The following is a 55,000-nucleotide window of genomic DNA, read 5'->3' as shown; positions in this document are numbered from 1 at the left end:
GACTTTTAATTTGAAAGCACAGCTTTAAACCTGCGATCACAGCTGCGTCACAGCTGCCGGGGGCGAAGATGGATCTGAGTCTGAAAGCCAAAAACAAACAACCAGCAAACACCGAAAACCTTTAAGAACATAAACCGAGTTTATTACAACAAACATGCAGCTGTTCACCGAGTACAAGCAGAACAACTTCTGACCATCTGACGCTCGTACGTTCTACTTTTAAAAGTAACCTTACATGTGAGCGGATGTGACTGTAATCGGCCTGTAGACGTTTCATAAGTGTGACAGTACCGGAGGCTAACTGACGCAACATGTCGAGTTGTCTGTTCGGAGACTTTAAACCTGTTTTGAATCCACGACGTGCAACATGTAACTTCAGTTTCAGGACAGGAGTGCAGAAAGACTTTTTGGAATCAGCTCGTTCGTTCCTGCAGGAAACAGTTCGGCTCGTTTTGGTCTCCAGCAGCAGGAAACAGGGAATGATCAGATTTATGAACCAACAGTGAAAAAAGTTTAAGAAAAAAAACAAAAACAGAAAACAAACAAACAAACAAACGGAAACAAACTCCCGCAGAGACAGAAAAACAGCTGACATTCTCCTTCTCCTGCTGAAGCGCCGACAGTCTGATAAACAAGAGAAATGAACCAATCACAGCCTGGCGATGTAATCCAGAAGACAGGAAGTGACATCACATCGCTGAGCAGGATGGTGGATGCAGGAGCTGCAGAGTGTTCGACGAGGACGGTGAAGATGAAGATGAGGAGCTGGAAACCGTCTTCATCCTTCTCAGTCTGATTTCTTGTCGCTGGTCGCCTGCAGACACAGAACAGGGCATTAAAAAGTGAGCGCCCTCTGCAGGCTGCGGTGTTCATTACATCCAGCCAGATGTGGGCGTGGCCAACATCTCAGCTAGAAGTTTAAGTTGCCATTTTTTTATTTATTCGCAGAATTTTAAAAATCTTGACATTTCCAAACTTTTTGTCCATGTTGGAAAAATAAAACAGGGAAAAAGAATCTCGTCCAATCAGGACCTTACATTAGCTGGTTACTAGGTCAAAAACAGGAAAAGTTATTGTTAGCACAGAGGAGGGTGGCATGTTAAGAAATGTAAAATATATATATTAAAATGATAAAATGACCACCCATCACTACCCGCTCCTCGTCGAGAGGATAGTTAATAACCTGTCGTTTATGCACGTCAGAGGCTCAGGGACGGGTTCATGAGGATAGTGTTGTTGTTTCTTATTTGATGGACAGCTGAGGAGAGACCGGAGAGAGGGGGGGAACGTGCACCAAGTGATCGGCAGACTGGGAATCGAACGTGCAATCAGTGCGTGGAGGACAGCAGCGTCTGTATGTGGGGCGCCTGCTCCACACACGGAGCTAAACCAGCGCCAGCATAGTGACAGTAAAGTCACAGCGCCCTCTGCAGGACGGATTATCTGACGCTCCATTTCTTATTGACTCAAAAGTTGTGTTTCTGCACTTTGATGTTTAAAAAACTACAAGTCATCATAATAGTTGTAAGCTAATGCTAACTGTGGCAGGCTAACGTCGGCTCCATACGTTCCGTGTTCTCGCATAACGTTTCTGGGCAGCTTCAGAAAACGTATAAATACTGGTGCACCACAGAAGTGTTGCTCTGTGAGTGCAACTGTGCTCTCATGTCAAGAGCTGTACAGCCATGTGTGTGTGCTTCTACGTGTGTTACATAACTGTGTGTGTGTGTGTGTGTGTGTGTGTTCTGTCAGGCAGATTTAAGGTGGAGCAGCTGCTGTTACATTGATCACACACACTCTGCAGGAGCTAAATATAATACAGCACACACAGGATCAGACCTGATCGATCTGTCCGGACCTGTGTCAGGTCAAAGTTCATGACGCTGTTGTCAGTGTTTCAGTGATCACTGCACAGAGAGTGGATCATGATTCATGGACTCAGTCCGTCCGTCCCTCTGACACAACGAGGGCTGTGATTGGTCCGTTTGAGCTGAACACACTTACAGTTTGGAAAATAAATAAAGCAGGATACATTCTGCATCAATACTGTCTGACAAGAAGAGTTTCGTGTGTGTGTGTGTGTGTGTGTGTGTGTGTGTGTGTGTGTGTGTGCGTGTGTGTGCGTGTGTGTGCGTGTGTGTGCGTGTGTGTGTGTGTGCGTGTGTGCGTGTGTGTGCGTGTGTGTGTGTGTGTGTGTGCGTGTGTGTGCGTGTGTGCGTGTGTGTGCGTGTGTGTGCGTGTGTGTGCGTGTGTGTGCGTGTGTGTGTGTGTGTGTGCGCGTGTGTGTGTTACCAGCAGTTTGCTGTGCTCGTCCAGCAGTCTGTCGTACTCCACCGTCAGGTTCTCGGCCTGTTTCTTCATCGCACGAACGTCGCTGTCAGACTTCTGCAGAGCTGCAGGAAAAATAACAACCAATCAGAACACAGCTCCTGTTCTCACCTGGGGAGACATCAGAGCTCACAGACAGGTGTGTTATTAATAATATTAATAACGGTCACCTCACTCCCCATCCCCTCCTCACCTTTCTTGGAGGTGTCTAGCTCCTCCTTCAGTGTCTTCACCTCCTCTTTCAGGTTCTTGTTCTCCTCCTGCGGTCCCGCTCCTCTCTTCCCTCCCTCTGGCACCTCCACCCCGGCGTCTCGCAGTTTCTGTTCAAAGACGATAAAAGAAGATAATGTGTTCATCTTTATGAAATCACCACAATGTTAAACTGTGATATTAAAGTGTCTACAGGATCATTGGAGTACTATTACTGCAGTCAAGGAGCTGAACACTTTCTCTGCTACGGCTTAAATGTTTCTTCTGACACTGAAATCAAACAGCTGACGACGAACAGACGAACAACAGGAGGATAAAGAGTTGGAAGAAGACGACAAAGAAAAGTGCAGTGAAGACGTAGAAGAAGAACAAGGCACAGAAGACAAAGAAGAAAATGAAGAGTAGGACGAAGAAGACATAAAATACGGTGAAGAAGAAGAGTCAGTCATGTGAGTGAGTGTGTTGACCTCGAGGTCTCCGAGCTGCTGCTGATGTTGTGACTCATTCAGGGAGCGACAGGTGTTCATACCAAACGCCTCCTCACCTCTCACAGTGACCTCACTGTGACAGCTGCTCACTATTTTACACTACAGCAACAGATCCTGCTCTCTGATTGGCCGACAGCAGCTCACTGTTTTACACTGTATAGAAAAGTCAAAATGATGCAGTTTGTTTGTTGAGTAACAGTTTACATGTTTACATGTTTACATGTTTACCTCCACTGTCACTCCAGCAGGAATCTTTCTGCCTTTCCTTCACGTTAACTACAAATGATGCGTCCCTGAGAATACTGAAGTCAAAGGAACATTTAAAAAAAATACGGACAAAAGATACGACACGGACAAAAGTTACGACACGGACAAAAGATACGACACGGACAGAAGATACGGACAAAAGATACGACACGGACAAAAGATACGGACAAAAGTTATGACACAGACAAAAGATACGACACGGACAAAAGTTACGACACGGACAAAAGATACGGACAAAAGTTATGACACAGACAAAAGTTACGACACGGACAAAAGTTACGACACTGACAAAAGATACGACACGGACAAAAGATACGGACAAAAGTTACGACACGGACAAAAGATACAGACAAAAGATACGACACGGACAAAAGATACGGACAAAAGTTATGACACAGACAAAAGTTACGACACGGACAAAAGTTACGACACTGACAAAAGATACAGACAAAAGATACGACACGGACAAAAGTTACGACACGGACAAAAGATACAGACAAAAGATACGACACGGACAAAAGTTACGACACGGACAAAAGATACAGACAAAAGATACGACACGGACAAAAGTTACGACACGGACAAAAGATACGGACAAAAGTTACGACACGGACAAAAGTTACGACACAGACAAAAGTTACGACACGGACAAAAGATACAGACAAAAGTTACGACACGGACAAAAGTTACGACACGGACAAAAGATACAGACAAAAGTTACGACACGGACAAAAGTTACGACACAGACAAAAGTTACGACACGGACAAAAGATACAGACAAAAGTTACGACACAGACAAAAGATACGACACGGACAAAAAATACGACACGGACAAAAGTTACGACACGGACAAAAGATACAGACAAAAGTTACGACACAGACAAAAGATACGACACGGACAAAAAATACGACACGGACAAGAGTTACGACACGGACAAAAGATACAGACAAAAGATACGACACAGACAAAAGATACGACACGGACAAAAAATACGACACGGACAAAAGATACGGACAAAAGTTACGACACAGACAAAAGTTACGACACAGACAAAAGTTACGACACGGACAAAAGATACGGACAAAAGTTACGACACGGACAAAAGTTACGACACGGACAAAAGTTACGACACAGACAAAAGTTACGACACGGACAAAAGATACGGACAAAAGTTACGACACAGACAAAAGTTACGACACGGACAAAAGTTACGACACAGACAAAAGTTACGACACGGACAAAAGTTACGGACAAAAGATACGACGCGGACAAAAGATACGACACGGACAAAAGCAACATTCAAACAGATTAAAGAGACACGTACATGACACGTGAAATGATTTAAGATCGTCTTGCAGAGAACCTATTAAAATCAATAAAATCTGGTGACGCGTGTGATTGGCCGACTACTTTATACATAAACTTTTTGGGTATCAAACGAAGTTTCATATTATTTTAGTATCTGCTGATATTTGTGTCCAAGTTCTTGCACACTGTGAGATCATAGTGTGCTTTGATTGATTTATGGAGATCAATATTTACCTTTGAATCTTTTTCTAAACATGTTTTTGAATCATCTCTGAGGCGTCCAACACAAAGCCCTCGTACTCCACAATGAAGGTGGTCATCTTTTGCACACAAACTATGAAACACACAGCAGTAACAAGTCTTAAAGTTCACCTGGATTACAGGTAGAACTCGTCTACATGGGTCATTACAACAGAAGAAAGAAGAGAAGCAGCTGCTGCAGAGACAGATGATGGAGCGTCTTCACCACAGCTGTCTGCAGTCTGCCTCCGTTTAATACGACTCATCTCTGAAACATGTGCAGCTCATGGACCTGATGGCTCTCTGGTCACAGCTGAAGCTTCTTACACACAGTGCTGTTTGTTACAGAGCCAGAGGACGAGAGGAACACTGTGCGTCTCTGTGCGTCTAATAAGATAGATTTACATCTATTTATTACGGCAGCCCGAAGCGGACATGCATCCATACACTCGAGTCATTTCTGGTTGTTTTCTTGCGATCTCGACGTATTCATCCCGTTATCGAGACAGAGATATGGACACAATCAAAAACATCACCAGTGTAATATATTTCATGTGTAAGATGATAAAGTGTTTTAAACGTGTGCGCATTCTGAATTTGATGTCTGCAATGTATGTTTCACACGGCGTGCAGCCTGTTCGATATCAGGTGTGCACTGTCCGAGTCCCTTCACTGAACAATGTGATAAATCATGAGGGAGGATCATGTTATTAGCCTTCACAGCAGCATGCAACACTGTCAGACAACATGTGAACAACATGTAAACACACACACACACACACACACGCAGGGTTGTCACCTTGAGTGAGTGCCTGCAGTGAAATTACAGCATCAGGTCAGAAATAGAGACGACTATCAGAGAGTCACGTGTGTGTCCTGCAGGTCTGCAGCTACACACGCACATACCTGACCTCCAGACGCATTCATAACACACGCACACACACACACACACAGTTATGTGAAGTGACATAAGACTCCTGTTTTTCTGCACTCTCGACAGCTGCAGGAATTTACAATCAGAAGAAGAATGAACACATAGAAGCACGACATTCTCTCAATCATGAGCTTTTTCTTTAACCCGAACACATCTTAATCTTTATACATTTATGTGTGTAGATTACACACTCGAGGAATAACGTCGGCACATTTTCTCTGCTGAGCTACAAATGTTTAAATTAATTATTTTTCCTTTTTGATTTCATGAAACGCTGCGCAGATTTATGTGAACGTTTTAAAAGCTTCAAAGCAGAAGAGACGTTCACTGCAGCCGCCTTGAACTGTTCTGTGTGTGTGTGTGTGTGTGTGTGTGTGTGTGTGTGTGTGTGTGTGTGTGTGTGTGTGTGTGTGTGTGTGTGTGTGTGTATAAACATGTGAGATATCAGATCAGAGTTCAAGATGGCTGCTAAAACCTGCAAACTGTCATGAAAGTGACGACCGTTTCACACACTGCGTTTTTAAATGTGTATTTCAGGAAGTTGTATTCATTCAATGAACTGTGTGTGTGTGTGTGTGTGTGTGTGTGTGTGTGTGTGTGTGTGTGTGTGTGTGTGTGTGTGTGTGTGTGTGTGTGTGTGTGTGTGTGTGTGTGTGTGCGTGTGTGTGTGCGTGTATGTATGACTGTCACATGCAGATGAAGCAATTTCTCCTTTTAGCAGCAGAGGACTTGGTGATCTCTTCACCCCGGACAAACCCAGGTCAGATTACCACAGAGTGTGTACGTGTGTGTGTGTGTGTGTGTGTGTGTGTGTGTGTGTGTGTGTATATTGTGAATGAGACACACTGTGTTTCTTGATGAATACTTTCAGTGTTCGGCGGAGCAGCTGCAGGTCAGTGCTGCCCCCTACAGGTGAGTTAAACCAACAGCAACTTCTCAGACTTACAGACACCTCAACAGAAAGCAAGCTGTCACTTCAAGCACTGTGTGTGTGTGTGTGTGTGTGTGTGTGTGTGTGTGTGTGTGTGTGTGTCACCTCCTGCAGCAGCTCGTTGTCCTCCATGTATTTCTTGGCGGCGGTGCTGGCGCCCTCCGCCTGCTTCTTGAAGGCTTCGTTGGAGGCCATGAGTGAGGCCTGCTGGGAGAGCAGAGTGGCCAGGCGACGCAGCAACCTGAACACACAAACAACAACAACAACATGAAGTCAGTGAGGTCACCTGAACAGATCGATGTTAATGAGGCAGACAGATATCACACAGTAGGTTCATTCTACGTGCTCAAGTCTCTTTATAAAGAGAAGAACCCTGATGATGTCACAGTGATGTCATCAGAGTCAGACTACAGATTGTAAAACACAAAGCCATCATGTCTCCAGTGAATTATCCACAGTGATGAACATGTCAGACATTGACACAATAGTACAAAGTGACAGGGTCCTTGCAGGGAGCAGTGTGGATGTTTAAGGGGTTAAATGTGGGACGTTCACACAGAGCGACAGAGGCGGAGCACTGTTCAACGGATTCTTTAATGTTTACTTATCATTTCATCCCTAAAGAAGAAAACACAGGTCTCCTGCCGACAGTTGAGACGAGTGGAGGGGGGCCGATGTTAATCTGTGCTGAAAGGGAATAAGATGTTCCCGTCTTCTTACTGGTTGTTCCAACATCAGAATCATTAACGCTGCGGAGCAATGTCCCCGTGCCCGTGGGAAACTTAATACACCTGTTAGTCTTTCTCTGTCATGAAGCACAGAGTTAAAACGTTAACTCAAACTGTTTTCTGAAGATTTCATTACTTTCATTAACTGATGACATGTTGAATCACGGAGAGCCCGAGTTACAACAGCAGCTCACACAGGACATGAACACACCCTGCAACACGCAGGATCACAGATCATGTTGATTATTCTGATATCTGTCAGGCCACATTTATAATACTTTAATGACTGTTTTTAATGACACATCAGTTTGTGGTTTATTGACTTCGGTTGCACAGCGTGAACAAAAATACTGCTACAGACACAGATCGGTTAGTCCACATTCATGGACGCGTGTTCCTAACGATTGGTTCCTAACCAATCAGCACGAGGCTTCGGACTTTAACTGACCACAGCAGCGAGAGCAACGGGAAGCTAAGAGACAAAACAGGAAGTTAAACAACACATTTGTGGGCAGCATGAGGTCAAAGTTCATGAACCTGCTGTACAAAGTGGATTAACTAATAATCCTTATCACTGCATGTACAAACACCTGTTTGTGTGTGTGTCGCTTATTAGATCATCAGTCACACACAACCTAATATAGCCATTCACCCCACACACACACACACACACACACACACACACACACACACACACACACACACACACACACACACACACACACACACACACACGACATTTCCCAGCTGAGGTGTGTGTGCTGTACGTGTTGTGCCTGCTGTCCGTGGCGCTGACAGGCTGTGATGTCATGGTTACTCACAGCAGGGGGTGGGCGGGGCTTTAGGGGGCAACTGGAGGGTCAAAAATATAACTGCCCCCATTCCTGAAAGTCTGCAGTCAGTGAGGCCAGATTAAAGGAGCAGTCTGAAGTTTTTACATGTTTAACTTAAAGAGCTAATAATGATGTTTGTTTCTCTACTTTTCTTTATAGTTAATAAATGTGATGTTCAGCTGAGCGCCGCCCCCTGCTGGTCAGAAGTTTACTCTGTAGGAGACGATGCTCTTTTCCCAAATATGGCCGTCGGTTAATTCACAGGCCTGAAATAATCTGCTCAGCTGCCAGCTCCTCAGAGTTTCCACAAACCCGTGCTCCACATGTTATTCTGAGTCAGTCTCAGATCACAGCAGAGTGTCTGAGGAGGGCTCGGTCTAAACGCTGGAGCACTTCCTCCTGGAGTACGTCTTCGAGCAGCTGCTGCATCACATGCTGCACGGCTGCTGCTGTGAGTCACTGAGCAGCTGCAGGATGAACACCTGACACACTGATCAGACTCTGCTGCCCCTGCAGGCAGCACACAGTAACAGGATGGTGCTAATGATTGTTTATATTATGGATTAACAGGTCTGCTCTCATGCAGCAAAGACCTCTGACAGATGAACAGATGCATTGTACAGACTGTAAATACAAAGTCGACATCCCGACCACCAGGTCACTAACAGGTTTATAGATCCTGTTTACACTGATATAATATAAAAACAAACTGAGCCTTTACATTTGTTTAAAGCCTGTTTTTGTTTGAAATTAGCGTCCAAATTAACTCTTGGAACTCTGCACTGGAAATAACCGATCTGTGTCTGTAGCAGAATTTTGTTCACGCTGTGCAACCAAAGTCAATAAACCACAAACTGATGTGTCATTAAAAACAGTCATTAAAGTATTAAACCTATTAAGGATTCAAAAATTGCATATCTAGAAACATTTAAAGCAGCAGCCATGTTTGATGTTTAACAGCAAGTTAAACTTCTGCAGTGAAAACGTTCCTCTTCAAACTGAGTCAGAAAGTTCTCAGACCTTCAGCCCAACAACAAGCTCTCCTCCAATAACAACACGCCACATCACACATCTCTGAAACCAATCGGATCCATGTCTGATCTCTCTGAGGGGTCAGCCAATCAGGGATCAAGAAAGTCTCACACCTCTGAACGGTGTCCAATCAGGATTAAGCTGCAGGATTTACACTGTACACTGATGCTCACTGTGCTAACACACAGCTGCTCATTCTTTCCACCCGACTGTAAAACCTCTCTGCTTTTAGATCAGCCTGCCTGTCGCTCTCTGTGTTACAGTGTGCATGTGTGTTACAGTGTGCATGTGTGTTACAGTGTGTGTGTGTGTGTGTGTGTTACAGTATGTGTCTCACAGGCAGAGCAGCAGGGCGAAGCCCGCGATGTACTCGTTCCTCTGAGCTCTGAACAGTTTCATGTGGATGTGTTCGATGGCCGTCGGGTTGTTGGTCAGATCGACCTTCTCCGTCACGCTGTACTTCCTCACCTCACGGAAAGCATCTGCACACATTAAAACACATGAAGAAGAAAACTTTATTCAAAACTACACAAACTACATGACAGTGACTTGAGCTGCACTGGTTCTTCACTCTCTGGTTAGTTTGTACAATAATCCACAATATAGAGCCCTAAAAATCCAACATGTTCAATAATAACTGCAAAGTTAACATGAGGCCTTCACACTGCAGGTAGTGGGGGGGCGTCACCTGGATGACACCTGAATAATCAGCCATAATTCACCCCTAGAAGATGCAGAAGTTAATAAGAGATAAAGAAATCGTCTGAGTAACACACAGTAAGACACACAGACGTACCAATGAGCAGGAAGACGAGGATGGCGATGGCCACCATGAAGGATGTGTTTCCATAGAGAGCGATGGTCTGGATGAGCCGAGACTTAAAGATCTTATTCCACCTGGAGGATCAAACACACTCACATCATGATACAGTAAAAAGTTTAATAAACACAGTGGACACACGCTACATGTGAGGCCTGATGGGAACCCTGATGGGAACCCTGATGGGAACCCTGATGGGAACCCTGGGCCTGTGGCTCCCTCTAGAGGCTCAGCAGAAACACACAGCTGAGAAATTCCTGCGACTACATTCAAATCCATATTCTCACTGAACTGCTCCGTCATGCAGTGTCTGAATGTCTGTCCGAGTTTCTGATTGGTTCACTTGGCTCAGGAGGGAAAGTCTGGAGATAAAAACATGATGACATCAGCTCTGTGATCAGTGAAGTCTCTGTTCTGAGATCTAGTGATCTCTGAGAGTTAATCAGAGCTGTTCAGGTTTCAGTCAGGAGGTCTGCTGCTCTCATTCACACAGAGCCGCTCTGTGTTTCATCCATTATCTATTATCTATACCACTTATCCTGTTCAGGGTCGCGGGGGGCTGGAGCCTATCCCAGCCGTGTTTCACTGATGATCAAATAAAGAAACCAGCTTCTTCAGCCGGAGCAATCGGACTCCTCTCATGAGCCCGGCTGCAGATTCACAGGATGCATAGAGATGAAGCGGTCTGAAACTTTATTCTTTTTAATGAGCTGAAAAAAAGATTTAAAGCTCCGAGGCTTCAAACACAGAGACGACTGAGGACAAGCACGATGACTTCATGATCACTACATATTACTACTTCAGTCTCATATAGACCGATGGATGAGTGCTGACCTTTTCGGTGAGATGAAGGGGATGCAGAGCAGCAGGACAAAGAAGACCTCAACGTACAGGAAGGTGGCCACTGCCGTCCACTGGAGACTCATCCTGACTCCTGAACAGGAAACACAAGTGTCAAAATAAAACACACACATCAGGTGGGAGGAACAACAGAGGCTAAAGGAAGAGACAAGGGCAGCAGTCGAGCTGTCGTCAACTTACACGTACAACCTACATAATTGTTTTAGTATTACTATTATAAGATAATACTCATAAGAATATAAGGATTAGAAGTCTTCAAGAAACAACTGGCCTTTACACACAGTCTGTACGAAGTGACAACAAATAACACAAAGCAGCACGGAAGATATTTACACGCACACACACACACACACACACACACACAGGATAGTCGACAGAAATTAAATCCTCATGAAGCTGAGAAGATTAGAGGCGTGCGAGTGTGATGTGTTCACGTGTGAGAGTTTCTGGGAACAGCGAGACAAACTGTTCAGAGAGTAAAACCAATAAAGACAGAGCAGCTGAATTCCTCTCAGACTGGAAAATCAATCTGCTTGAAGCTTGTTGTTACTGTTAATGACATACAATGTCCTGCTGAATACAGAACAACATAACTGTGTCTCTGTGAAGATCCGAATCAGATAAATATGTTAATTATGTCCTCAGTATGCGATAAATTGTTCGGCCTTCAGAATATCCAAAAGTTTAAAAATGCCACTTATGATAACACGTACTTAATTACATGTTCTTTTACACAACACAAATTAAACAGATCTATATATTTCACTGGATTTCAGGTCAAAAATATGTGCATCATTTATATACTGACTTTTAATGTAATGTTATTCTACTATTCTCGTCAAAAAATTGTTGCATTTCCGGTTTTGTAAACTTCTTATATGTGATATAAAATAAAATGTCATTTGGTGACATTATCCCGGAAAGTCCCCGTTTCACAATTCTGCCAAATCAATGTACTCATCCCACTGTCACACTGTGGTTGGTCAGCTGATCCGTTAGCCTCGATGCTAGCTGCTGCTGCTCTGGATGGATGTTTGAGGGGGTGTGGCAGCTCAGAGCAGCTGTGTCATGCACTGCTGCAAGAGCGCTGCAACTCCTGCCATCACACTGCTGACGTTACACTACAAATACACTATTCACCTACACATCTGTGCGTTTGTTTTAACGTTGAAACTCAAATAAAAAGTCAAACAGCCTGCTGAGTTTCTGCGTTTTTAAGATAGCAAAAGGAGCACGTTCTTCTTCTTCTTGCCAGATAAGGTCACAGATTCACTCGTGAAGACCAAAAAATAATTTAAATAATCAGCCATGAGACATATGGCAGGCTAAGTGTTTAAAGCTACTAGCTAACCCTCCATTAAATACAGTCTATTCCGCCTCACGAAATTAGCTTAATAATTTCAGTAAGCGAGAAGGACATTAGACTTTCGTATATATTTGCTTGGACTCAACTTAGTTAACCAACAAAGTTAAAACAGAAAGATTATGTTAACGTTTATTTGCTGGAGCTTGACAAGAACACCAAGTTCTGCCCTGCACTAACATGCTAGCTAAACATTCCCGTATGTTTCCCGAATAGGAATTCTCTACCTTCCAGGGTCCGACTACTTGCTGGGAACGTGTTTTTTTTTAGTTTTTTGAGGCATTCTTGTTTAACATAAAGAGTGACACTGTAAGTTCTACTTTTTAAGTTATTGGTTGGTTTTTATATGTTTTTCACCGCTTCCTGTTAACGACAACATGACGCTAATTTCGCGCCAGACACTTTACACTAGTTTAACAAACAACTTCGACTTAGCAAGCTTAAATAGTTAGAAGATGCTAACTTCAGGATGCTCTGTTAGAGAAGAACATGGCTCAGTAAATGAGACTCACCTCTGATTAATCCGCGATAACAAACTAAGAAAAAACAAAGTCAACGCTGCAGTGGAGCTTATAAGACTTTGCTCTCTCAGGATAGTTAGCCTGTTAGCCTAACTTCCTGTTTTGAACACTTCCTGCTTCCGGCGATAAATGTCAGCTCATCCCGATCCCAGCCGCGATTGGATACAATGAAAGAAAAGGGCGGAATCAAGAACGGCCAGCTCATACTGTAACATACGGCTTTATTAGCATGGACAGAGGAACATCTTTCCTTTACAAAAAAATAGGAAAAGGGCAAAATAAGTTTGAATAATTAGCTAAATCAGCTATTTTCAATTAAATTCAAAATAGCTTTATTAACATGGGAAACACACGTTTACATTGCCAAAGCAAGTGTCAAATATATATATATATAAATTCAATTAAATACTATAAAAGAACATAAAGACAAAATCGGTAAACAGAGCTGTATAAAACTGCAGCGTTATAATCACTCATCTATCCTTTGCGCAGTTCGCTATCCTGACCAACAGAGGGAGACACTGTCCGTATCAAACAATCTGTGCTTCATCTAAACTGAAAGTGGAGGCAAAGAGGAGGAAGAAAAGAAAGAAATCTCACTCTGACTGTTTTTCCACAAACCAAATCCACAGTCTGCCCTCTCTCTTTCTCTCTCTCTCTCTCTCTCTCTCTCTCTCTCTCTGCGGCCGCTGCTCTCTGGTAACTGGTCAGACTGGTTCTGTTTCCACAGTAAATTATTAATGATGTTCGGTCACATTAGAGGATAAAATGACTTTACTGATCCCTGGATAGAATATAGCAGCAGTATTTCACAAATGAGTTTGTCTTTGTTATTTTTTCATTTAAAAGTGAAATGGGTGTGTTTGGTTTGTTTTAAATGTAACTGTGTTGTTGTGTGAGTATCAACATGTACAGGAAAGGAAAGGAAGCAAGATGAGGAAAGGGAAGGTAAGGAAATAAGGCAAATGAGAGGAAACAGGAAAGAAAAAGAAACAAGCAGCGGATACAAGGGAAACAGAGAAAATGAGAGCCGAGCAAAAGAAGAAGAGAAAGGACACATGCAGAGTTATGGAAATAAGGATAGAAAAGGGAAGGAAAGGGAACAAAAAAGAGGACAGGGGGAAGAGGAAAGGAAACAAGAAGACCAAAGAGAAGACAAGGAACGAAAAGGAAAGTGGGAAAAGAAAACAAATAAAATTTAAGGCAAAGAAACAAGGGACAGAAAAGCTGAAGGAAGGACAGGAAACAAGGAAAAGGAAAAAGGAACAGAAACAAATAGAAAGTGAAAAAGGAGAAAAAAGGAAAGGAAACGAGGATAGAAAAGTACATTGGGAAAGAAAAAGAGGCAGGATAAGAGAGAAAAAGAAAGTAATAACTAGGCAAAGAAACAAGGACAGAAAAGGGAAGGAAGGACAGGAAACAAGTAAAGGATAAAAAGAAAGGAAGCGAGGAGATGAGATGAAACAAGTAAAGGATTAAAGGGACGGCAGTGAAAAATGAATACACACTTTTCTCACTCTCCAGACACATCGAGACCCCATAAAGATAGAAAAAGAAGACCACACGCATGCACACACACACACACGCATGCACACACACACACACACACATACACAGACACACACACACACACACACACACACATACACAGACACACACACACACAGTTCTGTCTGCTTCATAAAAACGTCAACGCTCATAAAGACTTTTTATCTCCCGCTCCGTCTCTGTTTTTATGTTTTCTTCTTCTTCCCTCACTGTACTTTCACTCCCCCCTCCCTCTCCTCCTGCCCATCTCCTCCCCCTCCTTTCTTCTCCTTCACCTCCCTCCCCTCCTCCCAGTTGTCCTAAATCACACATTAAACCTCGTTAAAAGGTTTCCTCTGGTCGCCAGGCGGAGCAGAGTCAGACAGAAGCAGCGAGACACCTGATTGGCTGATGGCATTTTCAGGCCGGCCAATTGAAATGTGAATAAAAGTGCAATTTTTTAAAAAGCAGCAGCCGAGGCGAGCGTCCGAGCGATGGAGGGATGAATTAGTCATCGTGGTGAACACACACACACACACACACACACACTGCGCAGTGGTAAGTGTGAGGTCGTGTTCATGTATGAAGGTTGCACTGTAACTGTAAGTAGTATTACTCAAGTGTGCTACCACACGATGTTCCCTTTTCATCTCTACAAACAGCAGAGGAGTGTTAGCGAGCTGCTCCTGTTTGTGTTATAGCTGAACAAGGCCCTATAGCTTCATTAGTAACCCTTTAAATACCCCAGGAGAGGGGCAGCGCGGGGGCAAGTGGACAGCTTTTATATCCTTGCATTCAGGCCACCAAAATGGCGAGGTAAGCTTTATTCATAATGGCGGACATTTTCCTCTGATGTCATGCTAAGAAGGCTAAAATGCTGTTTTAATGTTTCACCGCTCTGTTCCAGGTAACTTTGGGCCTTAAGCTAAAACAATACATGTGATGACATTAGCTCCTGTTAGACAACAGCTAACGTTAGCATTCACCATTGTCTTACCAAACGTTACAGTTTGATAGTGTCACATGGGCATAGGCTGTATAATGGACACAGTCACTGTGACATCATCACTTGGTTTGTTGACAACCTTTTTGAAGGATGAGTTTGGTATTTCAGCCGTCGCCATCTTGGTTTTCTGATGCCAGAAGTGACCATAACTGGAAGAGACCTTTTTAAAAAGGTAAAATTTAATTTACAGTCTGTGCCCATGGCTAACTCGTTAGCTAACTTATGAGCTAGTTGAACATCGTGTTTCCCAGTGAATGAGATTCTATTGTGGTAGCTGACTGAAGTTTATTTATCAGACTGAAGAAGCTCAGAGAGCTCAGTAACAGACTCGCTGCTCACTCTCCTCGTCACTTCTTCTCGTCACATCTGCTCGGCATTATCTCTGCGAGAAAAGCCAACAGCAGTCCTGACTCCCCGCACGGGCCGCCTCAAACACATCACTGTGTGACAAACAGTAAACGAGCTAACAAGCAGGTACGGTGAGCACAGACACAGATAGCTGCTAATCAGTGCTAACATATAAATAAAACAAAACAGTGTGTGAGACGTGTTGGACGCTCTGTTCGTCCAACAAAGCGCACACACAGATTATCTGTCTGATATTTACATGAACAAATCTCCAAAAGGCTCCAACAGCACAAACACGGCCCAGAGGTTACGTTCAGTGACTGAGTTAGCTGAGGGGACACCTAGCAGACAGCTAGCAGCTCCCACCTGTCACTCAAAGAGGCCACGCCCCTAATGAACCTTAATATAATGTAAACAGGTGAGCTGTATAAAGATTCTCCCCGTACAGTTGTCATGGAGACAGAAATGAGCTATAGAGACCCAAACTGTTTTTTGTACCAGGCTGTAAACATGTTTATTTCTGCTGTAAAGTTTAACATGGGGCTCTATGGGGACTGACTCACTGCTGGAGGCAGCCTCAAGTGGACACCAGAGGAACTGCAGGGTTTTGGCTCTTCAGTCCCAGAGGTTGCTGCTCTGGTGTCATTAATATATTTGAGTAAATTACAGAAACATTAATGCTGTGAGCAGTTAAACATCAGTATTTCTGTCTTTGCTGTTGTATATTCTGCAGCCTGTAGGGGGCGCTGGCAGCACTTCACACTCTCTGTGTTGTTGACTTGTGTTTGATTCACTGACACCATCATGCATAACGGAGAAGCAGGAGACTCTGATCCTCTCTCAGCTTCTGTCTCTTCTCTTCTTTGGGACAGCTGGATGTTAGAGTCACAGTCGGCCATGTTTCACCGTCTGCACGTCTCATTGTTGGATTCTGTCTGTTAACTGTTGTCTCCTCTAACAGAATTATATTTCAGACCCATCGATCAGCTGAAACATTAAACCAGAGACCACTAAACCCTGAGTGTGTGTGTGTGTGTGTGTGTGTGTGTGTGTGTGTGTGTGTGCGTGCGTTGTTATCAGTGCTGTGCAGCCCCCCTGATCCTGGCAGAGCTGAGTCGGTTCATGCAGGGGGTAATGTGTCCTTCTGCTGGAGTGTGTGTGTGAGTGTGTGTGTGTGTGTGTGTGTGTGTGTGTGTTTCAGTCATGGTGCATGGATAAAACGATTAGGGAAATACAGCCATGAGGAGGAAGAAAGAATGGACTTTGGAAAGGAGAGAAAGATGAAGGAGCAGGGAGGAGAAAAAAGGAGAGGATGTGAAAGGAAATAAGAGGAGCACTGTGGATGATAGGGATCGAAGGAAAGGAAACAAGGATAGAATAAGAAGGAATGGAAAGGAGAGGAATGGAAAGAAAGGAAATGAAAGGAAACAAGGAGAAGAAATTGAAGGAGAGGGAAGGACAGGAAAAGGAAAATAGAGCAAAATGAGGTTGAGGAACGGAAACATGAGGGGAAGAAAGAAAGGAAAGGAAACAAGGAGAGCAAAGAGAAGGAAGGATAAGGAAACAGGCAAAGGAAAGACAGGAAATGTAAGAAAACAAGGAAAGAGAGAAAAAGAAAGACAAGAGAATTTAAGGGAGGGCTGGATAGGAAACAATGAAAAGCAAGAAGAAGGATGTGAGGAGAGGGAACATGAGGACAGTAATTAAGGAAGGAAACAAGGGGAGGAAATGATGAAGAGAAAGAAAAGGAGCTAAGGAAGAAGAATGAGAGAAAATAAATTGAGGTGGAGGTGGAGGATAAGTGGACATGAGAAAAGAGAGGAAAGGGCAGGAAAAAGGATGAAAGAATAAAGGAGACAAGGAGACAGGCTTCCTGATCATCCTCATCATTGTTATTCCCAGATGCTTTCTGATTGGTCCGTTAACCAACAGCTGTTTAGGAGAATGAAAAGAACTTCGATGGACAGAGTCAGCTCAGAGTCTGTGACACTCCTCAACTCAGCCTTTAATCTGTCGTCAAACCCGCTGAACTCTGAGAATCTGCAGAAGAAGAAACAGGAAGTGAGCAGACCCACCAAAGTTAACCTCGTTATTCAGATTATAAAGCTGACGATGTGACGCGTCTGGATGTGGAGCTCCTTAAAAGTGGTTTATAATCCCGAAGAAAAGGAAGTGAAAGACGGATCATGTGAGTGAAACGAGCGACAGATTAAGGATCCCACAGAAACAGGAAATACATGAAGAAGAAGACAGAGGGATTAACAGCGGGGAGGATTACGAGAAGGAGAGAAGCCTTTGATGGTTATGAATGAAACGCTGTGTGTGTGTGTGTGTGTGTGTGTGTGTGTCACAGATTAACTCTTCATGTTCAACAGAAGAAGAAGAAGGATTATAGTCATGTGACAGGTGAGGAAACTGTTGTGTTGATTATGACCTCTGACCTCTCTGTTATATCTACCGGTACTTTTATTTTTATTGTATTTTTAATGTTTGTGTGAAGCACGTCGGTCAATAACAGACGGCATCAATTTGTTTTTTATGTTTTGTTTTTTTTGTCAGATGCAGATTAACAGATTAAAACTGGAGATACAGGGTTTTCATTCTGCAGCATCTTCAGTGACAGAAAATCAGGGAAGGAAACAAAAGAACAGAAAAGTGAAAGAATGTGGAAAATAAATAGAAAGGAAATGAGATCAGATAGTTCTTTATTGATCCCCAGAGGGGAAATTCAGTAGGCAAGGAAAGGAAAGAAACAAGGTGAGGGAGAAAAGGAGAGAAAACAAGTAAAAGGGAGGAAACAAGGAAAAAAGGAAAGGAAACAATGGAAGGGAAAGGCCACAAGGAAAGGAACAAGGAGATGAAAGGAATGTAAGGAAAGGAAACAAGGAAAATAAATGGAACCGAAAGGAACAAAAACAAGGAAAGAAAGGAGGAGAAATTTGACCTTTGCTGATATTATCTTAACTCGAGGTCAAATCATTAGATTTCCAAATGAGGTTTTGAATGTGCTTTTGATAAACAGGAAATCTACTCTGTGGTGAACAAGGTGACCTTTGAAACTCAGCAGGATTATTAGGACTAGAAAATAAACAGTTTAATATTATTCTTTATTTATTTTCACAGATTTATCAGATAACCAAAAAGAAATCGTATCGCAAAGACAACTTTGGATTTAAGTGTTATTCTAAAACCTGAGACCCAAGACAGACAGACAGGGAGACAGGGAGAGAGAGACAGACAGGGAGACAGACAGACAGACAGACGGACAGACAGACAGACAGACAGACGGACAGACAGACAGACAGACAGACAGACAGACAGGGAGACAGACAGACAGACAGACAGACGGACAGACGGACAGACGGACAGACAAAATTAAAAAATAAAGACGATTGTGGCGTCTGTCTGCAGTAACCATATGATTTAATATGATGACCAGACTTCATTCATTAAACATGACACACACACACGGCGTCATGTGACCGACTGACACCCAATCATAAATGATGCAAAAGCTGCTTGGCTGTTGCTAGGCGGTTTAACACCTTATGACGGTTTTCAGACGAAACTTTAATTTTATCGTAAAATTTTATCAGTTAAAATGTTCATAAACGCTTCCTGTCAGTGTGTGACCTCAGTGTGTGACCTCGACAGTGTGTGACCTCAGTGTGTGACCTCAGCAGCTCCTCAGAAGCTCCTCAGACTGTCAGCAGATGTAAACAACCTCAGTTTTATGATTATTTTCTTTGATATAATAAACAGGAAGCAGAGTCTTTGTTTATTTGACTGATGATCAGCTGTTTACTGTAAACAGGATTACACTGAGGTCTGGTTTAGATCCACAGCCGTCTGATTATTTTGCAGCAGCAACAACAACATGTTCCTGCTCTCCAGAGGGTCAACTGTTTCATGACCCTATGACCTTTCCTCTAGCGCCCCCATCAGGACAAACTTTCTGTGTTTAGATTCACTTCAACTGAAAGGTCACCATGATGAGGTGTGTAACACGTCTTACTGGTTGACTTCCATAGTAAAGTGATAGCAACAGTTAATATTAAACCTCCAGGTAGACTTTCACAATAAAGCGTCTAATAATAGATATGAATCATCCACTGAGACTTTCAAAACAAAGTCAACTTTCACAATAAAGCGTCCAAGTTAGCTGTTATACATATAAAAGGCCCAGTTAGACAACAATAAATATGTCATATCTGTTTTGACTTTCAATTTAGCAATAATAAATTATGCAGCTTGTGGTGAGACTTTCAAAATAAAGCTCTCAAATTAGTTAAAATAAATATGCAATGTGCAGTTAGAGTTTCAAAGTAAAGCTTTTTTAATTAAACAATAATTAATATGAAATGTCAACTGAGACTTTCAAAATAAAGCTGTCACATTTGGCAAAATATAAATGCAACGTCCAGTCAGACTTTCACAATAAACAGCTAAATTAGCCATTATGACTTCAGTTCAGAAACAATTAATATGCAACGTAGGGTAAGACTTTCAAAATAAAGCTCTCACATTAGGAAAAGTAAAACATCGAGCAAGACTTTCAGAACAAAACAAATGAGTTAGCAACACTACACACTGATGTGTAACATTTGGATAGACCTTCAAAATAAATGTCACACATGCAACATAGAAATAATATTCAGGGGGCCTTTGTGGTCGGGTTCTGTATCTTTATGTCTGTTCAGTCTTGGGTTACTTCTATCAAATATTTACTTCTATTTCATCATCATGTTTTTTTAATCTCAGAAATAATCTTAAAAAACAGATCTGAGGTTTTTATTGTCACATGAAAAGCTGTTAATGTGTCTGCAGGAGGTCAGAAACACTCTGAGTGGAAACGATGACATGTATTAATGATGAGAGGGCTGAGTGGACACACACACACACACACACACACACACGGTGTAATAGAATATTCTATGTTGTTCGGTGTGTCTGCCTCCATCAGTAATATCTGCTGCATGACCTCACCATCAGACTGTATCTCTGAGCCATGATGTCATCGTCCTCTGCAGAAACTCATACAACACAACAGGGACGCTTCAAAAACACACAGAGGTGGAAACACTCAGAGACTGCGTCTGAAGGTCCAGAGTGTGAGATGTAAGACGGATCTATTGGAAGAACAAGAATATATTAATCATAGGTATGATGTTATCAGTGTGTAATAATAAAGGTTGTTTTTATTACCTTAAAATGAGCTCTTTAAAACTACAGAAGCCCACACAGGACAAACCAGGCGGTGTCGATGAGGCTGCCAGCTGAAGGGAAGAAACTGTTCCTGTGTCGGGAGGTTTTGGTCCTGATGGGGGGGTGTGGAGACATGTCGGCCATCTTTATAATCAGTCAGTGGATTCGACCTCACTGAGATCACAAATTCACTCTCATGGTGATGTCTGCTCTGCACTACGAGACTCAAATGTTTGTGTCATAAACATTTGAAGAAAATGTTAAATAAATGAAAGTAAAATAAATAAACAAATAAATGTTTGCGAGTTTAACAGGAAACAGTTTTGTCACTTTTTCTTCCATCGAATCCTGTCACATGTTGTTTCCAGCAGCAATGAGCTGTGGTTTTATCAGCACACGCAGAAACAATACAACAATAACACACACACACACACACACACGCACACACACACACAAGAGCAGCAGCGTGGACCAAGTGTGTGTGTGTGTGTGCTTTAACTCTGGGACTGCTGCCCATAAAGTCTCATTAATTTGGTGGCATGAGGCCCACTGGACTACAGACAGAGTTAAACCTTCTGCTGATGAAGCTGCGTTCAAACACCAGCAGACAGGACGGTTCCACACTGTTGTTCACATGTTGGCTGCTCACTCTCTGTTTGTGTTTGTCCACTCTTCTTCTGGTTCTTGTGTGCTTGTGAGGACCGAGGACAGGCCTACATTGTCAGGACGGTGTTACACTTTATTCTGTGACCTGATTAGAAATTTAGCACGGCAAATATCTTCATCAGATTTTTATTTCATGGATTCAAACTTTAAGTGTAATAATTTAGATGTTTCTCACTATTTTTACAATTTAAAAAAATTAAATAACCAGCAGATTAATCCAGAATGTAAATCGTCATACTTTTACTGTGAAGGCTTTAACTTGTAACAGTTTGTACAGTGTGTTATTAGTACTTTTACTGTAAGGTGTACATAGATAAGGGTGCTCAGCAGCTCTGAGTAAAGGAGTCTGTCAGACTTAAAATTCAGCCGTTTAAGGATTCTTCCTCGATTTTTAGAAGCACTCTGCATGTTTTAGTTGACATCACTCGCTTCAAAGCCACCAGACTCCATTGACAAAACCAGTAATTTAACCTCACAGGACACAGGAGCTGCTGCTCTACTGCTGCCTTGAATTGGTTCATTTGTTTTAATGTGTGACTGCGGTGTTATATGGTTACTATTGGTCCAACACAGAACACACAATAACTCACCAAAAAACAAATGGATCAAAGCAGGGGTGCACCAGCTCCTCCTGTGTCCTGTGAGGTAAAATCCCTGTTTTTATGAATGGAGTCTGGTGTGTGTGCAGAGAGCGATGTAACGTCTGTGTGTGGTTAAAACAATCATCTTCCTCTGTAACAAAAAGGTCTATCTCTGTAGGGATCCTTTCTGTCATGTTGTCACACACTTAGAATAACAATCTGAGCCTGTCAGTGGAAACAACAAGAACCTTTAGTGGACGACCTTTGACCCATCAAGGATTACGTTGCAGCCATTACAGCCTGTTTCACTGCTGCAGGATGAACACATCTACTGGAGACACTCAGACACTTTGTTACCTGTGAGTCATTGAGAGCCAAACATGTAAAATATTATAAACATATAGGACCCAGATTTATAAAGACCTCTTTACTCTTTAGCACACACTCACACACACACACACACACACACACACACACTCACACACACTCACACACGCACGCACACGCACGCACGCACGCACGCACGCACGCACTCACACACACTCACACACACACACACACACACTCACACACGCTCACACACGCATGCACACGCACACACACGCACACACACGCATACACACGCACACACACACACACACACACACACTCACACACACTCACACACACACACACACACACACACACACACACTCACACACGCTCACACACGCATGCACACGCGCACACACACACACACACACACACTCATACACACTCTCACACACACACACACACACACACACACACACACGCACACACACACGCACACTTTCTGCTGACTCAGCCTCGTCATCATTTCTGTCCTGGTTGGTTGCCGTGGTGACCGCATCATGTGATCAATAGGAAGGCTGAAGCGGATCAATTGAATCCTCGTCTGTTCTGCTTAATTGATTGATTAGAAGCTCTAATGGACGCTGTCCTTAACGAGCCATTAGCTAATTGGCTCCAGTGATAGGACAGGCGTGTGTGTGTGTGTGTGTGTGTGTGTGTGTGTGTGTGTTGGACTGAGATGACAGGAGACAGTGTGTTTCCTCTGCTCTCATTTGTTCAGATGACATTAATATTCAGTCAATCGATGAGCAGGAGGAGAAATCAGAAATTGTGAAGAGACGACGCAGAAGATCAGAAAGAACTTCACTTCCCATAATGCACCTGTCCAGCGATGGAATGAACCTGAGGTACGAGTCTTTTATGGTATTTTCCTCTTTTACTCCACGTATACCTGACAGCTTTAGTTTCTTTACAAATGAAGATTTTTGCACAAAAACACTCAAAGATGTGAAAATGTTTTAACATCTCACAACAGGAAGTACCGACGGACATCTTTCAGACGGGCTCATGATGGATGAGAGGAGCCTCAAAGAGGATCTAACTCACCCTGCATGATGATGGATTAGACCTGAGTTCCTACTGTGTTCATGTGATGGCTGATTGATGATTTAGAGATTGATGTAAATATCAGCTTTACATTAAATATCTTCTGTTCTAAAATCCTAACCCTACGTTAGTCCTGTGAGAGTGTTTAATCCTGAAATGAAACTAAGAATCAGCCTGTGAGAGCATCCAGGCCTGTTGTTGCTTTAAACCTGGTCTTAGCTCTAAATTAGAGGATTGTAATCTCAGATTTGGTTTAGATTAAACGCTCTCCACTTGGTCATTTCAGTTTCACATGAACTCAACATTATAGTATAACGATAAATAAACTCAGATGAACTCGGGAGTTATTTGTGTTTCATGTCTTACTCACAGAGACATAACTGTGCTCAGGCTGGACCATCCAGGGATTAGTCTGTACCTAATATTTATCCTCTGGTGGCTCAGCGTTTCCACAGGCACAGTGTCAGTCTTGGTCTGGCTTAATCTCTGGACAGCAGACTTTCTTTTGATCCATCGCTCCGTGACTTTTTTTGCCAGCTCCAATTTCAGACACCTCCTGGGAATGTTCCCATCCAATGGGACGTGACTATCACTTGGTAACAGAAACTCAGAGCTCCAATTAAAATCTCAAAGGAGAAGCTTTTATTGGGTTCTGGGTCGGGTCTAATCTCTGGATGGCTGCTGTCCCTTATTTTTCCTCCTTCCAGATGACTTCAATAACTTCATTAATGACCAACAAGTTTGGGTCAGGTCTAATCTCTGGAGAGTGTGTGTGATTACCTGCTGTAGTCTGCTCCGCCGGGATGCGACAGCGTTTCGATCATAAATGAGAATAAATGTAAATAAGAATTTAAAGTCATTAAAAGACGATAACAATAATTAAAATGTGGTTTTTGCAGCTTCCCTTGTTCTGTGTTCGGTCTAATCTCTGGAGAGTGGCGGTTAATTTTCTCCTGAGGGATTGTGGGTATTTTCATCTCCCTAACAAACACTGAGAGCCTCATTAACGGCAGCTCACAGGGGAGAGGGTTCGGCACAGGCTAATCCCTGGGTGACTGGTCTCTATCTTTGCTGGGCGTGTTAAAGCAGAGCCAACTGCTGAAACGTTTCCAGCAGCAGAGAACATGTGAAGATGATTCCACGACAAATTCATTTTCAACACCTCGAAATGTTTTCACTGTGAACGAGGACGAATCACACAAACGGAGAAACAGAGAGTCCGTCCCCGTTTCATCTCTGCACCGACTTTCTTTAAATGTGGAGGACAATCCCTCGAACACACGAACGTTTCTGCCTCGTGTACGCTGCAGGACGAGTCCACGAGAAAGTGATGGGGACATTGATGTCATTTAAGACAACTTTAAGTGAGATTAGCTCGTTAGCTTTAGCTTGTGGCGGACTCTGCAGGGAGCTTGTAGGTAGGAATGAACCAGTGGACGGGCTCGCTGCAGGCGTGCTTTCTTTGGTCAGAGTTTTTATTTAAGGATTTCTGTGGGGGTGTGGAGAGAAGAAAAGAAAATGTTCTGATACACGACCCACCCTCGCTTAAAGAGCCACAGCGTTGTCTTTAACAAGCTGTAACACCTGCTGCACAGGTTCACGTGGAGCAGCAGCTTTATTTACTGCCAGTACTAAACTACTGTACTGTTTAGGTGTCAGGACAGAAAGGATTCTTTTATAGAAGGTGGAACCACGGGAGAAGAAATATATTCAAACATTTCTGAGGCTAAACTTCATTTTGAGTAACAAAAGTAGTTCCTGTTTACGTCGGCACTCGCATGACCTGCAGGTAACAGTCATGTGACGTACGTTTTCAGGTGTGTCATTGTGGACATGATTAGCTCCTAAAGGGGGCTGAAACACCTGTTTTTGTTTTACAAATGTAAATATGTCAGTGTGAAGGACGCCTCAGACTACTTAATCAAGACAGGTAGTTTGAAACACACCTGTCATCTGAAGAGCAGGTAAATGTCTTCATCCTGAGAGTCAAAGAAACTGAAGAGCGAGCGAGCAGGGAGAGAAAAGAGTTGATTAAACATGAAGTATGAAGGAGGAAAAGTTTTTATCAACCTGACACACACACACACACACACACACACACACACACACACACAGATAACAGTACTCCTGTGAGAGAGAGAGAGAGAGAGAGAGAGAGAGAGAGAGAGAGAGCTGCTATCTCTCTGACTCTCTCTCCTATCTGTGAGTTTTATTGTTTTCTTCTTCTCTCCCTCTAAAATGTGCAGTTAACGGGCGTTACCCCTGACAGCCATCATTTATTAACACACACACACACACGCACACGCACATGCACGCACACACACACACACACACACACTCACGCACACACACATGCACACACACACACACGCACTCACGCACACACACACGCACACACACACACACACACACACGCTCTCACGCACACACACACACACACACGCACTCACGCACACACACACACACACACGCGCCCTCACGCACACACACACGCACACACGCACACACACACACACACGCATGCACACACGCACACACGCACACACACACGCACTCATGCACACACTCACGCACACACACACACACACACACACACACACACACACACACACACACACGCACACACACACACACACACACACACACACACACACAGACCACTCCCTGAGCTCTGACTGGATCTCTTCATACATGGAGTCACATTTGAGATAAAGTTCTTATTGAAGCTCTCGGGACGGACGGACGGACGGACGGACGAGTCAAACGAAAGAACACTGTGACATAAATCAGCAGGATAAGAACTAACTATAATGACAGAAACCATGTTGGAGAAAAATGTATTTGACGTGTATTTTGATTTTATAGTTTGACTCATGTCCCGTCTGTTAACATGGAGGAGGCGGGCTTTATGAGCTATACTGCAGCCAGTCAGCAGGGGGCGACAGAGAGGGTTCAGGGAGCTGTCATGTCAGCCATCTTTTTACACAGTCTGTAGATGTAACACAGTCATGCTGCTTCTCTTCATGCTGTTTACACGTTTAATTAAAAGCAGACTGTAGTATTAATCAGCGAACAAATCGTTTCTACGTCTGTCTGACAGTCGGAGGTCAGATGACGATGCGTCTGTATGTTTTGAGTGTTTTTGTACATCTGACCTCTGATGTGTCGGCAAAGTGAACGATCCAGGAGCGTTTCCTTTTTCTTTATCGATGTTTCTGCACTTTTTACTTACTTGACTTTTTCTATAAACTGACATTAATATAATCGTTTTACCTCCTGAATAATAAACAGATATTTAAAACAGAATCACCTTATTTCCACTTAAAGAAAGAAGAAGGGATGAGGAGACAAACAGCCTGCAGATCTTCAGCTCAGCTCATAAAATGTATTATCAGGATGGAAAATAAAAACGGAGCCGTGAGCAGCGTTTACTGCTGATACAGTGAGAATCTATTCCTAAATGTTTTATCTCATTAAAGCTGCTGAGGGAGAAAATATTCCCATTGTGACAGTAATTAACAGTCTGAGCTGCTGACTAACACTAACAGACACACTGATAATTAAACTGTAATACTATGGAGCTGATAAACAGGTCAGAGATCAGAGTTAATGCTGCTAATCAGGAGATCTGTGACCTCACTCATTAAGACTTAACGAGCCAAACTGATCATTAACTCTGATATCAGCAACCAAGAGACTCACTGATCACTAATCATCAGGTCCTGAAACGGACAGCTAGAGAGGATTTTCTTCTCTTACAGTCGAGCTGAAACAGCATCTCCAGAGTATCTAGCTTCCGTATCGTGACGTGTTTCCGAGTGAAACAGGACGTGCAGGCGGGACATATCATTAGAGGGATTTGATGTGATCGTTGAGAAGTGGGCGTAGACAGACGTTCTCCACAGCGCAGCAGCTAGCTAACTGACCGAGCGTTCTTGGTGCTCTGTGGCTAAATGTTGCAGATTGATTGACAGGTGGATGTCATGATATTATTGGTTGAAATTGGTTGGTGCTAGCTTACTGAGCACACGTGATATTTTGTTTTACAGGAAGAAAAAACGATCAGATTTTGATATAAGAATACGAAGAAATGGATTTCCTGTATATTTTTGGCCGCTCGATGTGAGCGACGTGTTCTAAAAGGATTAAAATGACATTTTTCATTTCACCTCGACTTTAAGATTCAGCTGCTTTGACTTTCAGTTTCAGAGGCTAGCTAACATTCGGATTTTGGTTAGTGGTTTATTTTATCAGCTGTCATAGTTCACATTAGCTAATTGTATATTTTAACTGTTAAAATTGTTAGTTTGAGGATGGCTAATGTTAGCCGCTAACTCAGTTTAAGTTAGCTGGTTAAACAGTGCAGATATGGCTGGCTAGCTTGGTGTAGATAAGCTAGGGATTTATTTTAGCAGTTTACATAATAGGACTTTTTTGTTTTGTGATATTGTAGCAGCTAAATTTGTCAGGTTGAGGTTAGCTAATGCTACATTTTAGCAGCTGAAACTGTTTAAGTTAGCCAGTTTATCAGTTTGAACAGTGTAGATGCTAATAGCTAAGTGAAGGGGCTAACTGACCAGTTTTGTTGAAGCTAGAAGTTAGCTAGTTTATCAACTCAAGAAAACATAGCTAGCTAACAGTTCAGGTTAGCAGTCTTCTTTTAAATTACATTCAGTTTACATGCTAACTAACCTGTTTGTAAGCTAGTTAATAGAATAATTTGGTTAGGGCTAGCTAACAGTTTATTTAACAAGCTAAAGTAGTTCAGTTGGACCTGTTTACTTTAATTGTTTGGTTCAGATTAGCTCGCAGTTTGTTTGAAGGGTTAAACAGTTTGGCTGAGATTTACTAATGTCATTTGAACAGCAAAAATAGTGAAAGATTGAGTTAGCTAACAGTGTAGATAATGCTAGCTAACAGTCAGGAGATGCAGTTTTCTGTTTAATGGAGTTCTGTTACGGGGCTAACCCACAGTTTTATTGAGGTTAGCAGATGCTAGTTTGTTGTAAGTTAGCTAACAGTTGGCTCACCAGCTCAAACAGAGCAGACAGAGCTAGCTAACCTTGAGCAGTTAAAGCAGGTAACAGTTCAGATTAATAGCTTGAATGTTTCATGTCCAGACTCCGACAGGATGATGTTGTTGATTAAAGTCTGATAGAAGTGGAGGTAAGCAGCTGATGATCAGACGATGATGAGCTCGTCTCTGTCTCTGTTTGCTGCTGAGCACGGTGTGTTCATCACAACACGGCTGCTGGAAACACTGAACTACAAGAGACAGAAGAAAAGCGCTGCCGAGACGTTGGGAACAATAACTTATTGATTACCTGTTAGCTAATTAGAAATAGCAATAATGCCTGTTTAAAAAGAGTTAAGTTAAAGACAGTCTGCTGAATGTAACATTAAACATCCTGTTCTGTTACACGTGACTGTAAATCGTTAAAAGCAACACGCTGATGTCCGTCCATTTAATCACACGTGTCAGAAGAAAACTGAACCAGAGGAAAATTTTGATCTAAAAGTCTCTTGACTCAGACGAACATCAGCAAAATGAAAACACGCTGACTGAAGGAATGATTCCTGAGACCACCAGTGTGTGTGTGTGTGTGTGTGTGTGTGTGTGTGTGTGTCTCAGCTTCAAGCAGAAACGAGGAAACTCATGACTCATCGCTTTTTAACGTTTATGATTAACGGTTAATTTGGGAGAGTGGCTCTGTGTGTGTGTGTGTGTGTGTGTGTGTGTGTGTGTGTGAGACACCTGTAGATGCTGAGTGGGCAACCAGTTAACTGGCAGTACAGTCTGAGTCAGGGCTTTACACACTCACACACACACACACACACACACTGAGCTGTAATCAAATCAGAGCTTTAATCTTTAACGAAGCTCGTTTGTCTCTCTGCTTCAGCTCGTCATGTTAACGAGCCTCCAGTCCAGACAAAACCAGCGCTTAGCTCCGCCCACCTCCGACCAAAACACAGGACTGATTGGCTGTGATATCACAATGATTGACAGGTACTAATAGACGTCGTTAACTAGCCATTACCTGGGAACCTCTTTAAAGAGGTCAGGTCAGGGGTGCTGTTTAGCTCAGTTGGTATAGCAGGCGCCCCGTGTACAGAGGCTGCAGTCCTCGTCGCACTGATCGCAGGCTCGACTCCCGGTCTGCCGATCATTTGGTGCATGTCATCCCGCACTCTCTACTCCCAACATTTCCTGTCTATCTTCAACTGTCCTATAAATAAAGCCAAAGGCCAAAAAATAATCTTTAAAAAAAAAAAGAGGTCAGGTCAGACTTCCTGTGACGACGCTGCTCTTTAAACCGGAAATGATCTCGTTTTTAAACTTGTGTTTTTGTATTGATTCCTCTGATTTTGTGCTTTTATTTCCTCCTGTTGCTTTTTGTATTGAATGTATTTTAGCTTAGCTTTACATTTTAGAGATACTTGCAGTGTATCGACACAGCTGCATCCAAAGAACTGTGCATATAAGCAGTGGCTTTAGCCCCGAAGGTTTGTGGTCCAGAGTTGATTTTAATGTACTGCAGTGGAACGGAAACATACTTTCAATTGTTACTGGGGGCACAATAGAGCTCTGCACGAGCATGATGGCGTTGTCATGACAATGGTTCCTGTCTCTGGTGACAGCGGTGGACATGCCTGGCGTGTAGCCGGCGGTTAGTGATCAAAGACATCCAGGCCAGACGTCCTTTTCGGCGTGCTGCATCGTTTACAGAAAGATTAACCGTTTGTCTTACCTTTGCTGAAACTTCGACTTCATGATGCAGATTTATAGAAAGTCAAAGCTCTGTCAGGTCTGTCCTCCAGAGGACAAGAAAACGACTTTTAAAATGCTCGTTTGTTGAGCGGAGGTCGGAGCGATCATTTCTGATGCATTCAAGGGAGTCGGGAAATCTGAGCACTGAACGGCTGTTGCAAACTAATGTTGTTTTTGTGTGTTTTGGCTCTTGGACCCCCCTAAGGTCAGGGGTTAGCCCCAGTCCTAAAAACGCCCCTGCATGTAACACTTCATCAAAGTAAGCAGCCTTCTTAGATGCACTCGTCCTGTTTAATGTCATCGCTCATCATTACCGTACACATACAGCACCTTTCTCAGTGGCAGCAGCTCTGAGCCTTGTGTTACTTTGGCACCTGTCAGGTCTCATCCTGTAGTCTCACATCATGTGTAACTTTAAGGTGAAGGCCAGACGCTTTGATCAGCTCAGAGCACGAGCCTAATAAAGGACCCGGAGACGTCTATGCTCCCACTGCTCTCTTTCTTGACTCTAAGTTCACCGTGTTCACACAGCCGACACTTTCCTCTGGTTCCTCGCTCAGACTGGGAAGTCCAAAAGCTGTTACTGTGCTGGACTGCTGTGTTCCAGGCTGTAGGTTGCATGAACATCATGAATCCAACAAATGTGTCTGATAAGTCTAAAGAGTGTGAGAGAGACAGGCAGCCTCTGCATGTGAACATGTCCGTCAGTGTCAGCGTTTAGTTACCTCCGCGCTCTCTCACCTCCTCCTTCATCAACTCCCGGCCACAGACTTCATCAAACCGACCTCTCTGTCTGCCTGTCTGTCTCTCCGCCTGCCTGCCTGCCTCTCTGTCTGCCTGTCTGTCTCTCCCCCTGCCTGCCTGTCTCTCAGGTGTATTTTAATCATCTGTATTTCCTGATAATGGAGCCCTGTGATAACGCCTCTTTTGTTGCTGCTGCTGATAAGCCCTGCAGAGCCTGGATCATTGTTCTCCATTAATTAGTCTGTACCCTTGCCAGCTTGTGACGGCGACGCAGCGGGGACCAAACTTAAAGTCACCTCACAAACACGAGGAGATCCTCTGATGTGAGACGAGCAGGCGACACCTGCTCTGAACACGTCTGAATGAACGTGAAGTTGTTTTCATGCAGTGTTTGAAGGTTTATTCGTCTGAACTGTAATAAATAATCCAGTAAAAACACTTGAGTCCAACTTTTCCATTACACTTTAGTGAAATCACACAAATATACAAACTCAGCAGAAGGCAATGGCAATGGTATAAAAACTGACACAGGCTATTACATGAAGAAGATTCATCATCATCATCATCATCATCGTTACATTTTAACTCAGCAAAAATAAAAAAATAAAACAAGGCAATGGCAAATGGTATCAAAAATGGGCCCTGACTACATCCTGGAAAGCGCTGCATCAAGGCGACGTGTGTTTCTGCGTTTCAGTAACAAACAGTTTTTCCAGGCAGAGTGAGTGAACGGCGGCGCAGTGGTGCAGCGGGAGGCGGACCGGGACGTTTCATTGGTGGACGGGGAGGATCTGAGCGCTGTTATGTCATCGCACACATCAGTAGCCAATAACAGACGATCAGATGTGTGCTAGCAGCTTCTTGGTGGGACGACCAGAGTGTTCAATAACAGTGTAAAGACAACTAAAGCTAACTACAAGTCCCAGAGTGCATTGCAGATGAGGAAGATTAAGTACAACTCAGATCTAATTGGCTCCTTTTGGTCCTTAATTAACTCTTCATCAATCATTGGCCCTCACACTGAACTCCATGACATCATGTTGTGACATCACTTTGTGACATCACAGCGGACACATCGTCACGTTTTAACAACGAAGCGTCTCGATCCGACACCCGGAGCACCTGAGGTGCCGCCTGAATGAACAATCCCATCCTGAACTAAGACACAAGATCCAGTGTGAGCGGTGCTTCTCAACCCGCGGCTCGGGGACCCAAACGAGGACGGACCGGGAACAACTTGGCGAGATCTGAGAGTTTGTGGGCGTTTTAAAATCCGGGAAAAGTGCAAACAGAAAAATGGATCCTGATCGCGCTGCAGCCGAGAAGCACCGGCTCAGAATAATAATCATAGTAATAATAATTATATTATGGTACAATAAAGACATCCGACCCCCGACCAGGCTCAGAGGGGGGTCCAGGGATTGTTGCTGCTGCTATGGTACAATGAAGCCCGCCGGGATTGGCTGCCGGTGTGACTCAATCCAACCAACCAACTGTCAGGAGTCTGCAGGGTGGGAGGGGCTTAATCAGTAGGAGGGGAGGTATGAAATATAATCTTTCAAAGTTCTTTGGAAATCAACGGGAGAGATTTTTATCACGAAGCTGACGGATCAGAAGAAGACTTCTCTGCTCGTTTCACCTGGTGATGGTTTATTCCCAGTTAGCTTAAGAGCATCGATTGATTCAACTACGACCGGCTTCAAAATAAAATCTGATCTTTTGATCGTTAAGATCACAAAAAATCGACTTCCTTTTCCTCCTGAGGGAAACGAACCACTGGCTGAGACCCGTCTCAGGTACGACTCTGTGACTTGGTACTTTTCCAGTTTCTTGTTGGGAGTCAGAGAGAGATTTGTTTCAGGTGGAAGAGACAGTAAGCCTCCCTCTGAAGCATTTATGGAAACATTATCTATAAAATCAACTTCCATTTATTTCCATTTGGGATTAAAAGAACTCTTTAGATCAATAACAGATTATCTTTCATTCCAGTGATTCTCGAGAGAAAGCCCGGCTCTCCGCTCTGCTCATTAACTCCTGGGAACATGATCAAAGAGTCAGAAGAGTCGACAGATTTGAGCGACTCCTCCAACTGTTCAATGAGTGACTGAAATGTTCTAACCAATCAAATCAGCCGATCAGGCAGCCTGCGTTAGTGGACAGATGGATGTGAACATGGACAGGATGGGAAACGGCCGACCAGAACGGCAACTCGTTCAGATTTCCTTTGACTGGACTTTAAATTTGGATTCAGGTGATTTCTGTCTCTGTTACGAGATTAATAAAAAGAGATTACGGGAAGTTCTTTTCCTCCATTGATGATGAACGAGGTCTGAAAGGGTCAAACTAAAGCACGGAACCAGAACGTTTAAAGAAGCCAAAGTCAAAGTCTCACTTTGATCCAACAGTTTATTCAGTCAGTGGTCGTTTCCCAGCCTGCACATGGATGTGTGTGTGTGTGTGTGTGTGTGTGTGTGTGTGTGTGTGTGGTAATAGTCTGATGTTGAGCTCTTCTCTCTTTAACGCTGTACAAACTCATAACATCGTGTACATCCTCCCACAATAAATAAAACTCATCGTAAAAAATAAATTAAAGAAAAAATAATCAATAAATATCTCACTGCTGGACAACGTTAAAAACTCTGAGCCGTGTGTGTGCGTGTGCGTGTGCGTGCGTGCGTGTGTGTGGACAGATGGATGGACACTGCAGTGAGGTATCATCCAATCCCTGTTTGTTTGTTTGCTGCTCCAGGAATTAGACCCAGCCCTCCCACTAGCACTCCTCAGTCTCGGTTACCTCCTCCCAGCTGTGTGTGGACACGATGTTAAAATGTGTGTGTGTGAAGGGAGACACTCAAACAAGGACACACACCCACGCACACACACACACACGCTCACACTGCTCGCTGCCACCGTGGAAAAACATCCAGACATCGATTTGTTCCTGGCAGATGTTACCTGTATTACTGAGGTTTAAGGAACGAAGGCGTCATGAAGTGTGTTACACCTGTGATATATTACTGCCCAGTGTGATGAGCTGTGAGCTCGGATCAGTACCAGGATTTCTCTGATGGACACCAACTACCGGCGTTCTGTTTCAGCTGTGGAGCGCCTGTCCATCTGTCTCCGCTGAGTGGCAGTTTCACTGTATCTAGCAAGTCACAGGTGGGCTGAGATCTGTCTCACTACAGCGCTATGAAGCCACAACAAACAGATGTTACTGAGATTTAATGACAATAAACAGGCTGAGAGGATGCTGAGAGAACTACAGCAGGAAGCAGGTTAGTAAAGAGGCTGAGGTCATGCTCTGTCAGGTCTGTCTGCAGGACGACAAGAACACGACTTTAAAATGACTGTTTTCTGAATGGAGTTTGGTTTGAACATTTCTGATGCAACCTCAGGCTGCAGGACAATCTAAACACTGTTGAACACGGGATGAGTTTGCATCTATTCCCGTCAGTCATTGAACACATCGCTTCCTGCTGTCTCTAAAGTCCAGATACATTTGAAACCTCTGAGGGCGGCCATGTTTGATTTCCTTCTGTCACTCAGGCCTGTGATCATCAGTCTGACAGTCCTGGATCACAAGCATGCCTTCTTCTCCTTCCCTCTCTCGCTCTCCTCCTCCTCCTCCTCCTCTCTACACTCGGAGCGTCTCCTCCTCGGCTGGTTTGATGGATGACGTTGCCTCCGTCTGTTTCTCCCTGATCAGTATTCTCCCTCTCTCCTGCTCTCTGTATTCCAGCGGCGTCTCCTTCCATCCCTCCTCCTCCTCCTCCTCCTCCTCTTCCTCTCACTTTAGCATGCAAAAAGGAAACCTGACCTCCTCTTTTCATCCTAATCCTTCTGTTTTCTATTCTAACATTCATTTCTCCTCGTCTTCACCTTTTGAATGATAGAACCTCCTCCTTTTTTCCTCCTCCTCCTCCTCTACAGGCTCTTCTCTGCATTCGAATAGTATTTCCTCCTCTTCCTCCTCCTGTACCGCTCCTCTTCCTCTCTTTTCAGCATGCAGCGGGCGTTTCCTCCTCCTCTACATGCATCATCCCTTTCCCTCCTTTACATTCTCCTGTTGGGATTCTCCTCCTCACCCTTCGGCGTGTCGACAGAAGCTCCTCTAAACTCGCGGCTCATCGCTCACGCATTCAGGTGAATGCTGATCAAAACGGCGTCGAGGACACAATTAAAGACGAGTCGCTGAGTCGCGATGGATTTATCTCCGCTGATGACTTTGACTTTGATCGCAGATTCGAAGCGTTGAAGATAACGATCGGCCGATTTTACACGGTGAGACTGTAAAGAAAAGCTTTTTAATTGAGCTGCAGATACGATCAGTGATTTAACGCTTGAGTTTCCACTGCAGCAGCAGCAGCAGCAGCAACACACACACACACACACACACACACACACACACAGGTTGGATGAACAGTGGTGTTGGTATGGTAGTGGCTTCCCTCCCTGCTCTATAATTAATCATCTAAAAGGCAGTCTTTTATCAGGACCCTTCCTCCTCGCGCTCCTCCTCGCGCTCCTCCTCGCGCTCCTCCTCGCGCTCCTCCTCGCGCTCCTCCTCCTCCTCCTCCTCCTCGTCCTCACTCGGATCCTTTTGGCCCCAAAGATTCAAACGACAGTGAAACAACAGCAAGAAAGAAAAAAAAGGTGCTTTGTAGCTTTATGGCATCGCAGAGAGCCGAGAGAGAGACGCTTCAGCTGTGGTGGAACATTTTCACAAGACACACCGTCAGTCCTCCAGAGTCCAGAGCCCTGATGGAGCTTCAGACACACACCAACCAGAGCTGGTCTTATGTTCCCGCACAGGCCCCCAGAGCTCACCAACAATACATGAACAAGAGGAAAGGAAGTAGACGTAGGAGCTGATACCATGCAGACAGTAAACCACTCAATGATTCAGATTTTAAACTGAGGAGAGGATCCTGGTCAGACCTGCAGCAGTGAAGGCGTCACTGACAGGACACGAGTGATGGCCTTGAATGTAACGTTTCATGCTCAGAACGTCGAGTCGGGAAAATTAAAACCAGAAACGAGTCTTTGTGTGTTTTCAAAAGTTTAGAAATCCTTGTTGAACTGAACCGACCTCTGAACTTTCAGGTGTGCCAAGTGAAAATGCTCTACCACAGAAACACGGAGGCGCATGGGGGGCTGAAGGGTGCAGCGCGGCCATGTTAGAGTCCATCCAACGTTTAACCATCGTTCACTGAGAGAAGAGAGCGTTTCACACCGGGCTCAGATTCCCAGTTACAGTTGGTGCTCATTGTTGGAGCGCACCATCCCTCCTCTGTCAGCGAGTTTGAATGTGAGGGTCAACACTTGTGAGACTGAGCCAGCAGTGTGAACACACCCTCATCTTCAGGATGTACAAGAGGCCAACTATTGCTCATCTAAACATGGACTTCATCCAAAGCTACACATGCAACAATAAGACCCCTCCAAACACCACCCAGCCTCCACCCAACACACCACCCTGCTGTTGTGTTCAGACAAACGTCCAGTTTGGCAAAAAAGCACCAAAAGTCCAGTTTGCGTTCCAGCTTTCAGATTTATCTCCTTCAGGATCCAAACAGAACAGATTTGTTCCGTTTGGTTAATCCGGGTAAATCCGGTTAATTCCGGTGCGGTCCGATGGAGTGAGGACGGCTGGTTTGGTGTCGGCCTGATCCGTCGCTCTCTTGGCTCTCTCTCCTCCTCCACACTCTGATGAAGCATAATGTTCAGCTTTATACAAGTTCCTCAAAAATCCGTCCTGTCAAAGTTCTTATTACATGTTAACATTTCAATATTTCTTTTTTCCTTTCTTTTTGTGTTCTTTTTTAACTTTTATACTTTATCATCATCATTATTATTATTATCATCTTTCTTTTTTTGTTCTTTACAATTATGGCCACAAGTCTTAAAAGTTCTTCAGTCTGGTCCGGTTAAAACTCCATTCAAGGTTGTTTTTCATCCGGGTTTGGTCCAAGTCCGGTCCAGCTCTGACGCGATCCGGTCCGGTCTTTACATGGCACTGGGCTTGTAGCTATGCACAGTATTTCCCCCTGGGCACGGTACGCATGGCGCTGTAAAGCATGGCTGTATGTGGGCGTGTGTGCAAGGTCTGACGATCGAAGTTCTCTGACTGATGCTGAATCCAGAACTCCGTGTTCCAGGTCGTTCTGGTCCTGAAAAATGCCGATCAGTCCACTTTCAAGAAGTTCTTCACTTCTGAAAAATAAGCAGGTCAACCTGCTTCGTTACAGACCTCGCCTGTGTGCCTGTGTGCCTGTGCTGGAATGTATTCAAAACGTAATCTGGATTAATTTGGCGAATCTGACAAATTCCACAGTCTTGATTGGTCGGGCAGTACATTACTAAAGAGTCTTCCTGGCCATAGGACGGCCAGAGGCCAGCATGACTGACCAATGACGAAGTAGGGTTCGAGGGGGGAAGGAATAAAAAGTGAGGGAAGAGGAAACAAGTAAGGACAGAAAGTAGAGGGAAAGTCAGAGAAGGAGACCAAACGAAGGAATGGGTAAAGCAAAGGAGGAGTTTAGGAATGAAGTCAAGGAAAGGATGGAGGGAGGAGAGGACGGGGTTATGGACACAGGTACTGGTCGGTCAGTAGGCATCGGGCTCAGTGTGCTGTGGTACAGAGTGATTGTCCAGAGAAAACATTGAGTGGTTATTTAATACAGCAACTTTGAATCTCCTGTCGAGGCCAAACAGTCCAAGATCAAGTCGAGCTGTCTCGGCTCAGAGAGTCCTTATTCCACGTGTCCTTACTAAGCAGTGATTTTACAGTTGGGTCGAGTCGTCAGTTTTTTGGACATCACTTTATTTGCTTCCTTCTCCTTCGTTAAAGCTTAAAACAACCTCCTGATTCTTCCTTGTTTGGGTCAGATATTCCAAATGACTTGACTTTGCTTCCTTCCTTGAGCTTGACCTGAACTTCTGACGGTGAATCCGGATCCTTCCACGCAAGGCTGAGGATCCAGGGTGAGGATATATAGTCCTAAATAACGACATCAGTGAAGAGGCCTCTTACTTCTTTGTTCAGCCTTGACAGTTTGATATACAGTATATAGCCCTGATTCATTCAGACTGCTGAGGCTCTTAAGGTACAGTTAAACCTGTTTGACTAAGAGCTTCTGAACATCATCACGGTTTGTCGCTCCTTCAGACCATCGAGCCTCTCAAAGTAAAGTTGTTGCATTGGAGGATATTTTGACTTTACCGTTTGCTTCTCAACCCAGCGTCTAGAAAGTTTCAATCCAGGCAGCAAAGTCAAGTCGATGTGTCCGCATCGACTGTTCGGTAAACCTGATTCCGTCAGTGACTTTAAATCCAAACCGATCGATGCATCTAGAAGGTTTGTTTTTTGCTCCAATGATGCCGCTCCATGTTGAAATCCTGTTAATGTATCCAAACTGGTTTGGAACCCACCAAATGGAGGTAGTCGGGGTCCCAGCCAGCCAGTTAATCAGTCTTCAAATCAATCAATCAACTGACAAATAAATTGCTGATGGATTGATTGCAAAAGGGCCGAAGCTGTGGCTGACAGCTCGGTCCAACACTGAGCAGTTCAGCTGACTGTTAAAACAGTTCAGAAAAACAAAATGTCCTCACTCCCCCTCCCCCACTCTTCTTCCCCACCCCCCATCCATCAGTCCATCAGTCCATCAGTCCATCCGTCCTTCCCCTCCTCTCAGCTGCTCCCAGACATCAGGTTGATGGCTTGCTCCAGTTTGTGCCTCAGTTTGTGTTTGCGACAGTACCCATCCCGGTCCAACGCCGTCAGGATCTACAAGGCGATGGAAAGAAAGGATTAGAAAGTTTAGAACATTTTTATTTTAATCATTTCACCAACATTACTGATGAAACTCGTGGCGTACTCTATCAGAAGAAAATGATCCCTAGTTGATCAATCCTAACGACTTTAGTGATATGCTGACTTTTAATTTAGTAGCTCATTACAGGTGAAGCCATGATGAGGGGCAACACCTATTCGTCTGAGGTCTGGGAGCTGCTTTCTTCATGTTGGGAGTGAGGGAGTGAGGGAGTGAGGAGTGAGGGAGTGAGGGAGTGAGGGAGTGAGGGATTTCCTCGAGTAAAGGAGGTCAAACATTCAAGTCTATACAGATGAGGGCAGATCAACATGAGATCAGCACCAACGACTTTCTGAGTGAGGAAGGAGCTGAGTCTAAAGCTCTAGATTTACTGGTATACTCCAGCCCTAAGCTCTGGTCATGACGTTTAGGTATTGATGGAAAGAATGAGATCAGAGGCTCAAGTGATCAAACAGTTTCCTCTGCTGGGGGCCTTTCGAGACTGGGACAGTTGAGAAGGTTTTGGATGCCTTCCTGTGAAGACTCTCAAGGCACGTCCAACTGGAAGGAGACCACGAGGCAGACCCACGACACACTAGAGGGATTACATATCCCATCTGGCCTTGGAGCAGGAGAACATCACCAGGGAGAAGGACTCGTTGGCTTCCTTAACTTAAGTTTGCTGTCACTTAAATCTTTCAATGCGGATCTTACAACTTGGATTGGATTATCCAGATTCTTTCTAGCACCATGATTGACAGGTGGATGGATGGATGGATGGATTCTTTCTGCAGGCGGGTTCATGTTCACGACAGGCTAAATTGGAAGTTTCAGTTAGCACCATCATCTGGCCTCATTCTTTGACCCTTTGGCCAATAAATATCACCATCAAAGAGCATGGGAATCTGACCAGTGACTGCGGTGAAATCTTGTGCCTGAAAGACCAACTGGATGGACCAAGCTTCCAAAAAACTGACACTGTAATCTTTCAGTAATGGACACATCAAAGGTCAATCATTGGTTAACCTTAGCCTTGGAAACATAAGGTGAGATCTGGTCCAACAGAAGAACTGGACACTGAAGCTGCTCCACAAGGTAAGAACTGTGATGCCTTCAAGACATTAAACCCTCCTCACCTCTTCCTTGTACTTGTTGATGTAGAAGTAGAGCTCACTGAGCGCGCTCAATGTGTTGAACTCGGTGCCATGGAGACGTGACTGCTCCACCAGATAAGCGTCCATGTCCTGATCACTGATGCTGGGCATCTTTGAAATGTCCCTGTAGTACCTGCAGGACACAGAGAGACGGTTTAAGTACATAACTGAAAACATGTATCTAATCAACAAGCTAATCAATATAATCAATATCTAAGCTAAGCTAATCAATGTGCTGTTCGAGGGTTAATTTACAGAGATAATAATGTCCAGTAAATATTCTGTAATTCTTTACAGGACACTAGGTATATTAACTAGTTAACATGTTTGTTAGCTCGTCTTTAGCTTTAGAGTTCTTTTTGAATATAATACTAGTTAGCAGTTGAGTTAACTCTGCAAGCTGCCCTGCAGTTTATTTAAAGTATCAGCTACAGTCACATGTCGAAGCGTCCTTGGGCAAGACACCGAACCCGAAATTGATCCCAGTGGCAGAGCCATCGGGTGTGAATGGGCATAGATCTGATTGGAGATTTGCACTTAGGCCTCTGCCATCAGTGTGTGAATGTGTGAATGTGACATGTAGTGTAAAACAGCTTTGAGTGGTCGGAAGACAAGAAAAGTACAGTCCATTTACCATGTACATCCCCAGCTAGCTCCTGTAGGTTTTTTTTAGCATGTTAGCTTGTATTTGTGTATTGTGTGGGTTTATTCTGTGGTTAGCTTGTTGGCTAGTTGTCCTCTGAGTATGTGACGTGGTTCTGTATTGCAGTTTCTTTTTTCTTTTTTTTTACGTGTGTTGTGTTTTGTAGTTTTTCCAACTAATTAGCATGTAAGCAAATTAGCACACATATCATGTTGCTAGATTACCATTTTAGCTACATCTCCACCCAGCTCTTGTAGTTGTGTATTACAGTATATAACCTAGTTAGCGTGTTAGCTACCTCTCCACCCAGCTCTTGTAGTTGTGTATTACAGTATATAACCTAGTTAGCGTGTTAGCTACCTCTCCACCCAGCTCTTGTAGTTGTGTATTACAGTATATAACCTAGTTAGCGTGTTAGCTACCTCTCCACCCAGCTCTTGTAGTTGTGTATTACAGTATATAACCTAGTTAGCGTGTTAGCTACCTCTCCACCCAGCTCTTGTAGTTGTGTATTACAGTATATAACCTAGTTAGTGTGTTAGCTACCTCTCCACCCAGCTCTTGTAGTCCTGTATTACAGTATATAAACTAGTTAGCGTGTTAGCTACCTCTCCACCCAGCTCTTGTAGTTGTGTATTACAGTATATAACCTAGTTAGCGTGTTAGCTACCTCTCCACCCAGCTCTTGTAGTTGTGTATTACAGTACATAACCTAGTTAGCGTGTTAGCTACCTCTCCACCCAGCTCTTGTAGTTGTGTATTACAGTATATAACCTAGTTAGCGTGTTAGCTACCTCTCCACCCAGCTCTTGTAGTCCTGTATTACAGTATATAACCTAGTTAGCATGTTAGCTACCTCTCCACCCAGCTCTTGTAGTTGTGTATTACAATTTATAACCTAGTTAGCGTGTTAGCTACCTCTCCACCCAGCTCTTGTAGTCCTTTATTACAGTATATAAACTAGTTAGCATGTTAGCTACCTCTCCACCCAGCTCTTGTAGTTGTGTATTACAGTATATAACCTAGTTAGCGTGTTAGCTACCTCTCCACCCAGCTCTTGTAGTCCTGTATTACAGTATATAACCTAGTTAGCGTGTTAGCTACCTCTCCACCCAGCTCTTGTAGTTGTGTATTACAGTATATAACCTAGTTAGCGTGTTAGCTACCTCTCCACCCAGCTCTTGTAGTTGTGTATTACAATATATAACCTAGTTAGCGTGTTAGCTACCTCTCCACCCAGCTCTTGTAGTCCTTTATTACAGTATATAACCTAGTTAGCGTGTTAGCTACCTCTCCACCCAGCTCTTGTAGTTGTGTATTACAGTATATAACCTAGTTAGCGTGTTAGCTACCTCTCCACCCAGCTCTTGTAGTTGTGTATTACAATATATAACCTAGTTAGCGTGTTAGCTACCTCTCCACCCAGCTCTTGTAGTTGTGTATTACAGTATATAACCTAGTTAGCGTGTTAGCTACCTCTCCACCCAGCTCTTGTAGTTGTGTATTACAGTATATAACCTAGTTAGCGTGTTAGCTACCTCTCCACCCAGCTCTTGTAGTTGTGTATTACAGTATATAACCTAGTTAGCGTGTTAGCTACCTCTCCACCCAGCTCTTGTAGTCCTGTATTACAGTATATAACCTAGTTAGCATGTTAGCTACCTCTCCACCCAGCTCTTGTAGTTGTGTATTACAGTATATAACCTAGTTAGCGTGTTAGCTACCTCTCCACCCAGCTCTTGTAGTTGTGTATTACAGTATATAACCTAGTTAGCGTGTTAGCTACCTCTCCACCCAGCTCTTGTAGTTGTGTATTACAGTATATAACCTAGTTAGCGTGTTAGCTACCTCTCCACCCAGCTCTTGTAGTCCTGTATTACAGTATATAACCTAGTTAGCGTGTTAGCTACCTCTCCACCCAGCTCTTGTAGTCCTGTATTACAGTATATAACCTAGTTAGCATGTTAGCTACCACTCCACCCAGCTCTTGTAGTCCTGTATTACAGTATATAACCTAGTTAGCGTGTTAGCTACCTCCCCACCCAGCTCTTGTAGTCCTGTATTAGAGTATATAACCTAGTTAGCATGTTAGCTACCTCTCCACCCAGCTCTTGTAGTTAGGGATGTCTTTAGCGTAGAGCAGCTTGTTGGACGGAGAGTCTTTGCCGAGCCGGTGTTCAGACGTCGAGCAGGAGTCCATGAAGGTCTGAGCGACGACTGACAGACAGGCGTCGGTGATGCTGCTCTTATGGATGTCAAACACAAACTGAGGATTCTTTATGACGTTCACCCAGAACCTGAGAGGAAGGCTGCAGACACACAGACAGGAAGTATTAGTTCCATCTTTACACTGTGTTCTTGTCTTGTGTCTTTACTGTGCTTCATTTCTCTCACCAGTTGCTTTTCCAGGTGTGTCGGACATCCGGATCGCTGATCTGTCGTTTGTCGGCCTGCTCATCCAGGAAGTCGAACATGTATTTGATAGCCAGTGGGAGAGCAGAGCCCCTGTGGGCGGTGCTAAACACTGTCTCAAACAGGTCGTCCACAAACTTTTGCAGCGTCCCCTAGTGGTGGGAGGATCAAAGCAAGGGATAAGCTGTTTAAAGGCCAGTTCAAATGAGTTTATATAACAGATGTCTTCATTTAGAGGAACAGATGCCACTGGTTTAGACATTCATGACTCACACAGTACCAAACATGTCGTTACAACACTGTGTTTTAGTTGGGACTTCAAAGAGTGAGGGGAGGGAGTGAGCTACCTTTGTGGCGAGCAGTCTGGTCAGGTAGATCTCAGACACCATCTTGCTGCCTCGGTCTCCTTCTCTCTGATCGCTGTGCTCGTGATTCTTCACCAGGTGCCACAGTTTAGTTCCTGTAAACACAACACATATTCTGTACAGTGAAGCACACACAGTATACTGTACAGAGTAGTCCTTGATACTGCTGCTGCTGCTGCTGCTCACCTGTCTCCTGGTCCGGTGTGATCATCGGAGCTCTGGATCTCAGACTGTCAGGACTGCTGGACGTCCGAAGTAACGACTCTGAGGACACAAAGAGAGAAAAGTTACTGCCTCTGATTAGCTGAGAGGTAATGTGTGTGTGTGTGTGTGTGTGTGTGTGTGTGTGTGTGTGTGTGTGTGTGTGTGTGTGTGTGTGCGTGCGTGTGTGTGTGTGTGTGTGCTGTACCGTATCTGCTCAGGGATCTGGTGAAGGTGAAGGAGTTGGCGATGTTGTAGGCAGAGACCTGCTTCTGGACCAGCGCCACCAGAGAGCCGTCTGTCACCTGACAACACACAGAGACACATCAGTCAATCAGCCAATCAGCCGATCGCTCCGTCAATCAGCCGACTAATTATCCATTCAGCCCGCTAACTCAGTCGATTCTTATCCCGTCCACAATCTGGGTCCTCTCCGCAGCGTGTCACTGCAGGAGCTGATAAAGAAGCAGGACTCTGAGGCTGCAGACCGACTGTGTCTTTATTAAACATGTTTAAGTTTTAATCTGCAGCTGCATTCAGACACACAGTCTGAAGTCAGAGTTTGACAGGCATGCTAAGTGATAGCAGCCATTTCTTTTGCAAAACACATAAATCCTGAGACATGACGAAGACAGACAGTTTTTAACTTAACAAAGAAGCTAAGCTAACCTGATTACAAACATCTGGGGGTAAGAGCGGCTGACATGTAGAGAGCCTTCATGGACGATGGAATATGTACCAGCTCAAAACCCCGACAGAACGTGGGCAGCAGATATCTGCCCTGACTTATATCCTGCATCTCGTCAATGCAAACATTTGATCAGATAATAAATCTGTGTAGAGTGAAACACCAGACAGCAACACACACACACCTGTGTAACCTGCTCTTTACTGAAGTGAGACTGAGATAACAGGTATAACACACGATTGCTTCATATGTAAAAAGTTTTTGAGGTAAACATCTAAAATGCTCCTTTGAGTCACAGTAATTCTTCAAACCTCCTTCAGATTTCCCAGCATGCAATGCTGCAGGAGCAGATTCAGCAGTGTTAAAGGTGAGTACTGATCATCTGCAGGTTCCAGAACTCAAAACATGGATCACATGATTAAACTCTGTTTATCAAACGTCAAATGTGACGACATTCTTACTTTCTAACCTTTCAGGAAACTTTAACCGCCTCAGAGACTGACTCAAAACAGACCCTCCACGGTGAGGTTAGTTATCACCTGTATGTGTGTGTGTGTGTGTGTGTGTGTGTGTGTGTGTGTACCTGGTAGTGTGCCAGTGTGTTGAGTCTCTTCCAGTCGCTCTCAATCTTTGTTGTCACGTCTTCGTCCTGCAGGATGATCCTGGTCAGACGGCCCTGACGCCACTCTGACGACACAAACACAGACACACAGTGAGCATGTTTATCTGCTGGTTATCTGCCCTTGTTTAATGAGAGGCTACACTTCTCAGACTGCTCCTTTAACGTGTCGTCGGTGGTGCGAAGAGTTACCGAGGTCCATGTCGTCGGCCTGAGGCCTCTGAGAGAACGGGATCCCTTTGTAAACAGCGTCCAGCAGTTTGTCTTTGACCTGAGTCACCGTGTCACAGTTCAGCACCTTCACTGGCACCTCCGTCCCTGCCTCGCCCTCCGGAGGGATGCACATCAGAGTCTGAAGGAGAGAGAGAGAGACGGAGAGAGAGAGAGACAGAGAGAGAGAGAGAGACAGAGAGAGAGAGAGAGACAGAGAGAGAGAGACAGAGAGACAGAGAGACAGAGAGACAGAGACAGAGAGACAGAGAGACAGAGAGACAGAGACAGAGAGCGAGAGAGAGAGAGAGAGAGAGAGAGAGAGAGAGAGAGAGAGACATTTAAAGGGTTATTCTGGTATTTTTAAACCTGGGTCCTGTTTTTACATATTTTGGCTCTCTCATGTCTAACAGTTTCAAACAGTGTGTGAGTGTCTCCAGTAGATGTGTTCATCCTGCAGCAGTGAAACAGGCTGTAATAGCTGCAATGTAATCCTTGATGGGTCAAAGGTCGTCCACTAAAAGTTCTTGTTGTTTCCACTGACAGGCTCAGATTGTTCTTCTAAGTGTGTGACAACATGACAGAAAGGATCCCTACAGAGATAGACCTTTTTGTTACAGAGGAAGATGATTGTTTTAACCACACACAGACGTTACATCGCTCTCTGCACACACACCAGACTCCATTCAGAAAAACACTGATTTAAGCTCTCAGCACACAGGAGGAGCTGGTCGACTGCTTCCTTTATCGGTTAGTTTTAGTGTTTCTTTGTGTTACACAAATATTGTGTTAGATCAGGATTAACAATTTAAAACACCAAAGTCACACAATAACACAAACAAGCATAAAGGTCTAGGCAGCAGAACTTGCAATCTAAAATCACTTAGAAGAACAATCTGAGCCTGTCAGTGGAAACCACAAGAACTTTTAGTGGACGACCTTTGACCCATCAAGGATTATGTTGCAGCCATTACAGCCTGTTTCACTGCTGCAGGATGAACACATCTACTGGAGACACTGTTTGTACTTACTAGCCATTGATCTGGAGTGTGAGTGTGTGTGAGTGTGTGTGTGAGTGTGTGTGTGAGTGTGTGTGTGTGTGTGTGTGTGTGTGTGTGTGTGTGTGTGTGTGTTACCAGCTGTTTGTAGTCGATCTGCTGCCTGATGAGTTTGTCTTCACTCAGAGAGTAACGAGCCTCTCCTGTGATGGCGTCGATCGGACCTTTCTCCATCTGCTGCTTTATGGCACAGTACAGCATGAAGAGAGGCTCGCCTGCACACTCCTGACACACACACGGAGAGAGAGAGAGAGAGACAGAGAGAGAGAGAGAGACAGTTAGGCAGACAGGCAGTCCTCCCTGTCAGCTCCGAATCCCTTCATTACAACAGTTTAATCCTGAAAAGTCATCAGCAGCAGGATTTAACCAATCCCCTTCACTTCCTATGAATAAATCAGCTGCAGCTCTCATCTGATTGGTCACAGCCAGAGTGAGGAGGAAGAGCTTAACGAGGTCAATTAAGGAGAGGAAGAGAGGAAGAAGAGAGGAGGAAGAGAGGAGACGGTGAGGAGATGAAGGAATGAGGAGGTGTTACCTTGAGAAAGCGATGCAGCAGGAACGTGAACCAGTTCGTCAGCATCTTCTCAGCGACAGACTCCGTCCTGAACACACACAGAGCTCAGAGGTCAAAGGTCACAGATATAATTCAGCATAATCCAGGGGGGGAAATCAATAAAGACATAAGTCAGTTTGGATATTGTCTCTTCTGATAATGTTTTGTATTTTATTTCAGTCTGTAGCTGCTTTTCCAAAATGCTGAAGGCTGAAGGTCAAAGGTCAAAGGTCAAAGGTTAAGGTGGTGTTCTGACCTCCTGAGCAGTAGTTTGGGATGGTTTCTGTTCTCCAGGTTCTTCTCGATCAGGTCGGCCAGCAGCTGTTTTAACACGACCGTAGCGTACTCCATACGACCCTGCAGAGACCACGTTAGAAATAAAAGCAGCTGGTGGAACGTGTAGAACGTCTGTGAGTCATACATCGTGTTTGTAAACATTATTCAGAGCTCCACAGGTGAGCGACAGGTACCTGCAGAGCGGCCATGAGCAGCGAGGCGACGTTCCCGCGGTCCCTCATGGAGAAGGACCTCTGAGCCTCCAGAGTGTGGATGAAGGTGAGCAGGAACATCTTGTTGTTCAGTAGCTGACTGAAGAGACGCAGAGCTTTCTCCACGTTGGCCGGAGACTGAAACACAGACAGGCAGAGCGTACAGTCAGGAGCGCAAGCTGCTGCAGCGGGGAGGAGACGAGCACACAGACCTAATGTCCAATCAGACGGCAGACTGTGACACCACATGAGCCTCCTGGATTGACAAGTTCTCTTTGAACTGAACGGCTGCGAACAACACGAACAAACAGTAAATGAACTAAATATGTGTCTCAATAAGCAACGTATGATTTCATTGTGAAATGTGTCCACAACTAAATGTTTGAATTTAAATACTGTCGTTAAGTTTTTAACCCAGAAAGCAGCTTAAAAACAAAACCCGAAGTTTCATCTCTTAAAATTTGCTTGTGAACATTTTCACACTTAAAATACATGAATGTTTCTACAATGCTTTACTTTCACTCCTCATGTTAAGCCTTTAAAACAGCAGGAAACATGTCTCTCCTTGTTGGAGCCATAACAGACATGACACACATCGTCCATAAGACATCATCATCTCTGATACACAATGTGAGGACGTGTCTGTAAATTCATTTAGAACTTGTATAAAAAAGACGTTCCTTAAATCTGCAGAACCTGCCTCAGTGACAGTCGTCTGTACGTCAGTGGGTTCACTGCTAACAGGAGATGCTAACCGCTAATTTGGCTCACTTTTATTGTCTGTATATAAATTTAAATTAGCATAAGCTGAAAAACGTCTCCACAGAAACATCCATCAGGATAATAAAACGTCTGTGTGTTAGTATGAACTCTTGCTGACGCTCACACTGACGTTAGCATTGTGAGAGGATCGAGCTGTGAATCCCGTCATGAAGCCCCGCCCTGTTTCTAAACTAAACTTTAATAAATCCACAGCAGGAGGATTCAAATATGCAGAAACAACTTCCTCTGAAATAACAATAAAAGAAGCTGCAGATTAGAAGCTCACATCAGTCCTCTGAGACAGAGAAACATCTCATCAGCTTCATGGAGAGCCTCCACCCGCACACTGATCTGCTTCCACACCTCGTTATTAGGCAGAGAGAGACTCTGATTCATGTGTGTGTGTGCAGAGAGGCAGGCTCAGAGGCTCTCAGCGTCCTGCTGCGCTCGCTTAATTAAAGTTTCACAGAGAGCGACGAGGGTTTTCTGTCTCACTACACAGAAAAAAGCAGCTCGGACTATTTCTGTAACGTCCCCGGAGTTTTGTTCTGCAGGTGATGAAGCACAGGTGTGTGTGTGTGTGTGTGTGTGAGGGGTTCGTACATCGAGCTCCTTCAGGACGGGGTGTTCTTCTATCCCCGGGAACATGACTCTCATGGTGTACGTCCGGTACTCCAGGAAGGGGATCTTCACTCCGTCCATGTCGTTGGTCAGCTCCTGGATGTCCGTCTGCAGCTCTGCGAACGCTGCACAGAGGAAGGAGAACATGTTGAACACCACGAGAGCTTCTTTTAAACACAAGCATGAGTTTGTTTCATCACCAGATTGTGAGGACGGTTAACCCCTGAAGCTGGGATAAAAACAGCCCTGGGGTGCATGCACACTGAATGCAGGAGGCCTTCTGTCAAATGAACCTCTGCAAACAGTGAATGCATCCAACCAGAGCTCCTGAGCAGGAAGTCTGCTGCTTCTCTGGAAACATCTCAGTGACAGCACTCACTCTGTGCAGCTGCTGCTTGCCCCGAGGGAAAGGCAGAAACACTGAGTGATGGTCGCCGCGCGGGACGACAGAACACTCAACACGCACAGTCCTGAACGTACCCTCCTTGCACTCCAGTGCCACCCGGCTCTCCAGGTTGTCCATCTGCAGCTGGAGGCGTTTCAGCGTGCGGTCGGCGTCTCGAGTCTTCCTCTTGTAGGCGATCAGCACGGCGATGATGGCGATGAGCAGCACGCCTCCGCCCGCTCCGATGCCGATGATGGCGGGCAGCGTGAGGGCGCTGTCAGAGTAGATGTGGAGCGTACCGGGGGAGTACTCCAGACCGCCGACCAGGATCTACAGAAAGAAGGAGGATTCATAAACCTCCTGACTCTCCCGGCTCGATCCCAACACACCTGTAGAGCGTGTTCACCTCTGTGCGCATTAATCCTGCCTGTCGTCTGTATGAATGTTTTATTAAAGCGTTTCCTCTCACAGGTTTAAACATCGATCATAAAACAGATCGTTTGAACAAACTGATGAATAAATGATGAAGAGGATGAAGATGAAAGAGAGAGAGAGAGGCTCGAACGTCACGATCGATTAATAATCAATACTTTTAATAATTTATCAATAGTTTGTCCAGCAGGAAAGACTTCACTGTAAAGGTGTGTGTGTGTGTGTGTGTGTGTGTGTGTGTGTCACCCTCTGAACTGTGATATCAGACCAATTACCCATGATTCCCTGCAGCTTCACTTAATGGCTTTCACCTTTATAAAGACCCCCTCCTTTTTTCCTCTCCTTCTTTTCCTTCTTTTCCTTTCCTCTTCTCCTCTCCTCTCCTCTCCTTTCCTCCTTCTCTTCTGTCCTTGGTCACTTTTCCTCTCCTTCTACCCCTTTTGTCTTTTTTTTTTACCTCCTCCTCCGTGCGACTTTCCTTCTCCTTCTCGTTTCTTATCTCCTCTTCTTCCTCTTCTTCCTCTCCTCTCTGTCCCCTCTCAGTTTTCCCTTTTGCTCCTCTTTCCTTACCTCCTTTTTCTCCTCGTAGTATCCCCTCTTTTCCTTCCTCCTTGCTCCGTCTCTTTTCTTGTCCTTTTTTTTACCTTTACTTTGGATTCATCCTGATAAATGTGGTCTAACGTCCTCAATGTCCTTTCTCTAAGAGTTTAACCAATTAACCAATCAGGAGTCAGTGACATTTGAAAGAGGGCAGGGCTTAGCTCCTGTCACTCACCAGGACTCGCTGTTCTCCGGTCAGATCGGGCGAATCACAGAGCAGCTGGTTCTCTGACACGGTGAGCAGGCAGGGAGACTCTCCGATCAGAACCGTGTAGTTCAGACGGCTGTTCCCCGGAGCCGGAGGGATCAGGTTCTTACCCTGAAACCAGAACCAGAACCAGAACTCAGGGCTTCTTCAGGAACAACTGCAGAGCTACAGTGTGGAAATACTCCTTTTTACAAAATAAAAGTCCTGTAATTTAAACCTTCAGAATAAAACAACGTGTCAAAGGTGAAAGTAATCAGTCAGCAGATTCACACATTTCAAAATAAAAGCTCTCCATAAAGTGTTAAACCCTGTGCTTGAAATGTTTTATTTTGTTGAGTGTCTTCTTCTTCTGGACTTCCTGTGTTTCTCTCACCTTGAGGATGATGGGCGAGCCTGGTTTGACCTCCAGGATCCCAGAGTTGCCCAGGGGGTCAAAGGTCGGGTTGGGGTAGTGAATGAAGGGGGTGGAGTTCAGGACCAGCAGAGAGGAGACCTGAACAGAACCAGAACACTAAAATAAAAGTCTCCTACAGACTCATTTATTCTACATTCCTTTGCTTGTTTTATTTATGCTGAATTATAAACAGAGATCCACAGTGTTTTTATTTCATCTTACTGCTCTAATTTTACATGTTGTTTACATGACCATCAAACCTGTGTGTATTTAAGTTACCTGGTCAAAGATGAAGCCGAACTCATCAGGGCGCAGCGCCCCCTCTGGTGGGATTGGTTTACTGTAGATCAAACCAGGAGCCAAACAGGTCATCGTGCTGTCGTTGACGACGGTGCAGAACTACAGAGAGAAAACAGGGTTTTTATTGTGAGACTTTTATTGTGAAAAAACTGAAGCTACAATTTAAAAACAATCTGAACTCTTCATCACAGTTTCAATAAGTCGTTTTAACTCATCAAGACGTTTTACGTGGAGTCACAGGAGTGAAAAAAAAATCAATCAATATCATCAAATAAATCCTGCTTCATCAATTAGGCACATATGGAAGCTGCAGGGTGACATTAAGAATGAGGAGCAATAAGAGGATACAAATCAATCAATATAAAAAGTTTTAAATAAATACATAGTAAAATAAATAAAAGAATAAAAACAATATTGATATATTTATTACTAATATGAAAAAGTACAAAAATAAATGAGGAGATAAATTATAAAATGAATTATAGTAGACACAGTTACTCTTTGTGTTTAGTTGTTTCCTTATTTGTCTTTTATATTGTTTTTACACTTATTTATATTCCCACTTTTATTTTTCTTTTACAAATTCATTATTAATAATTATATTTGTTATAATTCTAAATTGATTTTTATTTGGCTTCCCCGAGCCTCCGTAAATAAAGTATTCATGTTTTCTTACGTTGTTCGTCTCCACTCCTCCGTACTTCGCTCTCACTTTGGGCTCCTGGATGGTCAACAGGTTTGTTCCTGTTACTGTTATCACTGTGCTGCCACTGCACGCACACACGCACACACACACGCACACACACACACGCACACAGACGCACACAGGTTACAGATCAATACACTGATCAAAAGATGTTGCATCTATTGATACTGTAAGTGTCTGTGTGGTACTAACTTGAGGATGGTCCAGTTGGGTTCGATGCTACTGATGGTCGGGTCCTCGGTGTAGATATATTTTGTCTCTGAGCTCGTCACCTCGGCCCTGTCAATCATCAGACGGATGGGGGCGGGGCCAGAGCCTGACAGGGAGGCGGGAGTTATGCAGATTATTTCCCTATTGGTCCGTCTGGGAAAAACAGGAAGTGGGGGAAAAGATCAGTGATTTACTGGCTCTTTTATGATAAAATATATAGATTGTTTAAAGATGAAGTATATATTATACATTATATATTATACATTATATATTATAGATTATATATTATATATTATGAGTCAACAGATCCCGACTGACTTGACAAACAGACACTCCTCCTTGTCGATATAAACGGTGACGGTGCTGCCGGCGTCCAGGTGTCGACCTGTCACCGTCAGTCGGGTTCCCCCGGAAACAGGCCCTTCTCTGGACGGGACTCGACTGAAACTGGGGCTCTGAGGAGGAGGAGGAGGGGAGGAGGAGGAGGGGAGGAGAAGGAGGGGAGGAGAAGGACGAGAAGGAGGAGGAAGTTGTTAGGGCTTAATTCATAGCTGTTTCTGTGCATGTGAGGTCTTTATGAGCCCGTCACTGACCTTCCTGCACTCTGCGTTCAGACTCAAACCCTCGCTCACACACACACTCACCACGAAGGAGTACGTCTGAGTGGACAGCGTTCGATACTCTGCGCTGCAGACGCCGATGCAGAGCTCGACTGGAACCGCCCGGAGAGTGAGGGAGGAGAGCCTCGGCCATGTCGCACACGATCCTGAAGAGAGACACACACACACACACACACACACACACACACACACACACACACAGAGTCAGTGAGCACACACACCTGTTCCTTCACATGTTCAAACCCACACGCTGACACACACTGACCTCTCAGCGCTGATGTACTGCGACGGCACCGGGTTACAGCGGACTCCGGCCACCTGCACGTGAGCGATCTCCTTCACCTGCAGACCCAGGTTCTCCCCCTCGATCGTCACCCGCGTCCCCCCCTCCCGAGGCCCCGTCAGGGGGTCGATCTGTGGGGAAGGAGTTCAATCACTGATCACTTATCAATGACTGATCACACTGATTAGACACAACTGAATGCAGTGTTAACTAGAGATCTACTGAGGTACCTGCAGCACATGTATCTGTTCACTGTTTACTTTTACAAATCAAGACTTTGGCACAAAAACATCGACATCAGTAAAATAAGATGTTTTTAAAAAGTTTAACATTTCCAACAAAGAAGAAAAAAACCAATGAATAAAAATGAAACAGCAGCTGTTTAAAGATGAAGTCTGTCTTTGTTTCATTTGCCTCCTCGCCTCTGTGACCGTGTACAGTAAAGGTTGCCGGTTCGATTCCCTACCTGGTGATGCGTGGGTGGCTGCAGCGCAGGTTGTGTCGGCCGTGATGCATCCAGTTTTCTGCTCGGGTGTCGGACAGTGCTGCCGCAGGAGACACTTCCTGGTTTCGGTGCACCATCCACACTCGAACGCCGCCGGAGCTTTGAGACACTGACCGCAGCTGGAGCGCTGAGCCTCGCACTTATACAGCAACGCTAAACACACACCAACACACAACAGAGACACACCAACACACAACAGAGACACACAAACAGGTTTATTTCCAGTCTTGGTGTTTTGGTGCTAAAACAAGGACATGGGAATAGAAAGCTGTAAACAGCAGAACGACTGTCGATGAACTGAACAGGATAACATCAGATAAAATATTAAATATGTTCAATGAGTTAATCAGCTGTGTTGATTCCATGCAGAGAAACTGAAGTGCTGTCAGTAATTTAAAAGACGTTTTGAGCATCTGCAGGTAAAACATGAATAAATGTGTAACACAGTTTGCAGAGCCACCTCACCGTTGCACGGCCTGCTCTACCCGTGAACAGCTGCAAACTACTGCTCCTGCTCTTCGTGGTAAATCCGTCTTTTATGTTTTATTTCTCTGTGAATAAAACATGTGCAACAAGTAAAGCTGCCCGATTTAATTATAAGTTGATTTTTAAAGTGTGGGTTTATAGATACTATATTCGTACATTATCGAGGATGCGTCTTAACGGTGTTTTTCTCCTCAGCTGTTGATGAAGATTTAATGTGTGTTTACGTTCCTGTGCACGGCCTGGATCCACCAAACAAGATGATGTTTTTTTATTCCCTCGTGAGCTTCATAAATACATTTATGTGTAATAGTTTTAATGTATTCATTTAATACAGTTCTTCTCTGGCTGAGTAATTTCCTGTCACCGTGTTAACATTTCTTAGTCTCTCAGTAAAGCAGTTTGTGCTTCACGCTGTCTGTGTGTAACATGAACATATCATTATTATTATTACAGACAAAAAATAGCAAATATAAGGTTTTATTGTCAGCTGACGGTTAGAGCTGAAACAAACTCTGGTCAGGTTTGTGTTTATGTGAAATATAACAGGTGAGATATCGATGAGGACAGGTTTTACCTTTCATGGTTAACGGGCTTGTCGATGAAGAAATCTCCGTCCCAGACGATAGAGAAATCCACGGGGAGGTCACCCGGCCTCGTCCCCTTCGTACCAGTACTACAGACAGAGAGAGAGGGAGACAGAGAGAGAGGGAGAGAGAGAGGGAGAGAGGGGGAGGAGAGAGAGAGGGAGAGAGGGAGAGAGAGAGAGAGAGAGGAGAGAGAGAGAGAGAGAGGAGAGAGGAGACAGAGAGAGAGAGAGGAGAGAGGGAGAGAGGGAGAGAGAGAGAGAGAGAGAGAGAGAGGGGAGAGAGGGAGAGAGAGAGAGGGAGAGAGAGGAGAGAGAGAGAGGGAGAGAGGGAGACAGAGAGAGAGAGGGAGGGAGAGAGAGAGAGAGAGGGGAGAGAGAGAGAGAGAGAGAGAGAGAGAGAGAGGAGAGAGAGGGAGAGAGAGAGAGAGGGAGAGAGAGAGAGGGAGAACAGAGAGAGAGGGAGAGAGAGAGGGAGGGGAGAGAGAGAGGGGAGAGGAGGGAGAGGAGAGAGAGGGAGAGAGGGAGAGAGAGAGAGAGAGAGAGAGAGAGAGAGAGGGAGGG

At 44.3% G+C, this 55,000-nt stretch overlaps 2 protein-coding genes across 2 annotated transcripts in view; both read right to left on the bottom strand.

Moving 5' to 3' along the window:
* The window catches only part of bcap31 (B cell receptor associated protein 31), a 13,701-nt gene extending 760 nt beyond the window's left edge, over nt 1-12,941 (bottom strand). Inside the window, exons 1-8 of the mRNA XM_069680719.1 lie at nt 12,857-12,941; nt 10,955-11,054; nt 10,097-10,197; nt 9,638-9,782; nt 6,813-6,948; nt 2,522-2,648; nt 2,293-2,393; nt 1-814 (exon numbers count right to left, since the gene is read on the bottom strand). The exon at nt 1-814 is cut by the window's left edge and continues 760 nt beyond it. Coding sequence (XP_069536820.1) covers nt 788-814; nt 2,293-2,393; nt 2,522-2,648; nt 6,813-6,948; nt 9,638-9,782; nt 10,097-10,197; nt 10,955-11,046 — 729 coding nt within the window. The 5' untranslated portion in view covers nt 11,047-11,054; nt 12,857-12,941 and the 3' untranslated portion in view covers nt 1-787. The remainder of the gene's footprint in view (nt 815-2,292; nt 2,394-2,521; nt 2,649-6,812; nt 6,949-9,637; nt 9,783-10,096; nt 10,198-10,954; nt 11,055-12,856) is intronic.
* A 25,855-nt stretch (nt 12,942-38,796) lies between these two features.
* LOC138608204 (plexin A3-like) lies at nt 38,797-53,520 on the bottom strand (the record flags this gene model as incomplete). Its single annotated transcript, XM_069680725.1, is given in 25 exon segments — nt 38,797-38,925; nt 40,087-40,237; nt 42,844-43,056; nt 43,142-43,311; nt 43,507-43,619; nt 43,711-43,788; nt 43,934-44,030; nt 44,997-45,100; nt 45,225-45,384; nt 46,379-46,525; nt 46,836-46,902; nt 47,110-47,210; nt 47,324-47,479; nt 48,707-48,849; nt 49,205-49,439; nt 50,317-50,460; nt 50,723-50,842; nt 51,023-51,142; nt 51,720-51,813; nt 51,942-52,112; nt 52,278-52,414; nt 52,604-52,678; nt 52,680-52,725; nt 52,845-53,010; nt 53,329-53,520. Coding segments are annotated over 25 exon segments (3,296 nt in total), but the record flags the coding sequence as incomplete, so codon positions are not given.
* Nucleotides 53,521-55,000: the final 1,480 nt, after the last annotated feature.

This window comes from Semicossyphus pulcher, unplaced genomic scaffold (assembly GCF_022749685.1).
Source record: "Semicossyphus pulcher isolate SPU_LCO1_2020_fin unplaced genomic scaffold, fSemPul1.0.p SCAF_40, whole genome shotgun sequence".
Lineage (NCBI taxonomy): Eukaryota > Metazoa > Chordata > Actinopteri > Labriformes > Labridae > Semicossyphus > Semicossyphus pulcher.
The sequence above is the reverse complement of the archived record's forward strand: the minus strand, read 5'-3'. Positions and strand labels throughout refer to the sequence as shown.